The sequence below is a fragment of the Telmatherina bonti genome, assembly GCF_933228915.1.
Source record: "Telmatherina bonti genome assembly, chromosome: 15".
Lineage (NCBI taxonomy): Eukaryota > Metazoa > Chordata > Actinopteri > Atheriniformes > Telmatherinidae > Telmatherina > Telmatherina bonti.
The window spans coordinates 19408413-19480501 of NC_136613.1; the positions used below are offsets into that span (position 1 = coordinate 19408413).

At 37.5% G+C, this 72089-nt stretch overlaps 6 protein-coding genes across 6 annotated transcripts; all 6 read right to left on the reverse strand.

Annotated features, from left to right (window-relative positions):
- Positions 1 to 25415: 25415 nt before the first annotated feature.
- Positions 25416 to 44203, reverse strand: hoxd3a (homeobox D3a). The gene is made up of 4 exons (XM_079254088.1): positions 43965 to 44203; positions 29264 to 29323; positions 27239 to 27797; positions 25416 to 27144 (listed from the first exon to the last, which is right to left on the reverse strand). Exons 3-4 carry the CDS (start codon positions 27684 to 27686, stop codon positions 26393 to 26395), a joined length of 1200 nt encoding a protein of 399 aa, XP_079110214.1. The 5' UTR covers positions 27687 to 27797; positions 29264 to 29323; positions 43965 to 44203; the 3' UTR covers positions 25416 to 26392.
- Positions 35132 to 37785, reverse strand: hoxd4a (homeobox D4a). The gene is made up of 2 exons (XM_079254100.1): positions 37362 to 37785; positions 35132 to 36985 (listed from the first exon to the last, which is right to left on the reverse strand). The coding sequence occupies exons 1-2, from the start codon at positions 37768 to 37770 to the stop codon at positions 36687 to 36689; spliced, it is 708 nt and encodes a 235-aa protein (XP_079110226.1). The 5' UTR covers positions 37771 to 37785; the 3' UTR covers positions 35132 to 36686.
- Positions 44204 to 49887: 5684 nt separating the features above from the next.
- Positions 49888 to 51766, reverse strand: hoxd9a (homeobox D9a). Its single transcript, XM_079254096.1, has 2 exons — positions 51155 to 51766; positions 49888 to 50648 (listed from the first exon to the last, which is right to left on the reverse strand). The coding sequence occupies exons 1-2, from the start codon at positions 51693 to 51695 to the stop codon at positions 50404 to 50406; spliced, it is 786 nt and encodes a 261-aa protein (XP_079110222.1). The 5' UTR covers positions 51696 to 51766; the 3' UTR covers positions 49888 to 50403.
- A 1775-nt stretch (positions 51767 to 53541) lies between these two features.
- Positions 53542 to 55574, reverse strand: hoxd10a (homeobox D10a). Its single transcript, XM_079254089.1, has 2 exons — positions 54829 to 55574; positions 53542 to 54202 (listed from the first exon to the last, which is right to left on the reverse strand). Exons 1-2 carry the CDS (start codon positions 55571 to 55573, stop codon positions 53928 to 53930), a joined length of 1020 nt encoding a protein of 339 aa, XP_079110215.1. The 5' UTR covers position 55574; the 3' UTR covers positions 53542 to 53927.
- Positions 55575 to 57734: 2160 nt separating this feature from the next.
- On the reverse strand, positions 57735 to 60799 carry hoxd11a (homeobox D11a). Its single transcript, XM_079254099.1, has 2 exons — positions 60184 to 60799; positions 57735 to 59520 (listed from the first exon to the last, which is right to left on the reverse strand). Exons 1-2 carry the CDS (start codon positions 60782 to 60784, stop codon positions 59285 to 59287), a joined length of 837 nt encoding a protein of 278 aa, XP_079110225.1. The 5' UTR covers positions 60785 to 60799; the 3' UTR covers positions 57735 to 59284.
- A 2715-nt stretch (positions 60800 to 63514) lies between these two features.
- On the reverse strand, positions 63515 to 66427 carry hoxd12a (homeobox D12a; the record flags this gene model as incomplete). Its single annotated transcript, XM_079254095.1, has 2 exons — positions 63515 to 65496; positions 65878 to 66427. 2 exons carry the CDS (start codon positions 66425 to 66427, stop codon positions 65258 to 65260), a joined length of 789 nt encoding a protein of 262 aa, XP_079110221.1. The 3' UTR covers positions 63515 to 65257.
- Between the last annotated feature and the right edge of the window lie 5662 nt (positions 66428 to 72089).

Genomic DNA, 72089 nt, shown 5'->3' on the forward strand with positions numbered 1-72089 from the left:
TGCCCCCGGACGAGCTGGAAGAATGGGAAACCCTGAGCTTCTCTGTTTTGAGTGATAGAGTGAAAATGGTATATCATACTCAAGCAACTGGTACCATCTAGAGCCACACTGAGTGTATAAAAATAATGTAGTAGCATCCAATCACTTCTGTCTTTCTGATCCCATGTAACATTGGGCATTACACATTAATGCTTAACTCTGTTATAACTGTGTCTAGCCCATGTTTAATACAAAGTCACTTAAATGCACTTTGCTTTTAACATATTCCTAATATTAATTCTGATTAAAACTTTTGATTTCGGACAATGCTGTATTTGAATAGCCGTATCTTATTATTCAGCTTCAGTTTTAACTTCACCTTCCAAGAGAACAAGATGTTTGTTAAGTTCAACAACAGGACAGGAAGAATATCATTACTTTAAATTTCACTACAAAATCCAGCTAAGTGAGCTTAGTCTCAGTTAGAGCACTGTGGGCCATCTGTCAACAAAATATAGCCATTGTTCGGTGGCTTCATTCAGAGAGACAGCAATGTTTTTGCAGAGTGACCTGGGCAACTATGCTACGCAACTGGTGTCAGGCTACAAGTGCAATATACCAGCTTGCCTGCAGGCAAAACCCCAAATGAAGCCCCTTGTGTCCTAAACAACACAACAAAAGATAAGGTTCATAGTTTCTTCCTTAACTAGTATCTCTGGTAAAAAAAAAAAAAAAAAAAAAGCAGATGAGAAGAAACAGACACAGTGTGTTGACAGGGAACTGGTTGGCCAACCTCTACTCTGTGTGTAAGAAAATCCCAGTGGCAGTGGGAAGTATGCAAGCATGTGATGCAAAGCCTTTGAAGAACTCTTGTTGTTTAGTACTTTTATCTGTAGGAAAATCCAAAAAATGAGAAAATCACAATCCTCTATTGTGCAGCGTTGTTAAAGGTCAGAGGTCAAGGCCTCTATTCTAATGGGATCTACTACCACAAAGGGGACCTTGTCTTTCATCACAGAAACGGAAGTTGTCTTCTGCTGCAACAAATCTGTGATTTCAAAGTGCAACAGATGATGCAGCATTCTTCATATTTCGGTTCTAAGAGATGAGGAAAATAACACATCTTTTAACCCATCTGTGACTTTTCAGGCTTGATGTAATTTGTCTTTTGCTTTGGGCCTCAAAAATTTTGACCAGTCATTTACATCCCAGACAAAAAGACCATAATGATTTTTTTTTTTTGTAACTCATACTTTGGATTTGAGACAATTTTCTGCAGAGAGATTTAATTAGTTTCCCTTAAAGAATGCAAGTTCTTATTTTATTTAAATTGTTTGTCTTTCGGAAACAAACCAGGCCATCCAGTTCAGTGGCTTTCAAAATGGGGCGCAAAAAAACTCATTAAGTTTCCCTTCACCTCCCTTAGCCGTGGTTGAGCTACAGCAGGTTAAGTGTCACTCAGAAATTAGCGTTCTCCTGGTAGAGCAGTGGACGCCACATCAGCTGCTACCATTTTTGTAACTACATTAAACAAACCCTCTGAAGGCCTCAATGATGCATGCAATCTTAATTTTTATTACAGCAATTTATTATACACTCCCCAAGCTTATGACAGCCCCGACTGTCATTAACAGATTAATTATAATTTCCCCCCGTGCTCAGAGTTAAAGAGAAACGTGAACGCATACAGGCGTCCCTTAAAAACAACGAGAGCTGAGTAACTGTGTTTCATCAATCCAGTGCCTTTACCCTTCACCCTTCCTGAAAGTAAATGAAATGGAGAAAGCAGGGCTCTGCTCCTGTGGTCCTCCCTACAGCCACCGTGCATAACAAAGTACTAAGAGAAAACCGATGCATTTCAAAGAAGGAGAGTGTCCCAGCAGTTTATCAAATGCCAAGAAACTCAAAGAAGACATGGATGCTGGTGTTTGGTTCCACCACCTTTGGGGCATTCCTCATAAAACATGACAGTAACACACAGTGAAGATGTCATGTAAAGATTTTACAGATAAGTCTTCATTAACAGCTGATTATTCAGCTGCAGACAGTTACCATCAAGACCTGGAATAGTGAATACAATCCACAACAATGAGTGACCATGTGCTTCTTCTCAGCATATATATATATCTCAGCAACTACTGATTTTTTGCATTTTGGGCCCCAGTTTTATCTTTCCCTGACCATTCTCTTTTATTTAATTTTCTACATCCCTATCTCAACGTATTAACAAATCAAACTCAACAGATTGAAGGACCAGAGGCCGGAGGGGACAGCAAGAGAGAGCCCCTACAGGCAGGAACGGGGACAGGCTGGTCGGGGTGAAACTGATGGAAGTCAGCCCGGGCCCAAGAATATCTCCTCAGGACTGTAACCCTCTGAGTCCACAAGATACTGGAGACGCCTGCCCCACCAACGGGAGTGAAGATAGTGCACAGAATAGACAGGACCACCATCAACCATATGAGGAGGAGGAGCTGTAGGAACCAGAGAACTGGTGTGAGCGGGTTTAATCTTGGAGACATGAAAAGTGGGGTGAATCTGCATGGACTGTCAGATAGACAACAGGATTGAGACAACCTTCTGGATGGAGAAAGCCCCGATGAACCAACTTCTGGGAATCCCCAGAGAGAGGCAGGTCCTGAGTGGACAACTATTCTTGCTGACCCGCCTGATACTCAAGAGCTGCTGAGCGGTGGTGGTCAGCTTAATGGGCCACTGAGCGAAGGAGGCTCGAGTGGGCTTGGAAGCCATGCCCTTCGACAGCAGTGAATAAAGACCTGGATAAAGGGACTAGACGCTTCTTTCGGAATCTTTGGAAGTCTGGTACTGATGGGACAGGGCATCAGGTTTAGCATTATGTATGTAAGTATTTGTGATTGGTCCAAATGAGGAAAGGCTCAGCAGCTCCATCAAACCACTGATGCCACTCCTCAAGGCTAAACTTGACTGTCAAGAGTTCCCTATCAGTGATGTTGTAGTTGCATTCTGTGGTTAAAAGACAGTGGGAGAAGTAAGCACATGAATGAAGCTTCTGATCCATGTCTGAACCCTGCGACAGAACAGCTCTCACCCTAATGTCCAAAGCGTCCATCTCCATCACAAACTGTCAGGCAGGATCAGGCATCTGGAGAATGACTGAGCAGGTGAAGCAATTCTTGAAAGCCACATCAGCCAAGGGCGACCACTGGAAAGGCACCTTTGGGGAGGTTAGAGCAGTAAGTGGAGTCACCATTGAGCTGTAATTCTGGATGAACCGCCGGTAAAAGTTAGCAAAACCCAGGAATTGCTGGAGTTGCTTGTGGTTCTCAGGGGGGCACAAGAAGGTAAAGGCAGTGACTATGGCAGGGTTCATCTGAAGACTCTCCTCTTACACAATATTGCCCGAAAAGGATATGGAAGGAATGAAACTTGCTATTCTCCACTGTAACAAAAAGTGAGTTTTCCAGCAAACGTTGAAGGTCGGACTGCACACGATGGATGTGTTGTTCTTTGATCTGTGAGAAAATCAGAATATCATCCAAATAAACTTACTTGTTTATAATGTCCTGGATGATGTCATTGACGAGAGCCTTAAAGACAACAGGAGCATTGGTGAGTCCAAACGGCATTGTGATGGCCAGATCAATGGCCAAACATGTAAAGGTGGTCACTGCAAGAAGTACCAACACATTTTCAGTTACATAGTTTTCTATATATTTAAACTTAGTTGAAATGCTTTAGTTCCTTGTTTATTAGTTCGCACATTAAGGAGCTGCTGTGTTTTCAACTGTTTGTTTGTGATTTGGTTTAACCTTATCTTTTTTGTTACCGGTGCTGAAGGGATCAGCAAAGGGGCAGGAGTGAGCACAGGAGGGAAGCCAATGAACAGGAAGTGCCGCTGGCCCTTTTGAAGACCTCACCTTTAGAGGGGGAGATCATAATTTTAATTTAGTTTCTTGAAATGTTTGTTATATTCATTTTTTCCACTGTTGAGAAGTTTGGGTTTTCTTGTTAGTAGTTTTGTTATTAATAATTAAACTAACTGTTAGGTTCTGTTTCTTTGTCAAGTTTATTAGTATGTTTAATATGTATTACCCCATATGTTTTGTAACTTGTCGGATCCACCAGTATTTAAGTACCCCTTTGTTTCTTGTTTGTTAGGTGAGTTGGTTTTTAAGAAGAAGAAGAAGAAACTTTTAATGTTGATTCTGTTTTCTAATCTGAGAGTTTAGTTATTTTAGGACTTTGATTTAGATTTTTGCTTAGCAGACCTCTTTTCAAGGTCTATTCCTTCACATTGTTTGGGCAGATAAAACCCTTTTCTTTTGAAGCCACCTGTGTCCTTTACTTTTGCTGGCTTGGTCCCTCACAGGCATGACCAGATAGTCATAGTGTCCCGAGGGAGTGTTGAATGCTGTCTTCCACTCATAGCCTTCTCCTACCTGGATCAAGTAGTGAGCATTCAGTAGATCAAGCTTGGATATGATGGTGGCCACTTAAACAGTTTGAAAGCTGAGAAGATAAGGGGCAATGGGGGACGATTCTTTTCTGGTAATGTTGTTAAGTCCATGGTAATTGAGTCCACAAGCATGACACTAAATTTTAAACAGAAAGGGAAGGCAAAATAAAAGAAAAGAAAAAAACTCATTGAATATGTGCAACTTGTTGATGTTCGGAGTACCTTTACTAATCCACTGCACAAATTTGCAATTTCAGTTCCAAGGTTTGATTGCATTTTCCTTTGTCTGCTCCCCACATTTACATAACCTACTATGTCAAATGTACAAAATGTCAAAACAAAAGCCGAGTGGTACATTGGTACATTGCCACTTCACAATTTACAGCAATCGGTTATGTCCATTCTGGACAAACAGTAAAACAAATTAGATATTTTCTGTTTTGACTGGTGTACATATCCCTCATTAGTAAGAGGCAATATGAAAAACATTTCCAGGCATCTCTGAAAGCAATCAGTAGTGCATAAAGGTGAAACTGTCATCTATAGGACATCAATAAAGAGTGCAAAGTTTTAATAATGAACTGCAATCAAACTATCATGGGAAGACACTGCACCTGGTTGTAATTTTTCTCTGGAATAACTTCGGCATCAACATGTTTTCCATTTAAATCCATGTCCTTCCTTTTTCAACAGTTACCTAGAAACACATTGACAGCACATAACTGATATAAAACTGTTAAAAAATACTACACTATTAGTTAACACTTGTTCTGATCCTGGAGTGACCTAGTAATAACTGCATACACCAAAAGCTTTTTTGTGTAATAACAAATTTCCTTCTATTGCTTTAACAATTCATGCAGCTCGTAGCAACAAAATATGCCATCCACATGATGTTACAGATACAGCTGATACCCATAGCAACAGCTTATGTTGTGTAATTCCTTTGAGCTGTGATATATCTTAAAGGTGTACTCCGATGAAAAGGCAAAAATTAATTAAGGCCTGCTTCTCGGTAGGAAGACATACACTGCAGGGAAATAATAGAAGAAAGAAACATCATTATAGAAGCTAAATGGGCCAAATGAAATGTAAGAAAAGACAAGCAGAAATTAGTAAAAATGTCATTTTCAAAACATTCTTGTTATTCGAGTTGTGTCTGTGAAGATATTGAATTATACTCGCCTGTAGGAGGTACAGATTCTTGGTTGTTACTGTTGAAAAGAAACTCAAATGAATTTTGTTTAAAAAGTAAACAAGTTAAAGTTAAACAAAATGCACAGCTCTTGTCCATCTGCACATTTTGATTTATTTGTCTATTTCTACTTTGAAATGAGCATGAAACAAATCTGTGCTAACATGATCTGACTTGTGTTCAGTCACAGGAACTAACCTGGAGCTTAGAACCATCTTGTTCCTCTTTTGTCAATCAGATTATCTTTCAGGAACAGAAATTATTCAGGATCTGTGATAACGAGGTAATAAGACAGACTATTAGAAGCACATCATGTATGTTGAATGTCAAAATGAATTTCCATTAAAAATTAAAACTTGTTGACTGCAAAAGCAAAATTATGTCATGGATACTGCATGACCAAAGCTTTTTCTTTTATCTTTTCAGTATTTGTCACAGCACTCTGAAATGAACAATGTATATTGCAACATAAGAGCAATGCCAGAATGTACAATGTTTCATTTATGAGCAGCTAGACACAATTGTAAAGAGAGCTGCATTTCATTAAATTTTAATTAAGACAAATGATCTGTGAGAGCTTACCGTCTCTTAGGTAGCTCTCATCATGTGACAACCAGCTGGCTGCAACGGCTGAGGACAGAGAGGAGACAGAGAAGAAGGGTTTGCTAATAAGCAACAGTAAGCTTGTGAGTTTCTCACTGAGTTATATTCATGAAGTGATTAAACTGAAACAGCAACAACACAGGTAGTTGCAATAGATGTAAAGGCAACATCTTAACAGCAGGAACTTTGATTAATAATGCTATGGCCAAATTAAGAGAAGGTTAGCAAGATGTCATTAAAGAAACCTCACATAGTGATGTTTTTGTTTCTCCTTGCTGTCCCATGTGAACATTCATTAAGAAATCGATTGAACAACATTTTAGTTGGCATCTGAAGAAGATTAATCAGAAGTTTCCGCTTCTCTTTGCTCTTCCTTGGGTGCTTTTTACATTGTGTTTTGGAGCAGGGGTGTCTGGCTCTGTTCCTCAAGGGCCACAGTCCTGCAGTTTTTCCATGTATCCCTGGACTCAAACTAAACACTCACTGTGCAGAACATATTGGCTGTTGGATTTATTTAATGTTAGCCAGGTGTGTTGGAATAGGGATGCATTGAAAACCTGCAGGACAGCGGCCCTCGAGGACTGACTTTGGGCTCCCCTGTTTTCGACCATTTCTTTGATAACAGTGTATTTTCCATTTGTCTGACCTTTCCGTAGATGCAGATTCCAGGGATTATAGTGGAGATTAAACACAATTTACTGAGAATGTATGAATGATAATTTATTATAAAGTATTAATAACCAATCATGACTGACAACCAAGTGAAAACTAAAAAAGAAAAAAAAAAACCAAAAAAAAAACCACTGGGTATGATGATGAGCTCAAGTTTCACTCTTTAGCATTTCAGTACATGCTGCAATTTTACTTTTCTCTCTCTTCTGCCTATTTAAGTGTTTTGGAACAAGTTATTCTGCAATATCAATTTTATGACTGTTCCAAAATTTCATGTACCATTTTTGTAGCCTTAAATATTTAGAAATTTGAAGATGTTTCATTATTCAAGGCAGTAGCAAGCGAAGCAAAACCTAGGCCTTTTACGAGTGACAGACAAAGGCCAGGCTGACCTACCAGGTAACATGTAAGTGTGTTAGTTCACATATACAGAACAGAGTATTTTTTACAGACTTTTTGTTGATATTCTATACCGCTAATTCTAATTCAGGGTCATGAGCAAGATGGAGCCTAAATTAGCAGGTAAAAGTCAGGCTACAATTTGGACACGTCCCCATTCACCAGTCACCATAACAAGGATGGAAATAGTTTAGAATATTTTTTAATTATGAAATCTCTTATTTTGGTTGTCAAGCTGCATACACAAGACATGAAGGAAATTTAAACCAGTCGATAAAAAATGTGTAGGCTGGACCTGTTTTATCTTGTCTAAGCATATGTCTATAAAGTAATTCTAACAGTAGCCATGCACTTTCAACCATAAACCCCAAATACCTGTCGGTTAAAGTGCCACAAAATGGTAAGCACTTGTGAACAGTCAGAAAGTAGAAAACCAAAAAAGCTAAGAAAAATGCTAAATCTGTCTCAGACTAGCAATTTCCTGCATTCATGGATTAGCACTATCTGCAACACCCTTCTTTCTCTTTTTGAGTATTTGTGGCCAAATTAGCACCATCCTTTATGCTGTGGATTTATTTATTTATTTTTATTTATTTATTTTTCAGAAACAGGCTGCATTATGAACTATTTTAGTTGATATTCTGAAGATTGCACTGAATTGACTAGAGCAAGCTGAATTAAACATGAACACTTAAATTTGTATAATGATTGTAATTGAATTGGTTCTGATGTGTTTTTGTTTCACAGATTTTATGCTTATAAAGTCCAAGACACATTATAGGCCAGCCGCTCTAAGTGAGTAACAGAGTAAGATTTTAAATACATAGCACAGGATAAAGTCATGCTCAATGAGACAAAATATTATTTGTTTCTGCTATGTGCAAATACTTTGAAGAATCTGTCTGAACATAAGCTACATTAGTGGAAAGTTGCTTTCATCAAACCCTTGACTAAAGATGTTGAATGTTTGCACTTTCCTAGAGGTAAATTATGTAATTTATTTTCCTGTCAGTCAAACCTGACTGGCATGCTGTCAGTCACCTTAAGCAAAAAAAACCCATGAACACACTGCTCTGATACATCCCATTAGGAACAACAGTCCATTTTCAAGAGGCCCTACACTCAGGTTGTCAGCAACACATTTTTCTTGAGAAGTCTTTGCTTGCAGCTTTTTGGACGAAATCCAAACCCTCAACATGTGTCTTTAAGACAAGAACCCTGCATGGATGAAACACCATGTGTGATCTTCAAGTTAGATGAAGTTACAGCAGCTACAAAACTAGAGTTGTTTTTTTAATATAAATAAAACAAATACAACAGAGAACTATAGCACTATGAGGTATATGCTTTTATATTATGTTTACATGTTTAAAGGTAGGATACTTTTTTAATAAGCCACTATTTTTTCAAAGGGAAGATGGTTATGTAATGTGTGCAGTCATTGCGAGGAGCAGAAGAAGATTGATGGACTTGTGTAGCCCTGTGTAATCTGTGCTGCCTGGTCATACTAAAACGAGCTTTCCCCTGGGCAAGCAAGACTATTGGTCGAAGTTCAGATATAACTTCATTTTCTACGTGGATGAAATGCACCTTAAGGGCAGAAGCAGTGGGTAGAGGAGAGGAAGGGCTTTATCACAAACTATGTTTCCAGCTCACATGAATCCTCAGTGAAAGTCAGAGGCTAAAGCACAAAAGAAATCCATCGTGGCTACGGAGCCTGACTACTGACAGAAATTAAATTGTGTGCACAGACTTTTCATATTGAAAACACAAGGTCTATGTCGATAGTACCAGAATCTGTGTCTTTACAGAGAAAAAAAAGTCAATTTCTTTGCATTTCACATCTCATTGTGTTCGGAGCACATCTGAAAACCATTATCAAGGAATAGTTTGTAGCTTTGGAGCTGCTATTCTATAAAATTCTATAGGAAAAAATATAAATAGACAGACAGACAGACAGGCAGGCAGATAGATAGATAGATAGATAGATAGATAGATAGATAGATAGATAGATAGATAGATAGATAGATAGATAGATAGATAGATAGATAGATAGATAGATAGATAGATAGATAGATAGATAGATAGATAGATAGATAGATTTGCATATTGCAAGTCAGTACATTACACAGGTGCTTTTCATACACTGCAGATTTTATGCAAAGGTTTTATACAAAACAGACGTTAAAAAACGAGGTTGCTCTCCATATGAGGTTTCCCCTACATGTCCAGTATTTAGAAGCTATATGCTAAGCGCAAAGAAGGGGCACAGGACTGGTGAGTACAGGAGCCACTATTCAAGATTAAATACCCAAGCTCCATGAATAAATGGCCCCAGTGGATGAAGCACTTAGCAAGGCTTCAGGCAGTAGAAACTAAAGAAGAAGTTGTCAGAGGAACCATCACCAGAGGAAAACCCCTGTTTGGGATAAACCATCGACAGACAGCTGAAGTGGCAGAACAAGTCCTACACATGGCTTGAGAGGGCTGGACAGAAGGACAGTACAGAGTTGCTCATTATGGCAGCACAGGATTATTCCTCAAAAACTAGTGCCATAGAGGTCCACATCTACTACACCAGGATCCCGGCCGCAGGTTGTGCGGAGGATCCTGAAACAACAGAAGGGCGTATGAGACAGAATATATGGAAGGCTATAACTAAATTGCATAATGTAACAAAAAATATGCAAAATATGAACTTGACTCCCCAGAGTCAAAATGATAAACACTTCCCAAGGTGTTGGAATATCAGAGTGCTATGGTCCAGTGGGACTTCCAGATACAGACACACAAAAATGGTAACTAACATTGTGATAGGCAGCAGAAGAAAGCTGATTCATTCAATGTAGCCATCCTGAACAACAGCGATATCTGAAAAAGGGGACATGAGAAAATAAAGAAATACTAATGTCTCGAGGAAAACTAACTAATAAACGAACAAAGACTCTTAAGAAAGCCTGGAAGGTGAAGGTAACAGTGGTGTCCATGGTCTGATATATATATATATATATATATATATATATATATATATATATATATATATATATATATATATATATATATATATATATGTATGTGTGTTTTAAGTCAGGTAAAACATGTTTAACTTCAGTTTTAATTCAGTTTTTAACTCTGTGAAACTACAGAGCTCATGCTATATATATTCTTTAAAATGTATCTGTACAGACTGTTCGCTGAAATCAAGATTCAACAAGACATGATTCTCACAAAATCCCTAGCTCACTCTTATTCTCTTCTTGATTGAATCTTCAGAGACAGAAACAGTGCTCAAACGAATATCAGATTGACAGATTGATACATGAGGATGCCGGTTGTGTTGATAGCAGCAATCTGTATGGAACACAGGCCAGAGCAGTGAAGAGAAATTACTTATTTTTTTGATGCATGGACCCTGCTGTTGAGCCTAGTTCACATAAAGTTCAGTTGAGCAGCAGGCTCTGTCATGGTCCTTTTGAATGGATTCACTCTCTGCTATCTCTCTGGCAGGCTGGATGTAATTGATGAGGTGCAAGGCTCCAACAAAAAGCACATCTGCATCCACACGATAAAAGTGTTTCACAAAGGAGACACAGGCTTTCTTTGAACACAGACCCACTTAGAGTTTCCCACACATGGTCCTCATAAATATTTGAGGACCACAAGTAACCAAAATATTATTCTTATGATATAAGCAGCTACAAGGATTTCCATGTACTTCTTACAAACTGTATTTCAGTAAAAATTGTCAGTGTACTGCAAAAAATTCTCTTGAAGGCACATCATGCATTTTTCCAACTGACCACCAAGCTGTCCCATTATGTTCCATAATAATAATATTTCACCACAAATATGTAATGATGGTGTACCCATCACTATTAACCATTCTGAGGTCTGTCTGCCTTTGGTCTATTATTGAGCACATGTCATTGCTCTAGGTAGGCAGTATTGTGTAATTGACTTACTGGCCCTAAGGCAACTGGAGATGTTAGGCATCTCAGTGGTCACACCTCAGTGCCTCACAGTTGGCAAGGCTGGGCTTGCAACAAATCACCCTGCACTGACAGCCATGCTCGCCTTTTGCTTCTCACTTCCTCTGGAACTGCCACAACAACAACAAAACCGAGTCAAAGACAGTGACAGCATCTTTAAAAATAAGTCAGCACCAAACATTGTACCCAATTCTTTCTGGAAATTTGGACCAACTGGTTCCAAAATAGTGAAGTGTGAGAACATGGTTGTATCCTTAAAATCTGCTGGGTAATCTTTGCTCCAACAAATGGCAAGGTCTGGCGGTGGGAAAGGCATTGTCTGGGCACTTGGGAGAAAGAGAGTAGATGGAGATGTGCTATTGTTTTCGGGCCAAAGGGATGGTTGCACAGGCAGATTTCACAGTTATATGTACACTTCAGAACTGTCATTAAAAGCCAGTGGTTTTTACAATATATATGCTTTGCTGCATCTCATTTGTCCAGGGGAGTCATAGAAGATAGCTGTCTATGAGTGAATTTGTATATTTAGAAAGTCAATTCTGTACAGGATCAAATTGGAAAGACTGTAAAGGAAATGTGACATTAAGCATCCTTTATAAAGCATACACACTCAGAATTACACACATAAACTTAGATAGGGAAAAACGAATACTAGGAATACAGCAGGATTACACTGCATGCTTTCTATTCTGCATTGGGTCATATGTATTCAGATTATGTCTGATGGTCAGAGTGCACCCCAAAATTCTCTAGTTTGATTTGATCCCATCTATCATTATTCTCTTTGGCAAACGCAATGCCATTGGTTCCCAGAAGAATTATAGGGCTGCACTGCAGAAGACAAACAATTTACTGGCACTTTGCCTCACTGAACAGCACTGTCAGCCTGCCAAGAACCATCCATTTTAAACAATACATGCTTTAGTCACTAAGCTACACATTTCATCAATATAATAACTCAAAGTATTCATGGAACACTTTTTAATTATACCAATTACTTACAATAACAAAAGCTATTCAAACTCTGTAGATGTTTATTCTTATCACAAAGATGTCTGATTTCATTATATGCTTGATGAGTAAAAATGAACAAATATCACATAGATCAAATAAGCAGATGGAATGTGCTGGAAAAACATTATCACCTTCCACACTTCTGCTTTAAACTACTTCACCTTTTAAAAGGGAGAACATATAAGATTATTTTTGGCAGGCTTTTCCGCATTAACTCTCTCTTCTACCAAAGTGTAAATTAAGTGGGGAGCTAGTGCACTGTGGCGAAGCAGGACTGTGGGCCTGAGGCAGAGAAGAGATGAGCAGCGGGAAGCTCCAGGGGAGCCAGAGGCCACATTATGCTGCAGCAGGGCCAGAGAGCTCAGAGTCTGACAGCACTGCACCCTTGGTGGACACACCAGGACCATTGCCACCATATTCTCAGGACATTTACATTATTCAAAGATAAATGCATTGTCAATTTTTTGTCTCCCAACACTAGATATGTGTGCCGCTTCACTCCTCCTGCAGCCAAAGGTGGGCTAACCTCAGCTCACTGGAAGACACACTACAAATGAAATCAAATGTCTTTCTGGATGGTGCAGAATTGCTTAACCCTGCAAGCTGCCATAGTGCTAGTGGCTCTAGATTGTAATGCAGAGCCATGTTTGTAAGGAGAACAACAGAAGAAGGCAGACTTCTTTATTTTAAAATGTAGTTTTGTATTGTATATCAGCTTTTTGAGATGTAAAGTAATGGTTTTAAATGCATACAATGCAGAAATTCAGATTATACTTTTACATTTAGCTTGACTTTGTTTAAAAAATGGATTCCATTGTTCAGCACAAACTTTTATCATGTAACTAGCTCTTAATTATTTGCTTATTGTGTGCAATATTACATAAATCAAGAGAGGAGCACTTAGTTCATTAATATAGCTACATCATGTATGGAACCTGAATGTCCATTTCAGTTCATCTTGTAAATCATTACATTTTCCTCAGCTTTTGGCACAATAAGATGTCTATATTACTCTAGGATCATCCTCTGAGAGACATAAATGTTGAACCACATATTATGGGAATTCCATTTTGTTATGTTTTGGATACTAGGGCTCTCTTAACCTAAAACATTGTGATGAGAGATGAAGAAAGCTAGAACATTATTTAGAGTCCTCATTGAGAAATCATCAATGGAGGACCACACTATAAGAAGTATAATTTGTCTGTGGCTGATATTGTATTGACTGGAGCTCAGGTGGATCAGTGGTTTATGGAGTCTTCACAATTCCTGGTTGAAGGCTAAAATCTTTTTTAGATGTGGATTAATTTTGTTTTTATACTTTCAAACTAAGGAAGCATCGACATTCTTCTAAGCATGTTAATATTTTTTATTAATTTAAGAAAACTGACATTCCAATAATTTATTGAAACTTCGTCTGCTGCAAATCACCCAAACTTCCTTGTTTCAATCAACAGAGAGCTCATTTCCAGTATTCACTCTAAAAGTCTTCATAAGTTGTTAACACAATAGAAAGCTGTATTTAAAATATGAAATATCTTACAAGCAAGACTGTTATCTCTGATGTCACATTATTTGCAATCCAACCAGTTGGGGACTTGACAAGTTTCACTTTCATTAAAAAATGTTTTCACTAATTTAAATGTTTAAGCTTTAGAAATATCTGGGATTTCCTTCAGGTGCAATAAGGATGAGATAATTAGAAAGGCAATAAAATAAAATAAAATTGAAAATGAAAAAAAAATGTTTGTTTTCAATTGACTCTGCCAACTGTGGATATTAAGAATTAATTTGACAATTCTATGTTTTTGCTGCATGAATACTGTATGAAACACAAGGCAATGCAAGTTTATTTTTGTAGCACATTTCAACTACAAGAAGTTCTTTACATAGAACATTAAAAGTGATACAGTGGGACATGCGTAAAGCACTGAAAAATAAAAGTGTCAAGATTAATTAAATGCAAGAAATTAAATTTACAATATGAGAAATTAACACATACAGAAGTTCTTAACCTTGGTTTCAAACGGCTGGGAATTTCGGCTTTACCTGCAGTTTTCTGAGAATTCGTTCCACAACAGAGGAGCATGAAAACTAAACACTGCCTCTCAATGTTTTGTCCTGACTCTGAACAGAAAGTGGACTTGACTCTGATGACCTGATAGATCTGTTTGATTCATACAAATCAAACTATTTTTTGGGCCTTAAACATCCAGTGCTAAATCAACTAAGAGCAGGATTTTTTAGTCTTTGACAGTGATCTGAGGAAAGTGGTTTTATGATCCACTCTTGGTCTTAGTGGTGACACAAACAGCATTGCTCTGAACTAACTGTAACTATCTAGACTTTTTAGGAAAACCTGTAAGGTCAGCATTGTAACCATGACATTCCTATTCTAACTGCTTCATTTTCCAGATCAAGTGTGTTTTTACTTTAGTAACTATCAAAGACAATAACAAGGTGTCAACTGGTAAAGAAACTTACTGGAATATTCAAGCCCTTTAACTTGGCTTGGTGCTAACCTTACTTCAAAACCACCATGTCTGTGGTATGGCAGATAACTTACTGCATTTATCACAGTCATTTATTTATTGGATAGAGTTAAGAATTCTTCCCCACTTCTTGGTGGTAACTTTGCACTTTTTTTCCAGTTCCAGAGAGCTTTATTAAACACTTAGGTCAGTTACAACACAGAAAAACAAAACTGAACAGAAAATAGAGGCAAAAGGTAGTCAAAAACAGGGAAATGGCACAAATCAATAACAAGGGTAGAACACAGACATAAATGACTTGCCAACAAGGAATCCATTTCTCAAAAAAGGCTATGGTTTTTAATGCTTTAGAGGTTTTGGAGTTTTTAAGACAAAATCATTTTTTTTTAATCATGGGTAAAAACAGATGAAAGGTCTGTTGTTGGTGAGTTCACATTTATGAACAAAAACTTGGCCATGATGAATGTTAGATTTATTGAATAAATTCGGATGTCACCTTTTTTTTATTTCATTTTTACAAATCAATTAAAATACAAATGACATACCATTACATGTATTGTGTACTTTGTAAAAATGTTTGTGATCGGCTGTTTTTATGATCACCTCTGTGACAAAACACAAAGAATCCTGTTCCCCTTCCTTTATCTGTTTGCTATGAAACCTTTCGAAGTCTCCTCTGGCCTTAACTAGAAGTTTAATTTTTTAAGTAAAGATGATAGTTTAAACAATATGTCTGCTTCTTCTTTCTTTCTGTTTTTTTTTTTTCTGCAAACTTACAGTCATACCTCCCTCATAAAATATACCTATTTAAACTTTGCATCATTCCTAATTACAGCCAAATTTGTTTTCAGCTTTAGCATTACATAACATCACTGCTAGCAATGGCAGTAAAGTTTTGGAAGTCTTTACGTTTTGCTTAGCTTTCTTAGTCGGACAGTTGTCAGGAGTTTTGGAGAGGGATGCTAGTTTTGGTTCATTTTCAGCAAAAGAGAGAGCCAGTATATAACTCATCTGTTTAGATGTTATTCAAAGCTATAGTTGGTAATCTTGCTCAAAGACATTTGTTTTTACTCTGGTTGAAGTGGTTTCTCATTCTGATAGTAGTCTATACATTTTGTAATCATGAACAAAAAGAAATATGGTTAGACCCCCTCAGCTTACTGCAAATCTGTAAAAACTCTGACCAATACTATACATATATATATATATATATATATATATATATATATATATATATATATATATATATATATATATATATATATATATATATATATATACATATACTCCTATATTATGCTGTCCATCAGATTCATCGCAAGGGGTTAGTATTGGTGATTAAAATTAAGCTGACTGAATTGAGGCTGATGACTGGTTTATATATGGCAGATTTAATTTCATATGTTGCATATTGGTACAAAAACTGAAGCATCTTAGTTTTCTGAAGACGCAGAGTCTGAAGCTCCATTGCTTCCAATAAGCAGCCTCCCATTTGCTTTTCCACTCTAGTCTATTGTCCGACTAAGCTCCCAGGTATTTGTAGTTCTCCACTTTTTTTCAGGATGAAAATAGTGTTTTGCTTGATAACATTAATTTTCATTTCACAGTCATATCTTTTGTTTTGTTTGTGTTTAAGATGAGGTGATTGTTTCCACATCATGTCACAAAGTATTTGACCAGTTCTATTCAGCATCACTGATACAACCCAATGCAGTCATCAGAGTATTTCTACAGACGACAGGACAATACAGAGTTGTCTTGGAAGTCTCAGGTGTACAGTGTCAAGAGAAATGGTGACAGTATAGTCCCTTTGTAGTGCTTCTGTGCTGCTGAGCACCTACTCAAACACACAACCGTTTAGTTTTATTAACTTTGTTTTGTTAGTCAGGTAGTCTTAAATCCAGGTGGTTGCCTAGGTATTCATCTGGAATTTATGGAGCTTTTTTGTAACAAAGCAGGTTGAATTATCCTAAGGGCACTTCAGAAATAAAATAAACCAAATCCACAAAATGCTACCTGACTTATCCAGATGATATTGGGTTCTCTGAAACAGGTGGGCTCGAAACCCATTACGATGAGCAAACTGTAATGTCTCCTGAAGGGTGTTCTCTTGCTTATCGAGGTGAGCCAATAACAGTCTCTCAAGGACTTTTATGATGTGAGATCTTAGGACAACTGGTCTGTAGTCGTTTGGTTTTGATGGTTGGGATGTTTTACTGGAACAAGGCAGGAGGTTTTCTGAGGCACAGAAACTCTGTTCTGACTCATGCGAGCAAAGGTAAAAAGAATCCAACATAGTTGTTCTAAGCAGGTTTTCAGAACCCTGGAGCTAAGCATCTGGACCTGCAGGTCTTGTTCTGATTCAGTTTCTCCAATTGCTTCTTCACCTGATTGTAGGAGACAGACAAGATAGAGGTTGAAGTAGAGAAGGTCTTAATGTAGTCTGGTGTGGAAAGAGATGAGGCTGTGTTAAGCTCCATGACTGAGCTACACAGGAAAGCTGTAGGCTCATGGAGAGTGTATGGTCTGTTGGATGGGAGCCATGGTGGGGGTGGGAGGAGGGGGTTGCTGATACAAGCTGCTCTGAATTGAACCTGTGATGACCATATTCAGGTGATTCGCTTTGTCCAGATTTCTCTCAGTTGGATGCCCCTTTAACTTGAAGCCAGTGATCTTTTTCACGTCTGGCCTGTTCTTGTGGAGAGGATGCTGTCGACACAGAGGTTGGTGTTATCTGTCACACAATTCAGTCATGGCATTGATGTCATAAGAACACCCCAGCCTGTGGCCTCAAAGTACACTGCCAGAGGATGTTTTGCATCATAAAACCAGCTTTTAATGGTTTGTTTTATCACTGGTTGCTGCCAAACAACAAATGCATAGGTAGAGATGAGAAGAACCAGATTATGTTCTGATTTTCCTGAAGGAGCAAGGAAGAGTGAGCTGTAGGCATTTCTTACTTTTGCATAAGAAAAGTCAAATATCTTATGATTTCTGGTGGAGCAGCTGACAAACTGTTGGAATGTTGGAAGTGTAGCAGAGGGAGACACTGAAGTCCGCAGAGACTGCCATGACTGCATTAAGATGCTGTGTTAAGCCTACTAGCAAGTGATCTGATGATGTCACAGCCAATCTGTAGTGTACCAGATTAAATATAAATTGTTACCAGAACTCTGGGTGCATGATATGGGAAATTTTACAGCTGACAACTCTGTCTCCTTTACGTTAAACTTTCTCTTAGAGTGGCGGGTTGGAAAGGGTTCTGATTGGACAGAGGGTGCAGGTGACGTATGACGTCTACCGGAAATAAACAAAGTTCGCTCCCTGCTTCTCGTCTTTTCAGTCGTAACTTGTAAAAACTACATAATAAGGACCAGTTTTGCCGCTATTTTGAGTATAGGTTAACTACCACGTTAACTAACTAGGTTAACTACCAGATCGACAGCAGCATACTTTCATTTCATTTCATTTTCTAAACAGCTTAATCCAATTCAGGGTCGTGGGGAAGCTGGAGCCTATCCCAGCTGGCTTTGGGCGACAGGCAGGGTACACCCTGGACAGCTCGCCAGTCCATCGCAGGGCCAGCAGCATACTACTTATTTTTTTTATTTAGCAACTTAAAAGGAGAAGAAAAAATTCACTACGGAAGACGGGAGGCAAAACAACGCGCGTTATCGGACGGGACAAGGTAACGAGCATGCGCAAAACGACTGAAATTCATTGAGAGCGGAATTAAGGTTTACATGACAGAGGAATTAAATAGTTTGAAATTAAAATGCGAATAAACCAGCCACTTACTTGGGAATTAAGTTTAATTCCGAACAGATATTTGCATTTGGAATTAAGTGTTTACATGGTCATTTTTCATCGATTTAAAGCGGAATTAACTTTTACTCTGAATTAAACAGGAATTAAAACTCCCATGTAAACTTAGCATATGTCATTTAATCAGGTGCTGTTTTATTTAGTCATCTTGTTGGAATCACTACGAATTCTCCTCACGTTCTAAACTAAACTAACCCTCCTCCAACAAACCAGGACCCAAAGTTATACAGGACAGGTTGTGGAATGAATGCTAAAACTTCAATGGATAAATCATTAACTTTAACACAGAAACGTAGGAACAGTTATTCATCCAACAATCCATCTCTCATATCTAAAAGTCACAGACTATTTTACTGAAATAATGTGTCTAGGATTACAAATGAAAACCACACAGGATCATTCTTTATCCAGCAGACAGATTAAATTCCAAACCCTGTTACTGTAATAGACACACTTGTAGCTTTCCATGAATTAGAGCTCTAATTATATTAGGTACTATTTTAAACAAAATAACACATTTCTTATGATCCATAGGTGTAATTTATAGCAAAGCCAGGTTCATTTTCTTGGGCAATCAATTTCGTGGTGTATGAGAAGACTAATATAATTATGTAAAGCGCTGAAAGCTGAGTATCACAGTCAGCACAGAAGGTTTTTATCTAAGATAAATGAAGATGCAATTTATTCATTTATAATTTCATACAGAGAATGCTGTGAAGGAAATCCATATAAGCATAAAAAAAAGAGTTGAGCACTCATACTTTTTATATAGACTACCACACCATTGCAGTCAAGGCTTGGGTAATGTACGAATCACCTCTGGTTTCCTCACATCACTGAGCTATCTTTCAAACAAGGAGGGAGGAGAAGGGCCTTTTGGATCAGCCCTCTAAATCATTTCCAAAGGAATGAGTCATTTATTATACTTACAATTATATCAATATCACTAACACATAAGAGCTGCAATAAATCCTCTCATACTAGTGTCTGTGACAACATGTAAGATCTGTAGGGAGATTCCTGTGCTGTAAAAGTGATTGCTGGTTTTAATAGTTAACTTGTTTTATGAATCAACAAGACCCTTTAAAAAAACTAAAAATTCAAGCCAAAAGGAATAAAATCCAGACATTTTTTTCTTCTCGTAGATTACATATTTTTGCTGAGAAACCTTTACACTTAGCTAGAGAAACATCAAAGTAACTTCACACACACGCGTGCAACTTCAGAGTAAATACTTTGAATATATATATATATATATCTATATATATATATATATATATATATATATATATATATATATATATATATATATATATATATATATATATATAGAGATATCTATATATATCTATATCTATATATATATATATATATATATATATATATATATATATATATATGTATATATGTATGTGTGTGTGTGTGTATTATATATATATCCAACTTTTATGTAATGTCCTTAAAACAAGTCAAAATGAGGGTCAGTACTGTGTGTGGCCTCTGTGTGCCTGTATGACCTCCGTACAATGCCTGGGCATGCTCCTGATGAGGCGACAGATGTTCTCCTAAGGGATCTCCTCCCAGACCTGGACTAAAGTATCCGCCAACTCCTGGACAGTCTGTAGTACAACTTGGCGTTGGTGGATGGAGCAAGACAGGATTCAGGTCTTGGGAATGGGCAGGCTAGTCCATAACATTGATGCATTTGTGTTGCAGGAACTGCTGACACACTCCAGCCACATGAGGTCTAGCAGTGTCTTGCATTAGGAGGAACCCAGGGCAAACCGCACCAGCATATGCTCTCACAACCGTACCTAATGCAGGCTACCTCTGGCGAGCACATGGAGGGCTGTGTGGCTCTCCAAAGAAATGCCACCCCACACCATTACTGACCCACTGCCAAACTGGTCATGCTGGAGGATGTTGCAGGCAGCAGAACGTTCTCCATTGCGTCTCCTCACTCTGTCACATGTGCTCAGTGTGAACCTGCTTTCATCTGTGAAGAGCACAGGGCGCCAGTGGCGAATTTGCCAATCTTGGTGGTCTCTGCCAAATGCCAAGTGTCCTGCACGGTGTTGGGCTGTAAGTACAACCCACACCTGTGGACGTCGGGCCCTCATACCACCCTCATGGAGTCTTTTTCTGACTCTCTGAGCAGACACATGCACATTTGTGGCCGGCTGGAGCTCTTTTTGCAGGGCTCTGGCAGTGCTCCTCCTGTTCCACCTTGCACAAAGAAGGAGGTTGCGGTCCTGCCACTGGGTTGTTGCCCTCCTGATGTACTGGCCTGTCTCCTGGTAGCGCCTCCATGTTCTGGACACGACGCTACTGACACAGCAAACCTTCTTGCCACAGCTTACATTGATGTGCCATCCTGGATGAGCTGCACTACCTGAGCCACATGTGTGGGTTGTAGACTCCGTCTCATGCTACCACTAGAGTGAAAGCACCGCTAGAATTTAAAAGTGACCAAAACATCAGCCAGAAAGCATCAGAACTGAGAAGTGGTCTGTGGTCACCACCTGCAGAACCGCTCCATTAATGGGTGTGTCTTTCCAATTGCCTATAATATCCACCTGTTGTCTATTCCATTTGCACAACAGCGTGTGAAATTAATAGTCAATCTCTGATTGTCAATCAGTGTTGCTTCCTAAGTGGACAGTTTGATTTCACAGAAGTCTGGTTAACTTGGAATTATATTGTGTTGTTTGGGTGTTCCCTTTATTTTTCTGAGCAGAGTATCTCTCTCTCTCTCTCTCTCTCTCTCTCTCTCTCTCTCTCTCTCTCTCTCTCTCTCTATATATATATATATATATATATATATATATATATATATATATATATATATATATATATATATATATATATATATATATACATACATATATATATATATAGCAATATTAATAGCACATGACACAATTGTACCAAACTGAATCTAACACACAAAATGGGTAAAATGCAAAATAAATCACAAACAACCACAAATAGTGAAAAGCAGATATATGAAAACCCAAATGAACAATGGCAAGCAGTGGAAAATTGTAAGAAGATCCATGTTGCAAATTAATGTTAATTAAAATAATTGATGATAAGCAAAAGTCACATATTGTATGCAAAGGTGTTTTTTCTCTGTTTGGTCTGGGTGTAATTCACCAGGTTGACAAAAGGAACTTTGCTTCATAATCTGTCCATTCACTTCATAAAATACCTACTTCAGGACAGATAGTCCTTTGTCTTCAAATGATGAGACAAATGATGTGATACAGCCATTGTATATATAATAACAGCGAACAGCTCAGTGTAGACTCTGTATGAATTGCCAAACAATATAGATGCCTTCCCCATTGACAAAGTATCTGCCTCTTCTGTCCATTCACCAACAGTGTGGTGAATGCTTAATGACAACAGCAGAGGCCATGTAACAAAGGGGTTGTGACAGTGGTGTCCTATGACATTCGCATCCTCTGTCAGTGTTTTCAAATGGCCAGGCTCACCTTCTTCTGCTATCTCAAATCACAGAAATCAGCACAAACATAAACTGCAGAGTGATTGTGAAAAATTGGGGATACTTTATCAGACAATACTTTTCTTCTAGAAAAGAAAGTTATAAATATATTAAACAAATGGTAAGTGCATGGGCATAAAATAAAATCACATTGGTTTAGGAATTTTGATTTAATTAGACATATTGTCATCATCTCAAAGATAAATTCCAGTTAAATCACATGAAACAGTCTGAGGTCACTTGTGTTTTGATTCAACATGAGTTGGCTCACATGATTTCCACAGTAACATATTTAAAGACATTTACTCACAGTTGTCAGCATATTATGTTTTGTTCAAGTTAGAAAAAAACACAACAGAAGAACATATGAAAATGAAAACACTGCAACAGCAAATAAATAAATAAATAAAAATATAATAAAATAAATAAACAAGTAAATAAATATTTAAAAAATTACAAAACCATTTTTACTCCTTTGTCATGTGCTCTGTTTTTCTCTGAAACAGGCAGAAAACACTCAACAAGAATTTTATTATAAACAAGCACATTTTGGACATCTTTGATGACTGGAGTATCATTTAACACAAATATCAGGATATGAGATTACACTTTAGGTGACGGAGGTATAAAACAAACAAAAAAACAAACAAAAAACATTTTTTACATATACTTTAACTGCTGTGCTCCAAACTAGATAATTTTGTCGATTTACTTGTGGTGAAATTGTTCAAAGATGAAAGTCCGTTTCCAGGTCGCTTAAGTAAAATGAAGTCTTAACGCTTCATAATCCACAGTTAGTGCGACGACAACACAAAGACAGGTTGCGTTAAACAAAAAGATAAAGCAAATGAAGGCAGAAGAAAATAATTTAAAAATATATCGTGTATATTTTAAAATATACATGATATAAATATAAATTTATATGTTTCGTTCCTTAGAATTTCCAACCAGCGACTAAAATATTCTAAAATGGGAGAAAAAATGAGGGGGGATAAAGGTAGATGGAGATGAATGTTCATTGCACAGAGGAGTCATGGCGATATATTCGTCCTCCTCCAGCGCCGACGTGCAGACCAAGATTAGGATTAAATTATTGTCTTGTGATGTCTTGAAATGGTGCGATAGATTTCTCCCCTTATCCCACAGTTCAAAAGACACGGAGACACTACTTCTCTTAACTAACTCAAACACTTTCAATGAAAGGCTGGCTCCCTCCGGGTGGTCTCTGTTTCAAAACCCTTTGTCCATCATTGCTCACAATAACACAACACATAGGCAATTTCAAAACAATAACAATAAATCAGTTAAATGTTTCCATATAGAACATCCTGAGAGCAAGTAAATTTAAAGACCTACCGCCTCTTGTTCTCATTAAGAGTTGTTCTACTGACGGACCACTTCCCCATATGTAAATATGACCCTCCACTGAGTAGGCGTGGTCTTATCGGCTTTATCCAATCAAAGACAATATGAGCTGCACTGCTTGCTCCAGGGAAGCTTCTCCATATTGGTTTAAATTCATTTCTTCATAGTTTTCTTTCCGTGTATTTCTTGCAAATAACTAAAAATGCCAAAATGTACAATTACATGCTTGACGAACAAGAGACAGCTTTGGCTGAATTTGCATCCCTCAGGTTCAGAGCTGCATTCTGAAGGCTTGAAGAATCAGCCTCAAAGTTTTTTGTTGTTGTTGTCTTTTCAAAACAGCTTCGATTAAAGAAAATGTGTTCTTCTAAGTTTTAATGAAAGTTTCTTTCATACAAGCCAGATTGTTGAAATTTATCTCGGCTAAATTCTTGTGTATGTTCTGCAAAGTCAGAGGCGCATTGATAAAGAGAACATCCGAGAACCAATTTGCTCCATTTTGAGCTGTTAGATTATGTTTGTTGTTATTTCCTCATTGGATGTTTCATTTGTCCAGCAATGGGCTGCTTTTGTCATCATGTTTAAAAGCTAATCACAGTTTTTTAAATATTTTAATCGAGACAATTGAATTGTTTCTACTGGATCTTTTATAAACACAGCAATAATTGGTTTTGTTCAATAAAAACACGTTTTTATTTCTTTCTTTTTACGTGTTTTCTATAAACCTTACTAATTCCAATTGTGTAGTAAATGACAAGTTCAGTACATAAAGTGTAATAAATGAAGATTTAAAAAAAACCCAAAACAAAACACAACAGGGTTAAAATGGCCGCGATCTACTACAGATATGATTTGTAGCCCAGCAGCTCATAAAATCCAAGACGGCTTTTGTTTCGAAATAAGATTAGATAACCTTAAAAGCTTTTGTTAGGGGTTTAGGATTATTACTGTGCATTCAGCTCCCTAGCTGATGTGAATGAGGGTTTTTGGGGATGACTGTGACTGTGAACTTGCGCAGATTTAATGCTGCTGATAATTTCTGTGACAAGAGTTTCATTTGCCTTCATCCGCTCTTAAACCCAAAGATTTATCATTTTAGAAAATGTGAACATAGAAGGGTTTTTTTTCCCCCCTCCAACTCTTCCCCCGCCATTAAAGATTGGCCTGTGCTCGGATAGAAATGTGTGTCTTGGATTTGGAATGCAAATGCTTTGTTCATGAGGAGGAGGGATCAGCGAGGAGCCTGAAAGCGACGAGTTTTTGATTAATGAGCTTTGAAATGGCTCTCCAGGAGCAATAAAGGATGAACTGCTCCTCCCCCCCCCCCTCTCAGCAACACACACTTCGTTGTATTTTTTCCCAATGTCAAAGAAGCACCAAGTATTTTCTTCTTTTGGTTTCGATTTACTCTGCCTGTATTAAAATTTGACAAGCATCTTCGCATATATTAGACTGTCAGTAACCATGCTTTAGTCTTTTGCTAGAAAATTGAGCTTATTTTCTCGTCCCAGCACACAAAGGATAATCATGTGTCTGAGCGTTAAAAATGATTAGTGACATCTGAAGGATGCTGTAAGTCTATAGACTCGCTTAGTTCATAGCAATAAGACATCAATAATCTCCAGAGCCTTTATTCCGCTAAAATGCACTTTGCATTGAAGGCATAGAGCAGTCTGATGAGTTTTAGATATCCTGGTGTCTAATTATTGATCGCTTCTGCCTGTTTGGACTGTACAGTAGGGCCGTAAGTCAATAAGCCTCCTCGGCAATGCTACCCCAACAATTTTAGTGGCAGCAGCAGCAAAAGTAGGAAGTAATGAGAAGCTGCAAGATGCCCCTCACCCCCACCAACAAAATGGACAAAGTGCAATTGATAATACAAGTTTAAGCACTTTATTTACAAAATGTTTTAACACAATAAAATATAACATTTCAATATCATTAGGGTTTCATAAATTTATGGATATCCAACTGAATGCAATAACAATGGAAGATAAATCAAAAATAGCAATGGACTACACAAAATGACATGCTGGTGTGTATAATATTTGATACTTCGATAGTCTACGTTTCGCTTAAGGTTTGACACAAGATTAATCATGGGCATACAGTGATGCCTATACACTATAAAATGCCCCATTTATACCAGAGTTACAACTAGAAAAGTGATCTTTTTTTTCCCTCTTTTTTTTCCAAAGATACGCCGCGAGTCGTAGTATTTTCCAAACCCTGTTTTGCCCAACACTTCCAAGTGCACTGCTTTGTCCAGTCGTACAAAACTCCACACTTATAAATACTCGCATATAAACGATAAATAATGTGCAATAAAAAAGCAATTAAATAATAAATAGGCCTATGCTATATGCTAGTGCGAAAAATGATTTCAAAAAAACGATTTAAAAAAATAAATAAATAGGATGAAGAAAATGAGATTCTAAGAAACAGACAAAAATTGCCCTAAAACCCTTCTCTTTAAAGATGAACTTCTACTTTTTGTGATCTACAGGACTTCCCTTCAAGTAACGGAATGAAATAGACAAACACTGCGCATTGCACTTGAAAGTAAAAACAAACCAAAATATAACAAACAAACAAAATAACAACAAACAAACAAAAAACTACCAAAGAAAAAACATAACTATTGACAACCAGGCTAGGATGCCTCTGGCATCTCCAAGTATTCAAGAGAAATGGACAAAGCTGCATTATTTAAAAAATAATTACACGATAGCATTAATAGTAATATCAATAATACTGTAATACACATGACTCACTTGGAGTGTAATTATTAGACTAGTGAGGTAATAAAAAAAGAGCGCAACAGAATTTTGGCACACACACATACACGCACTCGCGTGCGCACACACGCACACGCGCGCGCGCAATCATACACACAAGAAACCACATAGTCCATTACAAATGCGTCAGTTTCGGCGCTTCCTGAATCCTTCCCTGAGACGCTTGGTGAGAGGTGAGATCAGTATATGTGGGGTGGGGATCACAGGGTCCATGATGGTGGTTTCCTGGGATCTGAGCGGCACAACTGTAGTCTACACTGGTGGATGAGGGGTGGGGAAGATGGCCGAGGTTGAACATGGGCCCCGAGGCTGGCATGGAATCAACAAAATTCCCACCCACATAAACGGGACTGCCTTGCAAATTGGCGTTGGCAAAGCCTCCGTTGCTCTGCATGCCGTGGTGTTCGTACTCGGATCCTGGGTACCTCTTCTGCTGCGGGATACAGCCCCCCAACGGCGCTGTGTACGCCGCCAAGCCGTACATGTTTTGCTGGGGTTTGGCAAATGACGGGGGCGAGGGCGCGTCATAGCTGAGGCTGTTCACGTTTTGGAGCTGACCAGAGTATCCAACGTGATTTGGACCACTTAGCGGCGGGCTTCTATCCGGGGAGTGTCCCAGGGGAGAGTGCGCGAGTCCTTTAGACTTCTGGTCCTTTTTGTATTTCATCCTCCTATTTTGAAACCAGATCTTTATTTGGCGCTCGGTGAGATTCAACAGATTCGCCATCTCCACTCTCCGAGGGCGACAAAGATATCGGTTGAAGTGAAACTCCTTCTCGAGCTCCACAAGTTGTGCGCTGGTGTATGCAGTTCTGACCCGTTTGGAGGCCGGTCCTGGTGGGCTCTTCTCATCACTCACTTCCCCTCCTGTAAAAGAGCCAAAGCATCATCTTAACGGCCTTAAAAACAAACAAACAACAATAAAACAAACACACACACACTTAACCATTATGATCACTACCTGCAGCAGCACAGTTGTTGCTCTTTTGCTTTGAGTTCTGACGGGTCTCCTTCATCCAGGGGAATATCTGCTTTGTGAGGGCTGGTGTTGCAGCACCGGATGCACTGCCGGATGGGGACTTCTTCTTCTGGGATGCAGAGCTGTTGGAACTCGGTGAGGATGCAGACAGTGGGGGTGCCTGCTGCTCCGAAATACTATTAGCTTGGCTGCTGCTGTTGTTACTTTGACTGTTACTTTGCCGCATGCAGTCTCCGTTCAGATCACTGTCTTTGAGGGCTGGTGGTCGGACCGTAGAGGTCTGAATGGGACACACTGATCCCTGGTAATCATTATCAATGTTAGGAGTTGGGTAGGGCTGATGTGCGGGGCCATAGTTGTAAGAGTCTGGTTTAGGGTAAGTGTAGCCTCCAAAAAGTCCAGAGTTGTCGTAGTAGGTTGCTTTCTGCATTTTGTAGATTTAAAGCCAATAAGCCAAAGCGACTCTATCCAATGGCATGGGTGTTGTTTACTTAGGTGATTGGTGTTCCCCCTGTCTCCCACCGCTGCTCCAGTCTGTGAGCTATAAAAAGAAACACATCACTCTTTAACTGCAGTGTCATTCATATTACTGATAAATATTTGTGATTAAAACGAGAGAAAAACACCAAATCTGGCTTGATATTGGTAACTATTGCTATTAATTTAAAAATCACCAGTAGTCTCAACACCGTAGCAATACTTCATCTCCTGGTCTCAGTCGACCCGTTCATTTGATTCATTTCTGCCACAAAGCAGTTAAAGTTTAACTTGGACTAAAAGGACCCTCTGGGAGGCTTTGGGAGTCCCTCACAAATAAGCTGAATCAGCATTTGTCACAGACATAAACACAATACCCTTTTCTCTAATCACAAGGCCTCACAAAGCCCGACGTGCATTCATTGTTCTTGTGCACATAGTCAGATCGTCTGTTTTTTATTTTGTCCTTATTTGATTCCCCCCCCCCCCCCCCCCCCCCCCCCCCTCTATCAAAACAATATAGGTGACTGTTCATGTGTGCACAGGAAAAATGTAGGTGCGTGAAGCAGTTAAATATTTAATGAAATAATCTTTTTCTGTATTATTTGCGTGGCTTGGTCCGTTTACCTCTGTTTAATGTTTGCAATAAATGTAATCCTAAATTCCCTGCAAATAGATTAAAATGTGGGAAAAGAAAAAAAAAAAGTCAAGTCTTTGGTTAACGATTTTTAGCAATAACTATGTTAAGCGACAGAGAAATGCATCGCAATATTTTAAATGAGATAAAAGTAAAATATCAAAGGGCCATGTACTGTATGCTGGTGGCTGCAGGAGGTGCAGCCCGCGCCGTGCATAACAATTGCACCTGTCAGTGTGGACCGCGGCGAAATTTATGACCGCAAATGTTATGGTTGTAAACGGCCTCGGAGAGGAATGAAAAGCAAAACACTCCTCAAGACTCAAAGCTTTCAGAAGTGTAAAACTAAGCGTAGGAGGATGGCAAGGGAAAGAATTTCATCCTCGACTACTTCCCCTTGCAGAGGCTCGCTTTATAAATGATGCCTCCATTCTGACTTTGTGCGAGTCTGCAGCTAAACACAGAGGCGATGACACGGAACTATTTCCCCTTTTTTTCATTAAGATTAAAATGCTGTTATTGGCAGTTGCGCCTCATTTGGATAGCGTGGTGAAAATCTTGCACATTTAAGATTTTAAAACCTAATTTGCATTTTTTTTTTTAAGTCTGTAACGTGAGGACTGTAAATATGTTTGTTTTTTCCTCTTGTGTGTAGAAAAAAGGTGTGCTGTTACTTGCTGGATTTAATTCGCGATGCTGTTGCAAACGAAAAAGGAAAAAGGCACGTATACCTGCTGAAACTGGACTCCGGCCTGCTTAAATAATTACGCGCACAGGCTAAGTTAAGCCCATTTTTCATGTCTCTGTGATATAAGCCTAACATAACAAATCACCTTTTGCCTTGTTAGCAGTTGGCTGTGTTGTGCATTCCCTTTATTAAAGAAGATACTCACCTAAATTTGCGCAGATCTCTTTTATATCCTTCACGCATTCATCAGTGCTCCCATCTTCACCTAAAATACAGATATGGTTGAACTCAATGTTTGTTGCTTTTGTTTGTTTTGTTTGTAGTTTTCATTTCCCACCACTGAATCTCAGTCCATATTCAATCAAAATGACACTGTGTTAAAGAAGTAGTAACATGAACTGACAGAGTAATTGCCATTTTCCTAAAAACAGTGTTATATCTGTTATGTACAAATAACACATAACCCCACATATCCAAGAGATCTTTTTAAAAATGCAAAACATATTTGGGGTGTCAAGTATTGTCACTGTTGTGGCTTTTCTTTTCTTTTCGTTTTTCTTTTCATTTCTTTTTTTTCTTTTTTCTTTTTTTTTTTAAAGACGTTGCTGTCGGTTGGTTGAGAGTAAAAAGTCTTACATGTGCACTTTTCTACAAAGAGCTAGGCGAAATTTCTAGCAGTCATAAGCTTTTTGGTGACCTTTAGGTCATTCGACATTAAGCCAAAGTTTAATGAACAACGAGAAGTTTGACTTCAAGAAGAGCAAAAGTCTGAAGTAAATTCAAAACAGCTCTGCAGCGGCGACAGAAACAGGACAAGATGCTCCACAGCGCGCAAGAAAATAAGAAAATAATCAACAGAAATGTTCCTTTAATGTCTTTTCACGCTTCACGTGCAAACAGTCTATATATTTTAGGATTGCTATCAAAATATTACTTAAAATTTCCTTTCTCTTTTTGGTGGATTATTTGACAGAGCTGGTCGACAATCTGCATGTCGGGTTGCTTTGAGCACACTGAGCTGCTAGTAGCAGACATGCTTCTCTTTTCACATGACTGTGTTTTTCGCCTACGCGTTGTTACGGTAAGTTTGGTTCTCACAATGGGTCGGACTCAAAGTGGAGTGTTATTATCTCACGCAGTCGTTTCTCCAGACGGGTTGGCCCATCTAAATGTATTCATATTTCACCTTAAATAGCCCGTGGTGTTACTAGTGAAAAAAGAAATCGATGGGTTCACCTTCATCACAGAAGAAAACGGAATTTTTCCAACGTAGCTACAATAGAGAACACAAATAGATGATTTGCTAAATTATCTTATTTTTCTCTACATTTAAAAAAAAACAAAAAAATAAAAATAAAAACAAAACATTTTTGTTAGTTCATTAGTTTAAGACGTAATGCAGGAGCAGGCCCGAGTCTTAAAAATCCTCATAATTCAAAGTTTAATCCAAATTAAAAGCTTCAATAAAATTAGAAAATAAAGAGAAATGATCCTATATATGTAGCCTGTATTTCCTTTGCTACTCCAGTGTAGACCAATCCCAGAGAAACAGAGGAGAAAATGACATAACCAAAAACATTCAGATATGTAGTTAACCTAGAAGAGTGCGTCAGAAAAATGTCCATAAATGTAGAAAAATAAACGTTTTATCTTTTATTTTTGTTCATTATTCAGCCCGGTAATTCTCCATAAGCATCTTTTATGAATTAATGTATAGTATAACGTTGCAGGTTAACAAAGCCATACAGCTGAAGCCACATAAATCACAGCAAACGATAGTGTGACGATAAAGACAACAAATTAATGTGATTTACGATCCAAGAGTCAAAAAGTAAAGTTCCTCTCCTACTTCTTCTTTCTTTCAGTGTTTTTTATTTTATAAACGAGAAATCAGCTAAAAGTGTAGAGCAACACAAGTTCGACCTGTCGATAATATTTGAAAGGAAAATATATAAATATACACATAGTTATATATGAATCTGATTTGGAAGAGGTAGCTGTGGCTTTCCATATCCGCGCTGCTACCTGCGAGAGCGACGTTAACGAGCATCACCTACTTGGATGGAATGAATCATAATATATTTCCTTGCATTATATTAACCCGTGGTTAAAGGTTGCTTTCTGCCATGCAATAGCTTACCTGTGAATCAATTCATCATAAACCAGTTCCCTCTCAGTCTGAGATCCTTTCCACGCAGTCTCGAGAATAAATCCTTCACCCTTTGTCTGTGGACAGTGCTGTCCTAAACCTGATCTTGCTGTTTTTCAGACATTTCCATATACCAGGAGACAGTATTCCCGAAAGAATGGAAGGACTCGCATTCAACTACCAATAAAAAGCGAACAAGGTATCCTTATTCCAGAAAAAAATCACTGGTCATCAATCATCCACTGAAATATACAGGATAGGCCTGGACAGATTTGCAGCTAACATTGAGAATTTTTGGTATTTCGGGTGCCTTATAGTGACAAATAAAGGCGCTGCCTTTAGATACAAGCATATTTGTTCACGTGATTGTTCTCTTCTTCAAGCAAGCCCTTACCTCACCAGTCCATTTTGATAAAGGGTGGCGTTTATTTCCTCGTCTGAGCTATGTGATTGTGAAAATGTTCCTCTGCCTACTTCTTTCTGTCTTCTCGTGAATATCAAGGATTGCAACTCGCCAGCACTTCTCCAGTCAAATGCAAGCAGACATGCTATTATGGGAAAGTATGAAAAATACCGATTCCTTGCCTTTATCAAGCATTATTGTTGCAACATCTTTAGAATAAATGTACGTAAAATAATCTGTTCATTTTATATTACAGAAAGTATTAAATTATGGAAAAGTATGAGAATTTTCAACTTATTTAATAAAGTATTAAACATTGAAATGGGTTAAGTGGGCCTTTTACGCACTAGACACAATAGTTTTATGCATTTTCTTTGTTCCTTTCAATTGTTTTCTTTTTAAGATATATTGTAAAATAGCATTTCATATGCTTTCACAACTGATCAAAAATAGCACCGATCTGACATGAGCAATTTGAAAATGATTTATGAAATAAATGACATGACAGTTTTTCTTACAGCTGGTCATGGGTTGTATTCAAATAAAGCACGTTATCATCTTGCGTTTGTTGTGTCTGTCTTCACACCGTGCTGCAACACAAAGAGTCACAGAGCCATGCTTTCCCCTGCATTGTTTTCGACATCAATCACATAATTCGCCCAAATAATACCAACATTTTATACCCGATAAATAAATAAATGCTTTCGGAGGCCAGGCTGGGTTTAAAGAATGAAATTTTGTGCCGCAGGGAGAAACTGTCGGCTGCTTCAGGGGTGGATTGTCTTTGCCGAGAACAAGAACGGGATGCAGGACTGGTAGCGTCGCAGCATATGTTCAGGGGGTAATAAAAGTGAAAGATTTACAGTGCTCGCCCGGCCCCCAACAGTCTTGCACCCTTTCAGGAATTACTGAGAATGATTTACAAGGAGGTAGAAGTGTCAGCATGCCTAAACTTCCACCACTTCTAAGAAATCAAAATCAAATCACCCCCTTTTAACAAGCCCATACAACAGAAATGTCTCTAGTTATTTTAATCTCATGTTCTCTTATAACTCACGATTTGCTCAATTCTACCAAACAAACAGGACATTTACTTATGATTTTAAGGGTTTTTAGAAGATATTTTCCATTTTTTTTATATCTATATTTATAGAAGGGTCTGAAATAGACTTTGAAGAAGGCAGACATGGGTCTTGTGGTGGGTCCAAACTAAGCTTATATAAAAGATCCACACAGCGAGTCCATAAATACAAGTCAGTCCCATTCTTTTTTCTTTCTTTTTTTTTTTTTTTTTTTTTTTTAACCATTACTCCTTTCAGTCTACTCAAAGATAAACGCAGAAGGTTTAGGCACCAAATTTCTACGATTAAAATTACTCAAATAAAAAAGGAAGACATGCGTACAGCGACTACCTTCTGCCCATACAACTACGCTCAGAGCGCACACATCAAAGGGAGCAATTTATCAAATATCACGACATTTGATATCGTCATTTACCAGCTCGGGCAACATGAAAAATGCTGAAATATTTACCTACCCAACCATCCATCGGTTCAGACGTGCGGCTACAGTGAGGGGGCTACAGTTGCGCCTCGTATCGGATATTATTTTCTTGGGGGATCTCTTCAGTTTTCAAGTCTGATAGAGTCCTTGCGATTAATGACGACGGCGTGTTTCTAGGGGGACGTGCTGCATTAATTATTTAGACAATCACGTGGTCGAGAATAGAGAGCGGAGTGGTATAGTCTCTGGATTATATCTCTGAATGCAGACAGCGCACTTTAATATATCTTAGGGGGGTTGTCTGGCTCGGAGAGGCTTCTGCGAAAACAGCTGGAAATCAAATATGGCCGGATGGAGTGCAAAGACGTTGTATTCCTGCACTGGGTGCAGTGTCATTGAAAATGGCACTGCCTTTGGTTCCCATTTATTGCAGTTCAGACATGTAGGTCAGTGTGGCTGCACACTGCACGTTGTAGTTGGTTGCTCTGACCTGATAACAGAAAAGTGTTATAAAGTGTGCTTTATTTCATTTCGTATTGGAGTAGCAGCAGCTTGCATTGCACACGTTTGATTATGCAGAGACCCTTAAATATAAAGGTAAAAAGGAGACACAATTACAGCAACTAATAAAGTAAAAGATTAGTAATATGTATGAAGTAGTTATAGTCCCAACCTTCCCTTTTTGATCATTTCCTCAACAATGTGCAAATCTTTTTTTGGCTGGATGGTGAAGTACCATCATTTTGTGTCCGTTTTCCTCTGAATCTTTATGGCGCATGCTTTTTTTTATTGACAAACTTTTATAAGCACACTGACTACAGTTGTTGGCGTGCTTATTTGGATTCTGGGTAGGCTTATTTGAAATGAAAGTAAGACTGAAAATATCCTTTCCATATGGTTGCTTTGTTTATAACAGAGTTCTGGAGGGGGTGGGGGTCGAAGGTCAGTTTTGCAGTGGGTCATCACCAATAAAGTCATACCTTGAGAGACATGGGACTCTGATATCAGCTGATACGAGGATTGTATGAGAACTCCAGGCCAATTACCCTAAGGTAAAATAGAACACCGTATCACAGGTATCTAATGATGGTCTAAATGACACAAAACTGTGGCGTAATCTGGTTTTACAGAAGGAATCAACATCAATGATTTATTTTATTCTCGCCAATTTTAGTCGGATGAGGTTGGGAAACTTGTTTAATTCTATTTAGAAAACTAAAATAATGATAGCCTTCACTCATTCCACACCAATAAGCTGCTGGTGTTTTCAAGTGTCAGAATTTAAAATTTCCGGGACAGCAGGGCTGTACCCTATTAGCTCACGCAGTGCACATTTGGTGCATTTGTGGTCACTCTACGTCCAGATGGCTCTGCCTGTTTGTGATCACACCACTTTTAACCAAAAAAAAAAAAAAAAATATCAGCAACTCATTTGAAAAAATTATACCTTGTATGTGTGTGTATGTTTTTATATGTATATATATAATGTATATATGTGTGTGTATGTTTTTATATGTATATATATAATGTGTACATGTATATATATATATATATATATATATATATATTTATCTTGCAAAGTTTGATTTTTTACAAATAAGCTGCTGATTTATATATATATATATATATATATATATATATATATATATATATATATATATATATATATATATATATATATATATATATATAATGTATACATATACATATTTATCTTGCAAAGTTTCATTTTTTACAAATAAGTTGCTGATTTATATATATATATGTATATACACTTTATATATAAAGTATTTGTGTAAAATCCAAAAACTAGCTCTCCATATTTATCTTCTTGGTTTGGAAAAATAAATTTCACCCATAAGAAAGAAAAAAAAACCGAATGAATAATTATAATAGTAACAATTTTCTATGTGAACCGTATTCTTGATGAAGAAAATAAACTCCCAAGACAACCGACTTTGGAAACATTTAAATGCATCAGTACAAATCTTTATTTTTCCAATATAATTCTCACCTCTCAATGCACCGTACAAGATAAAAACCCTGTACAAAAATAAAAACAAAGATTGCATATTGACATTAGGAGACAAATGCACAAATCAGAACCTCTTTGGGGGCTTTCTCTGACATAAATACAATTAAAACACATGATAATCTGTGGAATTCACTGGCCCTCGCTCTGAATTAGTTTTAGCTTCTTTTTTGTTGGAAAAAAAAGTGGAACAGCCCTCCTAAGCAAAGCGAATAGCGCCTGGGAGAGAAAATGCAGCTTGTCCAGCAGGTCAGGGGTGTTGGGGTCAGTCCTCGCGGCTGAAATGTGTCCCCTGGATGAACCTGCCACTGCTGCTTTTGTCGACCTTCGGCTGAAATACCTTTGAAAGCGCTCTCATCACGAAGACTTCAAGAAGAAACCTCCTCATACCGGGAGAGCTTCTGGGCTTTTTTGTCCAAAGACAATGACGGTATAAAACAAGAAATATCTCTCTTGAATCGTGACCTGAAACACCCCCTTTCTCTCTCTCTCTCTCTCCTTCAGTTTGGCGCAAATGAAAAAGATTAACTAAGACTAAAACTTTGAATAAAGCCATGCTAAAAACGCACAAAAGTTCAAACATATTACAAGAATAAAAAGGCATAACGAATATTTTTTCAATTAAATTGTGTGCTATACGAAAATTTACACGTTTTTGGAACAAATAAATAATATAAAAATCGCATAAAAATGACAAAAAATATATATATTCCTAAATATACTGGATTTGGTTATGTCCAATCAGGAAACACCCAATATCAGTTTTATAACATGCAGGAACAAATGATATGAGAGTTTCAAAAAGCATAAGAGAGCCTCTGAAAATACTGTTTACAAAGATGTCAGGAAAGATTTATAAGGGCACTCGGAATAGCATGCGCTCAAGAATGTCTTATGTGTGGGAATAATATTTAGACTAACAAAAAACTGCAGAGCATTTTTGTTCAAAATAAGTTAAAAACATACAACTCACAGGGAGAAACGAAAAGAAAACATGTAGCTGAAACATTCAGCGGGATTTTTAACAAAAGAAGCGCGAGGAGTGTTTGGCGTGCTGAAAATAATGCTTTCTTCAAGTAGGCTACATCTTGTGCGTTAAAGAGAGAAAATGTTTGGATAACATTTTCGTACATTAAACAAGTGGCCTTTACATTTTTTAAAAAAAAATAAAGATATTCAATTAAAAAAAAAAATTACGTGCGATGATGCAGTATAGTAAAATCCATGAAATCGGCCAGGCTTCTTATTGAGTGTCGAAGATTTTTTTTTTTTAAAGTGTCGATGTCTAGATTTTGCCTCTGCCAAGAAAGGAACACAAACTTGCAAAACTCTCAGTTATAAGACTGATTGATTTTATGACTCAGTCTTGAGTCAACACTGCTGGAACATTTTTGTTAAATAATATTTAAAAAAATAAAAATAAAAAAAAATTAAAAAAAGGCTAAAAACGACGTCAGTCCATGCAAAAGTCAGATGCAATCTTTTTTTCTTTTCAGTCCATTTTGTGTACATGTAATTTTTAATAAAGAGCAGCTCCACTCTTACAACGCTGTGATATCAGTCTGGTTATCCTTATGAATGTTTTGCAGATGACTGGAGGCTGGTGCAGATCTGCCCTTGGTATTTGGTAGTTTGTGATCTTTCTTCCATTTCATCCTTCTGTTCTGAAACCAGATTTTGATCTGCCTTTCGGACAGACAAAGAGTGTGGGCAATTTCAATCCTCCGCCGTCTGGTCAGATACCTGTTAAAATGAAACTCCTTCTCAAGCTCTAAAACCTGCTGCCGGGTATAAGCTGTTCTGGACCGTTTGGGCTCCGATCCTGTGTAGTCTGGGTTCACTGGGAGAAAGAAAACAAAAACAACAAAAAGTCAACAGATGTGGCCAACTGCAGCCGCAATACACAACACAAAGAACAGACGTCTCTGTACCCTGCGCGCTACAACTTTAAGAAGATCACACGGAAGCAACTCATATTTAATTATTCTTTATCTGAATTTAAGTCGATTTTCTGCATATTTAAAAGCATTTTATTGGTCAATATTTGCTTTCAGGAACTTTCAGGCGCTTACCTAGTGGCCTATTTCCTGAGCTATAAAAATTTATGACTTGTGTAATTGTCAAGGCCTCTCAAAGACTCCTATAAATATTACAGTGAATGACGTCTTAACTACGATGCTGATGGTCCATAAGGAAACAAAAAGGGGAATTCTTACCAGTAGTGACGTGAACTTTCTTCATCCAGGGGTAAACTACAGCAGGCTGCTTGGCTTGTATCCCATTTTGGCTCTTCGTGTTTTGCTGTTGTCCACAAGTCCGAGGTCCGGCAACTTGGACCGTGGGCCCTTGCTCAGTCTGTGCGTTAAAATGGGTCGAATGGCTGGATCTCTCGTGCACATGACCCCGTGGCTGCACTGTGGAGTGCGGCACAGTGTTGCAGCTGAAGGGTTGCTCCGTGTAGTTTGACCGTGGGTATATCCCTGGATGCTGAAAGTCTGTGTCCTGCGATGGGCTGTAGTAGTCCGAGCCCTGATCAGGTATGTAGCTATTTTGTGAATATTCCTCACAGGGAGGAAATTTCGGATCCACATACTTAGAGTTCACCATATACGAACTCATGGCCATTAATTTCTGAAGGTAGAAAATACTAATTTTTCTCGAGTTGTCTTTTTTTCCTCCCTCCATAGAGCCCTCCTACTTGGTGTCAACTGAATAAAGTTAGCGGACCATGTGACCAGATGGGCCAATAGAGGTGATGCTGTTCCAAACAAGAGTAAACATACAACTAAATGCATTTTACCTAAATTAAGACAGACAAACATTAGACCCTGGTGAATTTAAAAAAAAAAAAAAAAAAAAAAAAAAAAACTAAGAAAAAAGAAAAAGAGAGCAAGAAGAGACAGAAAAAAAATCCGAGTGTATTCTGAAAAAAAAAGTTTAATAACAATGATTAACTTCAAAATGATTGAAAGTCTAAATAAACATGGAAAATAAAAACTGTTATTTGCATGTTTTATGCAAACTGATAAAACGATATATATCAGTTTTCTGTGGTCTAACTTTGAGGCATGGTGTTCAACAGAGAAACCAACAAAAGATACAAAAAGCCCTTCGGCATAAAAGCACCGAATAATGACTGCGGACAATTGATGGACACTGTCTTTGTGAAGAAGAGGTCATCCAAAAGTTACACGAATCTCATCACTTCATCTGCTCTCTTCCTTTTGAAAAAAAAAAAAAAAACTGTCTCATGAGCCGATTGGCCAGCAGCAGCAGCAGCAGCAGCAGCAGCAGCAGCTTCGCTTTTTTGGAATCAATAAAGTAGAGACAGAAACGACCCATAGGAGCAAACACAGCTGGAGTGGCTTTCTTTAAACTAAAATCTATTTGCAGCTATATGAACTAAACAGAAAACAAACAACCAATATGATGATGTGTCCTTCACGTGAAATATTATCCACAATAAGTTTCCAGAGTTTCAACACAACCAAAGCCTCTATGAGGAATGTGGTGTTGTCAGATTTATTCGCAACCATAAAGCAAAGCTGTCACTGTAACAACTGACGGCATATTAGGCCTCGTGCTTGACAAAGATAGGAATAAGCCCTGAATCGAAGTTTTTTCATCGACCATATACTCCCCTAGAATCGAATCTGTGACTTTGGTTTTATCACACAAATTCGGTTCTACAGGGTATATATAGACGACGGGTAGCGAAGCTGCCCATTACCACCATAACCAGACCCCCCCCCCCCCCCCCCCCTAGTATTTCAGAAAAAGTAGCTTATATCCTGGGCAAACAAAAACATAAAAAAATATTGCATTAGAGGCATGCATTAGAAACAAATGAGTCAAACACAAAGTAAAGGGTATTTATTATACCCTGTAATCTGACTAGCCTTTTTTAAAATCCAGATTAAATATCAATTTAAATCTTTTGTTTAATGATTTGATCTTTCCTTGAAGCAAATACGAGTTTAAAATGTACATTATATTGCTTATTTAAAACAAAACTTGTTGCAGTAACTTTCAGTGTCAGACTTACTGTAAGCCTACAGGCTAACACCATACTCAAAGCTTAAAGCTCAACTGTCAACTTTGACAGAAAATAGCAACCAGAAAACAGTAACTGAGTTCATCCTATGATTTGCAGAAGCTTACAACGAAAGACAAGAGAGAATGGAGGGAGGAGCTCTTCTCTTCAATCAGTATAAACTATACAAAACAATATAAACAATATAAAAAATAATTTCTGAAATTTTCACACATTTAGATCATATTTTAATGTTAAATCTTTTTTTAAACAATTCACCAGAGCTTTAACCCCATCAGCACGTAAATGCGGGACACTGGTGACATGGATTTAGGTGCTTAACACTACAGGCCGAAAGATGAGGCACGAGGCCACCGAGGTCAGACCCAATCATTAACAAAACTATCAAAAAGTTTAATTTTTTTGCTGCTCCTGACAGCTCAAAAGGAGCAAAAGTTTACCAAATCCCCGTCAGCCATTTGATATAAATAGCATGGCGGCCACAGCGAGGCCTCCCCTGAAATTCCTTTTATAAATTAATTAAAGCTGAACATGGTGACAACTGTTGTTACTTGAAGAATCCGTGTCCAGCAAAATACTTTACCATTTAAAGAAATAATCATTAGAATAAAAATACCAAAAGCGTGGAAACAACCTGTTTCATTCGTTAGGTGAGTCTGTGTCTTGCAAAATAAATCTTGTTGTAGGCATTTATGATCAGGTTTGAACTGATGAGTTAATTTTCTAAACGTGATTCTGAGATAAAATCCCGTTAAGGGCTGATCGCACCTTCACACAGGAAAATATTTTATTTTTCTTTTAGTCTGCAAACAGTCTGAACTTTGCAAAAATCTATTAACTGTGTTGCTGTTAGTTTAAGAATAATATGATTAAAAATTATATTCCCATCGTGAATACATTAAAAGTTATTTTAAAATCGAAATAAATCTCAAACACAACTATAAAGTTAACAAAAAAATAAAGAAGAAAAACAGACATAGGTTAATAAATCTGAGGTCCATATTCCAACAACAAATTTCAGCACAAACTCAAAACAATGCTAAAGATGGCAACTAAAATATGGACAATACCATAGTGAAAAAAATCGTCCTTGCACTTCACATTTCAATATTTATTAGACGGCCTGACCTGTCTTTCACCTTCCCCTGCTGGTTCTTCAGACAGGTCAAAGCCGCGAGATTCCCAACAAAAGAACGATAAAGTCAGCGTTTTCCCTCAAGCAAAAGGACAACTAGTCTTTTCCTAAATCCATTTTCATTGGACCTTTAAGCTTTTCAAGTTAGAAAGTGGCCAGATATTTGACAGCTAAATGAATAGGTTTAATGCAGTTTTCACCCAATGTTAGAAAGTATTTTGCTTGAAAATGATCGAAAATAAACATTAAATATATAAGATTTGTATTCGAAATAGTTATTTGTAACTCTTAATTAAATTAGGTTAAATCTAAGGCTGGCGAATTTAAAAATAAGCGAAAACAAGGCCTGTATTTGGAGTAGGCCTGATAAATTACATACCAAAGACAAAAGTATTTTTTCTTTTTCTTTTTTGTAACATTAGTAAATTCTTTGTTCCTGTTTGGATCATTTTTAGCAGAACAAACGAAAGAAAAATATGAACGTAGGAGGACAAAGAACGGATTTAACAAGAGAAAATTACATCTTTAGCTAATTGTAAATAATTTCAAGAACAACTTTCAGTGTAAATAACATCCACAACAAGTTGATTCAATACAAATAACACACAGTAAGGAGATAAAACCCAACTTCCTCACAGCAACATGCGTTTGTCTCGAGCACTGCCCTGTTACAACTTTTTACAGGCAGGAAACAGTTTAGCACTACGCATGTGACATCACACGCCCCTATATAGCACGAGCACAAAGATAAAACACTGCTTACCACAGGGACCGCAACACATGGCGCACCGAGCGGCAAACGCATCCATACTGCGGAAAAAGTCAGTCCGGTGGAACTCCCTGTCAATAGAAGCGCTTTTCTAGCCCCATCTGGACGCTCTTACTAATACACAAAGAGAATTATATTTTGGCTTGTCAAGTCCCAGGTCATAAAACAAACTTTAATGGCGTCACGTGCTTCCTCACAGCCATTCACAACACCGCGCAGGCTCATAAATAATCCTCAAAGTTGCACTTACTCAATAATGCTGATTACACTAATGTGCGCTGTGGAAAACTCGAAGAAATTAGGAAATGAGTCCCTTATTTTAAAACTAAGGTTCACAGTGAAAAAAAGAAAAAAAAAAAAAAAATCTTTTTTTATTTTTTACAATAGCTTTAAAAAAAGTGTCAGTTCTCTAAACTAACAATGCTGTCACGTGGATTGGAAAGGGCGAGAGGGTGTTCTATCAACAATGCAACACTGATTAACTCAAATACATCCCTCTTCCATAGTGAACCTGCCGCAGTAAGATTGGGGTCATATGTTCTTTCAATCCAAGAGTGCAGCGCATTATTCGCTCCTCCTCTTCTTTACTGACCAAACTGTTGAGAGTTGGCACAATTCAGGGTTGGGTGGTTGCCACTGACTTATTTTAAGGGTGTCAAATAGATACTTGTCACTTTTCCTCAAGTATATCTGAAAAGGTTGTTTCCCTGCAGTCACCTTAGAGTTGATACCCCAGTGGTCTCATGGCTGAGATAGTTTGTTGAAATATTTTCATTTTTATTAGCTGAAGTTATTTATTAACTTGCCAAATCATGATGCAAACAATTTGCTGTCATCAGCATAAAAAAATTACTTTAGCTGAATCTTCAGTTTATTCACCGCCGTTACAGCGCTTTCCTGGAACAAAACACATACCACATATATAAATAAGAATAATAAAGGACACTTTAGAAATGTTTGCTGAGCAAATCATACACAGGTAGGCCTACTTGTAAGCACTTGAGGGCATGAACATCCCACCAGCACTTAGTACAGAAGTACACCATTACAGTAAATTATTTACTTTAATAACGGACTCAGCTTTATTATAAATGTGAATATGAAATACTAACATGAAAAGAAAAACACACAGAGGAAAATAACAGGATCACATGACTCCTACATCAGCGACACACTCGTACAGCTGAGCAGAGCTATGCTGACTGTTGGGCAACAGCGCCTTCTGCTGGCAATTTGAAGGCTTTCTGGTTCTTCACAAACGATCCATGACAAGTCAATTAACCCAATTCAACATGTCATGATGGAATTTAATAAGAGATCACAAGACACTGCACTTTTACCAATGCAAACTCTTGACTTCAGTGTCTATTACATTAACATGAAGCCTGAAACAAATGATCTGATGAAAAATGATTCAAGTTTGTCTTTAGAAATTTGTGCTCAGGATTATTCAAGGATAGTTGGTTGGTGCAAGAACTCATAATTAACCTAAAAGAGAATTTCAGATGACAAAATTCAATATTTAGTCTTTAGTCTTTGGTCTGGTGGCATGTGTTGCAAGGGAAGTGCTTCTTTCACAGAAAGGCTTAAGCTGATGATAAATCAAACTGGATTTTCAGCATTTTATGATGGTAATGTGCAAGAGATTACAGTGAACTGCACTTTTTCCTTTGTAAATCACTGATTTACGAATTAATATGAGCCTTAAAGATCTTGGATGCCAAAGAATTTAAGACTCGTTCTTTATCTATATGAAATAGGAAGTAACGATGCAGTTTCCATTAGTTTGAGTACGTTCTTATAAAGACAATGTTTCTATGGAAAACTGTCCACATCTCATTGCATCTCACAGTATATTGTTGAAGTGTCTGATACATGTCTAGCCTGAGGAATGGACTGAAAGGAAACTGCATCCATTCATAGAAACTGTTAAAAAATCTCTGCAGGCCTTGCAGTCTGATGTTGCCGTTCACATTTATATCAAATTGAGCAGCTTTGTGGCTCCCGACTAAAAATGAAAAAAAAGAACTCTGTCTATTATTTCCAGTCTTCTAGTTGAGTTTCTCTACCGTGTAGCGTCCATTTTGCCGCATTGCAGTAAGGCTGTAAATACTTTCGCAGCTGCCTGTCAGGCACCAGTGAAATACTGTCTTTGTTCATCTCCAAGCAGCTGAAAACAGCTATGAGAACTGAACTTCTTATGTCAGACTTTAAATATGTGAAATATAACAAAGATAATCTATTATAAGACGATCACTGTGCAACTTTTGAAGAGGATAGCAGTATGAAAGACTTATAAGTTTTACCAGATTACATTAAATTTTTACTGGTAAAGAAATTTCAGGTGATGCAAGTTTGATGCAAACAAATAAGATGGAGCCAAAGGGTTTTAAACTGACATAACAAAAATATATATAGATGTTAAGTTATAAATAGCCTATACATTGCTTTTAATTGTATTTATTATTTAGGTCAAATGCACTGCTAGACAAAAATAGCCTCAAACTCGAGTTAAATTTCTAATAAATAAATGAATAAATAAATAAATACCTAAAATAATAATAATATTTTTTAACGAAAATTGTTCAGTTAAAACCATTAGGTCATTACTAAACTTCTCAAAGCTCATTGTTGTAACATAAAAATAATAAAATTCCTTCACACCATCATTATCATCCATGTCTAAACATTTGCTTTATCCTTCCAACACGTACAATCATCTAACTACTTAAGTCACATTACCTCACTGCTAATTTACATGACTAATGAAACAGGAAGCTGTCAAACGTCGCACACACATACACACTCACACACACTTACACACATACAGGCGCACAAACACGTACAGGTGCAAATCTTACCTATATCCGGGAGATAATCCATGTTTACTCTTAGAGCTTTACCTATGCACTGCACTGTGTTAAAAAGCTATCAAGAGCTGGTGCTTCTTTTCTTTTTGAAGGAATGAAGCTGAAACGTCCCTCTTGTCGGCGCTCCTGGAGTACGAACGGCGCGGCGCCACGAACACGACGAAAACATCGCTTATGAAACGAACGACTAGCGACATTTTCAGAAAAGTCGACCGTGGCGATTTGGTTTAACACCATAGACGCAGAATGCAGTGGGGGGAAAAACGCTTGGGAAATCAGGAAAAGGGCCATGAATACGTTTGCCTCTCACACATGACCAGTGGCATCCAATGACAGGCGATGGAGGCACATAAAAAAGTCTATTGCCAAGTTGTAAATTGTCCTCTCACAAAAAGGAATTTCCACTGCAGCAGTTCTCCCCATCTTTGCGTATAATAGCAGAGACCCCTCCAAGCTTGTCGTTTAAGCAGGAGCTCCACTGTTTTGTCTTTTCATGCTCAGCCATTGAGTGTTATATTCTGAGAAGTAAAAGTGTCAAATATCAAATGTTGCAGTTTCGCCAAAAATCAAACCGTAGTCCATGTAATAAAGACAGAAAATGCAATGATTTAGTGGACGTGATTCATTAGTTTTCTTCTGAAATCAGGCCAAAAAGCATTTTTTGAGATGAAAAGTATCTATTAAGTATTACACCCTCGCCCCCACCCCCATAACAACCACCATTAAAAAAATAGAAATAAAAATAGAGAGAGAAAGAGAGAGAGATTTAACATAAAAAGAGGCCGAGAATTTTAAATGGAAGGCCGGCCCCCAGTATAACAAGGATATATTTTTTAAATGTTCCCTTCCCGCATACAAGAAAGTTGGCTTTTTCAAAATGCCACATGATAAAATCAGTACAATTAAACCATGGTTGGTAAATTAAAAAAAAGAAAGAAAGAAAGAAAATAGTAAAGAACGAGCTACTCCGGGGAAACGTGTCTGTGTTGAAGCTCAGTTACTCTTCACAAGAAAGACTGAGGATAGGCCCGCAGATCACCATCCTCCACCGCTTTCTTATAGGCCAGCTGTTTTTCATAAATAACATAACAACATCAGGGAGAAATAAATTATAGTGTGGAAAATGTTCACGCCATTGACGTTGGAGATTTGAAGGCAAAATAATGTAACTGCAGCTCTGTGCATGAGACCATCTCTGCCAGCAGCTAAAAGGAATTTCCTTTATTTCATTCTCGTTCATCTGCTGGCAGCAAGAGTCAGCACTGTGCGATTTATGGTCTAGTCTGGTTTCCTGTGTGCTTGTGTGTGTGTTGGGCTTTGCTGCGTTATACAGCTATGACAGTTGGTTGGAATAAATGAATTGACACAACATATATAATCGTTCAAAGTTATTTTTTGTGCATTTCAGGATAACGGCCTCCTATTTGGGGAAACTGTTGTTATAATTTGTCCTTGTTGCAGTGGACTCGGAATATCGCCTCAATTCTGTTGGATCAGTGCTACAGCCTATTGCAAGAGCTAACTGAAGTGAAAACCCACAGGTTCTGCTTATGGTTCGCTTGACAGGTTGTGTCGCCTGTTTTAAGAAAGGAAAAATATAATTTTGCATTACCTCTTTAATCCGTGCAGCATCCCGTTCTCTGTGTTTGCATTACAAACACGGATAACTCCATTGCTGGCATTTACTAAAATGTATATAATGGATTCGTTTGTTGACCTTAACTTCTGTTGCAGCAAATTAGGTGAACCCACAGTTGGGCTTGTCAGTATCGTTCACCCATGGTTATGTCATTTGCTCTTGAAATGTGACATCATAAGTAAGTCAATGCATTAGAATTTTTTCCCATCTTTTTCAGACATCAGACGGAACCGTTGATAACAATCTGGAAACTATGTTTTCCCCTTGATACATGGCCCAGCTTATAGTTTGGCCTTAGGCCTGAGATGCATTGAGAGAATTTAAAGACGTTTTTCATGTAACAGTTAAAAAGAAATAGCTGCAAGCTATATTAAATCGTAAAAAGTCACGTTAGTTTTTAGACTTTTAACTGACTCAGTGAACAAAAAGAAATATATATGTATATATTATAAAGAGGAAAGGGGAGCATTCTCCTGGAGGTGTTGTGTGTTTAGTCCATCGGTGTGATTTAATTGCACACATGGTTGTTTACTGAACAACTGTGGCTGTAAACTGGCATTTTGTCGTGAGAGTTAACAGAGCCTCACAGAGGAGGTCTCTCATTGTCTTCATTTTAATTATTGAGTCTTGCTTCCTCTTCTTACAGTTCGATTTAATTAAGCATTTGATAGCTGTTTTATTTACAAAAACCAAACCAAGTAAAACTATGTTGACTGCAAATTGTTTTTGTTTGTAGGAAAATAAATAAATACGCTGACAAGTATATAGGCTATTTGTTTTAAAGTTTCTTCTTACTAATACAAAACAATTGTGTGCTTAAAAACAGGTCAAACACATATGTGATAGTATATTATTTAGTTACTAATTATTTTGTTTATTTTCATCACAGAAAACTCTTCTGATCGGAGCAGAGCTTAAAAAAAAGGTGTCTTCTGAATAATAAAATTGAAGTTAAACTTAAGTTTAGTGAAGTTGTTGTGCTTCAAGTCATTGCTTCCAGACGCTTTTTTGTTTTGCGTTTTGCCATGGGTGTACTATGATAACATAAAACTTTCTTTTTGCTCTAAGGTAAACATTAGGATAAACGATGTAAAAAGAAACACAAAGTCGTAAAACTTTTATTGGTATTTATGTGTCACGTCTGACGCCGATGTGAAGAAATTTATTTTATTCCTTGATAAATGCTTTTACCTCATATCTTTGTGTTCATATTGAATGTTTTATCAGTCATAGCTAAATATTCTGACGTGCAAATTCTACGTTATCATCCGTGATCCTCTGAGATCGTACACCAACATCGTTCATATTCATTCAATTTTTTTTCTTATTCAGGTCTTTTAGTCTTTCAGTCTTTCAACAGTCTCTTTGTATTCCCGCGCAGTTTTCCAGACTTATTCTGGAAATGGCGCATCCATAACATAACGTGTCGCTTTTCTGCTCAGAAGGCATCACACCAAAATGCATCCTCAACCGTTTTTTTACCTGTTCCTTTCTTTTTTAAAGAAAGTAAGACTCAATGGGGGAGAGGGGAAATGGGTTACAGTAAAGTGTTAATGGGTGGAATAAAAGCCAAAAAAGGAAAGGACAAGAATATCCAGCCGATCTCACAGCCAAACTTGAAATGGTCACGGATACTGGGATTTACAGTTGAGTAAAATTACGTGGAATAGCCTAACCTATCGATTACACGAACAAATTGTTCAATGTATCACGTTGTATAGATGCATATGGATTTTAATCTACAATATTTAATACTCCCAATGTATATCTGTACATTAACAGCAAAAGTAAGCATTTATCATGTGGTTTGTTCAAACTGATAAGTAGACTCAGTCCAAATTAGCATGCAAAGCAAAATGTGCCGCTGACATAACACACACTATTGCGTGATACTCTTGCGTGTGTGACTAATCTGTTGGCCTATAAGTGGCCTTGACAGAGATAAGATGAAGTGAAGGGTGTGAAAATGCAGCAATCGTGAGGTTATAACAAGACTGCAGCTATAATGATCAGACCTCTATAGCAAACTGACTGTCGGAAGCCCAAGAGCCACATGACACAAAGCCCCCCCAGAAACTGGGACACTGCAAGAACTTCATGTAACACCGCCTAAAACAGTCCACTCTAAGTTGTAGCGTGCGCAATGGGCTCTCTTTCCTTTTTAATTGTAATAACGACTTCTTAAACTGGAGCGTAAAAATGATGTTTCATTGGAGATTTCCGTGATACAACATGTGCCCTGATGCTGAATACTTGTTTTTAGTGTATCATAGGCTACGACTAAAGATATTTCCCACATTTGACCGCAGAAAGATTTTATGAGCATGTCAACAGTTTGCAACTTAATCATGTGTGCTATTAATAGACCATGGTTCCTCATTCAAGGGAATGTACTGATCAACACAAGTACTCAAATTAATCAATACAGCAAAAATAAAGATCCAAATAATCAATCCTGCATGGGTTGTAACTGTTGTAATCTGTGCTCTCATCGTCTGCTTTGAAGTTGCCTTTGGCAGTGTTTGGATGCTTCAGACAACTCATAGTCACAGTTCATGGCAGAAAACAAAGCCACGCTGTTGCTTCCCCTCTCCTCTCTGCAAACCTTATTTGAAATGTATTTCAAATGTGGAATGTCGAGGTCAGTAAATCTTGTATATCTGATTGTAGAGAGAAAATGACAGCATGTGATGTTGAGTGGTCCCAGAAAACTTTAATATAATTTAATTAATTTATCAATTTTATGCTGTACCTAAAAATGTAATATTTCCATATTTCCTTTCTGCATGTATCAATACTTTCTGATCGCCTTTGAAGAGGACCATGCTCTGTATGTGTTTATTTTTGAATAATTTACAAGAAGAAACTAATCTATTTTTATAAGTAAAATTTGATAAACGAAAGTACGTTTTAAGTGCTACTATGTTTTCCAATATACAATATTTGAAAATTGCTCGTATTCAGAAACAAAAAATGGTCTGATATGAACTGGAAGAAATTTGGGTGAGCATGACATTTTAGGGGGGATGTATGCAGTCAAAGTTCAGTTAATCTCCCTTCATTGTTTAGTTTAGTTTAAATAAAGAACTGCTGCTGGATACAGTGACCTCTATTTCCCAACGACTAAAATGGGTTGTTTCCTTGCACAAATGTTTGACATGCTGCTGACATATGGGGCGTGGAAGCTGTCGAGAGAATTGAAAATCAGCTTTGCAGCAACAAGTTCTGAAAAAAAAAAAAATCTATATATAAACGAGGGGCTTTTAATTCGGTAGCTTTTAAAAGGAGCGAATTTTCATTTAACAGATACGTTTATCATTTAGATAATTAGATACAGAGGAGGTCAAGATAAGGATTCTCTGTTTTCTCTTTGTTCCAACCATGCATAGGCCTTCATTACAGACACTTACAGAGCAACATCGCCCTCTAGCGCTCCCAACACAACTCCTCTGTCCCGGTAAAAAAAACAAAAAAAAAAACAAAACAAAACAAACCCAACATCAAATACACAAAATAGCATAAATTAAAAAGAATTAGAGACGTGTCTTTGTAGGCCTTTTAGTTTTAGTTTACCTGCACTGTTATTTAACATCTTAACAAGTTTCACAAGTATTAAAATGGATGAATAAAAAAAAAACAAAAAAACATGAGGCGTTTAATTACAGACATGTGAAATTAAGACAAATTTGGTGTTACTTAACATAAAGACCTGTTCACAAGGAGAAGCGCTCCTCAAAGTTAAGTTGTGTTTGTTTGTTTGTCTTTTCCATCGGTAAGAAGTGCATTTGATGAATAAACGTGACCATTAAGTTGGGGGGGGGGGGCTTCCTCTGAAACAATCCATCGAGCAGACACTCTGTGGAAAAGTGTCTCTGTTTGTCAGCAACAGACGCATACACACAAGAAGAAGAGGTTTTCAAAAGAGGTTGTAATTACTGGCCAGACCCATAAACTAATTTAGGCCAGACGTCTGGCCATTTCTTTAGCTTTATTGGACCGCGTTTCTTCCTGTCTTAAAGTAATTGCTGTTGCAAGTTGAACAATAAATTGGAAACCCGTCGCAACACCTCTCCCAATCATAAACATTTTATTAGATGTAATTCTGAGTTTCTATTTTACTGTTTTAAAAGTGAAAATAATCTGAGAAAAAAAACAAACAAACAAAACATTTGAGTCACCATGAAGTAGCCGACCAGAATTTTGTGTACACAACGCCACATAAACCACCTCATAAACCCTAACTCCGTGAAAAAAAAGAAACCACAAAGATTGCAGAAACCATATAACCTTTTTTAATATGCTAATAAAAGCAAAACGAAAAATATTCATTGATGCTTAATAATAAGTGGGAATCAAACATTTCCCCAAATATAGCAGCATCTTTGCACCCAGTTTGGTCTTAAGAGGGGAAAAAAAATCACATTTTCTGAGAAATTATTAAGTTGACTCTTACAGATCCACTGTCAGTGAACTCCTCTGCTTTAAAGGAAATACAAAAAGCCAAACCCACTGGCACATATCATGATGCGAAATTATCCGTTTGACGATGTTTCAAAACATCACTTTAAATGATGGGAAGTATAGACTATACCGGATACTGTCTGGAGCTGAGGGGAAAATTCCTCCATATGTGAAAGGCCTATCGGAGCCCAATGACAGTGACACATGGCATATGAAAAAAAAAATATATATATAAAATGGCTACGGTGTGAACAATCCTAGGAAAGGAAATGCAGTTGTTCAAATAGCTTCCTCGATACAAACATCACATTGTGTGAAATTGCAGCGAACCTATAGCTGCTCCTTGTTGCTCCTCTCCTTGTTCATTTTCTTCATTTTCATCCTTCTGTTCTGGAACCAGATCTTCACTTGTCTCTCAGTTAAACTGAGTATGCGGGCTACCTCATAGCGCCGGTCTCTCGTCAAATACATGTTGTAGAGGAACTCCTTCTCCAACTCTAGAGTCTGATATTTAGTGTAGGGACACCGCTTCTTTCTTGTCGAGCGCGCGTGGATCCAGTTTGCTGCCGGGTTATCTGAAAAGCAAGTGTCACAAATGGGATAAGAATATATTCTTAATATTTTTAAATTCACTGAAATTAGTGAATGATCTCCAGAGGAGTTCACATAGTTGGGATGTGTTGGGGCGCTGGGATGATCTGAGTGATTCAAGGGTAAAATAAGTTAGACATATTTGTTATTTTTGAGAGACGTTGTCCAAAGTTTTAAATGCATGTTTCCCCTGTTTTACCCACTGATAAGTCCCTGTACAGGAAAGAAAATAAATCAATCCTGGATATATGGCGGGGTATAATTTTATGTAATAGCGACATGCTTGTCTACTCTGTGTTGTAACACGGAAAAAAAAACCCCAACAACATTAGAATCTCAACAATAACCTTTTGCGGGGCGGGTTTTCCCCGTTCGCAGCCTCTGTATAGTTCGAGACACTTTTATAGGTTAGTAAAACCTCAAGTTTTACACACCCAGCTCGTACAGTTCTCAGGGCTGTAAATCAGGACAAGCTATTTCGTTTACTTACTTGGGTCAAGTTGTTGTTTCTCGTCTTTGGGGTCGCTCTGACTCTCACTTCCACTGTGCTCCTTCGTTGTTTTCTCTGGAAACTCCGATCTTCCGCACGAGAATTCACTGACGATCGGTCGAGCTTCTGCCTCCAATGTTTTGCTCTCTGTCGCTTTCGCTGGCAGGACCTCTGGCTTTGTCCCGTACGACCGGCTGTTGGAGTGGAACCCGGCAAAGGAAACGTGGTTTGAGATGGGCTCCATCCAGGAGCGCACGCCGACATATCTACCGTCCGACGCGGGCAGATGTGACTGGTGGTGGTGATGGTGGACATATGGATGGTAAATCCCTTGATGATGAACTGAGGACCAGGACGATGAGAAAACGGCGGACTTTGGTGCGAAATTACACGAGGAGAAGTCTGCGGTGTCCCCAGCACCTGACGGCCTCGGGGTCATCGTATGTTGAGCCTGAATAAAGCGAGCTCCGTAGACATCCTCCGGCTCCTGACCCATCACAGCGTCCACATAACAGTTACTAAGCGTACCACTGGAAGACATTTTTTATCTCTTCCTACTCATATAATACGGCCTGAACTGTTACGGGAAGCTTCCCTCTATGAACAATCATAGTATTTTTTGCTGGCCTGCATCTACAGGGATTGGTTACATGGATCACGTGGTCATATTTACCAATACAGCCAGTGAATCAATCCTGTCCTTTCTCTCCCATTTTTCGTGAGGTATAATTCAGATTTTCATTTTAGAAAGGAAGAAAAAGCCCTGTATGAACTTAAGGCACGAGGAAAACAATCGCTAGGGGGTAAAATAATAATAATAAAAAAAGTTTTTCCTCATTTTTCTTTGTGACCGGAGAATAGCCTAGCTGCAGTTCAGAAAAGGGAATAAAAATTTCCCTTGCATCCCCACACACCAACACGGCTTCAATGTATTTCAATGCCTGAGAAAACTCTTATAATATCGTCCTGATACCCTCAATGCTAGTAAAATGGTTTATGGACTTACAGAGTCCTCGTAAAAGAGATGTAATAACATGTTGTAAAGTAGCAGACGCCATTTCCGTTCACAATGCGGTGTATGCATTGTTAATATTTGGCAAGGAAATATATATATATTATGGGGTGGTTTAATTTTCTAAGTTGAGGCGGAAACGGTAGTTGTGGAATTATTGTATTCATTCAAAAGAGAGCAATAATGTATCAATAAATATTTTATGAGGTGTGTGTGATTATACATGCCGACAATGAAAAAAATGAAGTAAAGAACTCCATCTGTGTGTTGATATCTGGGAGGTGTCATCTAAAAGCAATGGCCCATACATTTGGACTGTTTTCCCTGATTTTAATTTGAACAGAATTTCATTTTAGGGGAGGTGTTGACGTGAAAGCAGAAGATGTCCGCAGAAAGTAAAGGTTGCATGAAACATGTTAAGTTTGGAGATTTGCAAACTGGATAAGCAGCTCGTGTGTGTGTGTGTGTGTGTGTGTGTGTGTGTGTGTGTGTGTGTGTGTGTGTGTGTGTGTGTGTGTGTGTGTGTTTATAATTCCTTTAGGTTTATTTTTAAAAATTTTCTGACTACATGTGGAGTTTTCTCCTGAAGAAAGGAGAAGGGCTGGTGTTGCGCGGAAGGAAGGAAAAGTCGTCGACCCCCCCCTTTCCCCGTGGATTTGTGCTTCAACATAACCCCCGTTTTATAGTCTTTAAACAGCATTACTTAACTTATAAACAGGCCTTAGCATCAACACTATAAAATATATATTTACATGTATAACCATGGCTTCTGTTTCCCTCTGCAATCTTCTAGTCTACAGAATCAGAGATGTATTTATTTTGTCATTTTACTCAAACTACTCGGTCAAGTTTTTGTTCCCTAACTTCCCAATGAACCACTGAACATGTCTATAAGAAAATATTCATTTCAAAGTGGATCTGCATGGATGGATTGTATCCATCAGAACTAATATAATGCTTTCTATTTTTTGTCCTATCAATATTTTGTCATCATAACAAATACGCAGGTGTCAGTGTGAGCAGTTTCAACGCATGTTTGAGTATCTGAGAGATCTTTTAAAACTTAGTGCTAACAATTTGAGTTAAAAATGTGCTTAAACTCCAGCTCACACAATGTGTTTTGATCACTTTCAAAAGAAGCTGGAACCGTCAACAAAAGCCTAATTATAAAAAAACAAAACAAAACCATGATGCTCTTTTGGGTTGTGTAACAGCGCAAAGGCTCCGAAAAGTCTAAATAATATTCTTTTTCGCTTTTTCTGCTGTGCTGTCTCAACACAAACTAGTAAGAAAAGTGTCCATACGATCAGTTCTGACCAGAAACTTTGATAACCATTAATAAACATAATTATTTTACAATATATTTATTCCAAGATATACATGCCACAAACATGCAATAAATCCACAGCTTAACATTGTTTTTCATCGTTTAACAGGGCTCACAAAATACCATCGAGAATGGCTTGCACGTAAAACAAATGTTGCACAAAACACGATAAATGTGCTACCATGGCTCATCCCTACTCTCAACTTGCCATGTCCACACACCGAACTGTTTTTGACAAAGAAAAGACATGTTTTGTCAATAATTTAAGACCAAAAAGTGTTACCCTGTGATAAAATGAAACAAATACACACAAAGACAAACAAAGACACAAAGCTTAAAATAGGCATAGTCACAGTTTTGTTGAAGATGAACGTCCAATAGTCTTACGCTAAAGCATATAAAATAAAGACTTCTAAACACAGACACATGTAAGCTCACGAAAAGGTTAGATTTGAGGTCAGTTCTCGGATGCGGTTTTCTCTGTTCATTTTCTTCAGTTTCATCCTGCGGTTCTGAAACCATATCTTGACCTGCCTGTCGGTCAGGTTGACGCTCCTGCTGATCTCTAGGCGGCGCTCCCGGGTCAGGTACATATTGAACAGAAACTCCTTTTCCAACTCCAAGGTCTGGTGCTTTGTGTAGGGGCACCTTTTCTTTCTCCCACTTTTCGCTGTTAGCCAGTTATTCGTCAATGTGTCACTCTTGCAGTCTGTAAAGATTCAAAGCAAAGACACTTAACGATTCACCGAGTTCACTCTCGAGCCCAGAATCTCATCATCTGCGTTTGTATTTCACCTCTGGGAAATAAAGCATAATGTAAATGCATTGCCTGAATAAATACAATGGGGGAAGTTATTAGGTACATTGCGGCAGTAATAAAACAAAAATTAAACGGAATATTGTCTATAAAACACGACACATTTAATTTTCAAAGCTTGAAAAATTAAGAAAAATCTTTCAAACTTTAAGGACCTTCAAAATACTTAATATGTAACCCGTAATTAAAGGTTTAAATAATTTAGTTTGGAATCAATTAAAAAGCTATAAATTGCAGCATTAGTTAGTGAGCAACATGTGCACTAAAAAGCATCAGAGTGATTCCTTTTCATCAAAAAATATTGCAATGTTTTCTCTAAAAGTAATCCAATAAATGGGGCTCCATGCTGTATGGTAAAAAAAAAAACAAAAAACATTCTGTTGTCCATTACTGCAACTTGAGAAAGACTATCATTAAACATTACGACTTTAGGGGTTGTTTGTGTTTTATACTTGGTTTTATGATGCCTTCTCGGTACAGCGCCACAAGATAAAAGCTTTTCATTGTAGCCAACCCACCTTTCCCTTCTTTTTGCTGCAGCTCAGGGCTGGATGCAGGGGCTTCCAATGAGCAGTTGTTTTCCTCCGAGTTGGACTTTGGATCCGGGCTTTCTGCAGGGACCGGTGTTCTTGTGGTTTCGGTGTTCTGTGGGACCTCCTGAATTTTCTTTCCCCCCTCAGAAAAACTAGAAGAGGATGATGGTAGCGGTTTTTCAGACACCCGGCTGAGCTGCATGAGTGTCGGGTTAGGGCTCGACGGTTCATGGCAGTAGTTTTCCGGATGCTTCCCATTCGCATAAGTTTGGCTCAGTCTGAAATAGCCAGGAACCGGGATCTCAGGACCCTCCACAGGGCAAGTTTCAGCAATAATATTAGAATATGCTGGGACCTCTGGTGAGCTGACTTTTTGTACTCTCTTATCGGAGTACATGCAGCAGTTACTCTCTTCTTTTATGCTCTGTGAAAATGTACAGTTTGACATCTGATTGGGCGGCTCTATTCTGCAGGGTCTACTCGGATCAGTCCAGTTATCTATTTGAGGTATGTAAGAGTGGACATTCATGCCCGTATTTTGGTGGTTGACCTCCCCTCTTTTGCCAAAAGACGGCAGAAGTCCACAGGTTTGCATTCCGTAGGTTCCCATTTCTGACCCAGACGGCATGTACATGTTGCTGTTGGAGTAAAAGCTGTCCGTCCTGCAGGCACCAATTAATGAGTCGACTAAAAAAGGGTTTGCCGCAGGAGAGCTACTGGGAAAGGACATTTTTGGGGTTAACTTCTTAAGAGGAGAGAGATGTCCTTTGTAAGCTGACATATCTAGGAAAAACAATCTGTAAGTCAGGATGCCTCCCGACCACATGACAAACCCACCAATGAGATTTGAAAATGGCCTTGAAACGCAGCCTCCTCTCACTGCGCGAGCTCACACTGCGGATATAGACGTGGTCAACAGCGACACCTACAAAATGGACTTGAAATTGGTTTTGCAGGACTTGTGAGAATCTGTTGAACAATACAGGAATGAACAAGTTTAAACTAGAATTCAAATGACGATAAATACAAATCTGTAGTTTTGATCCCGAATGTTTTATCAAGTCTAATAAATTTCTAATGCAGGGCCTACAAACCCAAAGTAGGCTAGAAATGTTTTTGTGGAGGGAAACAGACTGAAGAATTGCATGTATGTGTGTGTCAGCTTATGTGTGCGTACTGTGCAGTAGCCTACTTGGCGCATATGCGACAACGGCAGAGTATTAGTATTATAAGCAGCTCCACCTAATTACTTCTAATTCATATTCACACATGCTTCACATGAGCCGACGCCCATTGATGAGAAAGAATATATTAAATGCACTTGTAATGTGACACCAGTAGATTTTGGTTGACTCTGGAAGTAAAACAATAAAGATGGAAAATGCAAAGATACACTTTGTTCTATTTATTTTTCATTTATTATCATTTGCTTAATTTGTCACATATTCATGTGGGAGCTTTATATTTGTTGAATGGTTATAATTTAACTACACGAGAACACCGAAAAAGCACCAATATTTTTAATTTCTTGCAAGACAAGTAAAGGTCAAAATAGCTGAATTTTCCCTCAAAACGGGGTGCTTTGCATGCACGTGGTGGCTTCATAATAAGCTAATTGCCAATTTAACCGCCTAGAAGTCACATTTTGGTTGGTTTGTTCCGCTTATCTATATTATGAAACATGGTGTATATTCAGTATAACCAGTATTTTCTTAAACTTACTGGACGTGACTGTTGGCAAAAAGCAAAGCTTTCCAAAATTTCCGTCTGTAAAGGAGGCAAATATGTGCTCCATGAAGAGTTCTTCAAGATTATCCAAGTAGCAAATTATGCCACACAGCTGTCACTCACTCACTGACCAAATAAAGCACAATAATGTGCAGAAAGTAGAAAAAAGTGTAATAAAGATTATGCCTTTTATAGTAATTCAACTAAAGCTTGATGTTTTTTTTACTTTAAAAGATGTTTTGGTTTGTAAAGAAATGCGTCACAAATAATAAAATCGAAGGTGTAATAAAATTATAACAAAAGAGATGCTGGGAAGGAAACCTTACCGAAAAAAATGTTTTATTTCTTTGCTTTAATGATAGTATATTTTAATACTGACAACTTTGCAAAAATGACATTATCTTTTCAGTACACTGCAAAACCAAATATCTGGCATATAATCGTCAAATAAAATCAATGATCCCTTCATAGAAAAAATGTACACAAAATTCAGTGATCATTTAATAAATGATTTAACCAAAAAGAGGTAAACGTAAATTAATTCTGGCTATCTTTGTCTAAGTACAACAACAGCAACATGAATAATAATAATAATAATAATAATAATAATAATAATAATAATAATAATAATAATAATAATAATAATAATAATAAAAATAAAAACCATGAGCTTTAGTTAAGGAATGGTAGCATTAAACTTATAAAATCAAGGTAAACTCAAGGCCTTAAAAAAAAAAAATAGAGCAAACATACATTTGTTTAACACAAAGCTTGAAACCTTCTTCTTGAAACTTCTCTCTTCATAGTAGCTACCTTTAACTCTTCTGAAAATAGTCACACACAGACAAACAAGGGATCATGCAGTAACTGAATAACAGCTGTACAGCTGCGGATCACAATTCATTTATTAAGAATAACAACGTGAGCAGCGCCGTTTTATTTTCAGGCTGCATCATTGGGCAAATATGATCTGTTCCCCAGTTAAGGACAAGTCAACACCAAATAGCTGGAGCTGAACCATTTATTTGCGAACGGTAATTTCAAACTGCATATAATTGTTTGAAAATAGGATTGCTGTTGAACAAAATGCAACTATTGAGTTTAATCGTTTCAGTAGCACCCTGAGTAAATAATAACCCACATTAACTCAAAATGTAGCTTCTCTAGTTGTCTTGAATATGTAACTAAAGGCTGTACTGTGGCGTGTGTATGTAGTGTGGACAATTAAATTTACTAAAAGAGTGAGAAGCTTGTTTTATGTAGCTTAATGCTGAAAAGGGAAGGAATCGACCGAAAACCCACTAGAAATAGGTCGTTTGGAAGATATAAATAAGATTTTAAAAATCTTAAAAGAAACACCCTGTGAAAAGATTATTTCACCACCGACTGCCCTCTCTGCAGACAAACGGCCCAGCTCAGTGTTTCCACTCCGCTACAGCTACAACAGTCTGCCCTCATGTGGACACTGAGAGAACAGAAGTCACATGCTTCACTTATGTAGTTTCACTGCAGTAGAAGATGAAGACCCTGCTGAATGTTTTATGAAATCTTTTAATAATCCTTTAAAATTTTATTTTTCCTTCGTTGGCAGAAAACATTGTCGGTGTGATCCAAGAAGAATGGCAGAAAAAACCAAACACATCCCTCTGTTAATTTTCGTTACAATGCGGTCTATTGTTGCTGCACAGAACTAAGTGAAAACAATGATCAATTCCATCACGTGAACTATCAATAAAGCGACTGTGTGTCCGCGTGGAATCATTGTATTTATTTATTTAGCCAGTTTTCTCGCTGGTTATACAGCAACAGGCAGGTACAAATATCTTCTTGCTCTGAGATTATATTTGTTTTTGCAGAGGCACCTATGAAGCTGCATAAAGATCGTTTTACCTGCAGCAAGATGACGGAAATTCACTTTCTTCAAACCTCAGGGGCAGATAAAAAAAAAAAAAAAACAAAAAAAAAAACGTATTCCCTAAGACACAAAAAGCATCTACACAAGGAGATCAAGCCGGACAAACATCTGTCTTCCGGTGTCGGATGCTGTCTTCCACAGTATCCAGTCAAAAGATTCAAGATGCCAAACTCAGCTAAATAGACGGAATGCACAGAAATATCTTAAATTGCCTTGAGTTAAAACCACTTTAAGACCGGAAGGAGGATCAGTCCTCATGTGGTCTGGGGGTTGGGACACCTAAGTCCAATAGCCCCTATTTAGACATTTACAGCTACTTTTATTATGCTGTCTAGACGGTTCAAGGTTTAGTAAACAATCCAGTGTTTCAAAGCAAAGGAAACAACGGGACCATACAAGCCTTCAAGCACAAAATTTCTTTACTGATCAATGTTTAGAAATTTCTCCTCCATGTGTTCTTTGATTTTAGGATTGCATGTGATCCCTTTCGTGACTGATACATTAGTTTATTTCACAACACAACGTATAACACATGCGTCTTACAAATGTACACATACAGGGAATAAGCCTACATATATTTAAATGCTGAACTTGCAAATTGCTGAAAAATGCACTCACAAGCAAGAATACTGATCAACAAAGAAATAAAGAAATAAACAAAATGGGGCAGCTTGGTGTTATAATTGGATTTTGAGTTGTGACGTGGTGCCAGTCAGAAAAGCAAATGCATTTAGAAACTTGTTTCCTTCCACCTTTGTGTGTGAGAGAGCGAAAGAAAGTTTGAGATCAAATCAGAAATCAGAATAAAGGATTCCCTGTGAAATATTGTAAGCGGTCGCGGTTGAGCTTTTTCTCTTTCATTCTTCTGTTCTGAAACCAAATCTTCACTTGGCGATCTGTCAGGTTTAACATCCTGGACAGCTGAAGCCGCTTCTCTTTGTTGATGTACACGTTGAAGAAAAACTCTCGTTCAAGTTCTCGGATTTGGTATTTGGAATAAGGACACCTCTTCTTCCTGGACTTGGTAGATGAACCTGTAAGGGGGAAAAAAAGATAAATAAATGAAGAAATCTCGTAAAATCTTACGTTCCAGTTAAAAGAAAGCGGTTGTTGAAAGATGCATTCATTTATTTACATCAACAGGAAGGCCCTCTTTCTTTGACATTCACACACACTCACACAGACACGCAAACACACATAATTTCTTAAATATGGCTTCTGTTTGAAAATGGACATATTCTTGAAGCATTTGTAATTTGAAACATCGTTTTCCACATATCTGTACAGAAATTTTGATGGTAGCAAAAACATTGATTACTAAAAGCATGTTCTTTGTAATGCTATATCAATTTATGTATAGGAATTTAAGCCATCAGTATTGTTCCTGTGAGACAAGGAAACACTCAAGCATGGTTATTTAACTGTTTCCCATTGTAAATACCTTTACAACCGTAAAGTAAATCTTATTGGGATATAAAAGCGTTTGCATGCTTATAAAGGGCCACATAATCCTGGATCGCCACGGCCGTGGACACTGTGCAGTTCAGGCACCGTGAAGTCCAAATAGAACTATTTTTTAATTTTATTTTTTTCTTTGTATGCTTTTTTTTTATATTTATAATTTTTTTAAAATTTTATTTTATTTTATTTTATTTGAATTTATTTTTTATTACCACTACTTATAGGAAAATACGTACTCTGTCGGTTGTTCTTATCCCCGCAGTTGGATGTCGAGTCCTCATCGACGCTCCCGTTCGGCTCAGTATTTTGTTGGTCTAGTTTGGTTAAAGCTGGGTTGTTAATGGCAACATCACTGGGAGCAGCACAGTCTGTCTTTTGTTTGGGGAGCTCCACGTTGAGCTTTTCGAAGTTAGGGGTGTCAAAAAACTGGTCAAAGCCTTGGGGAAGAACCCCATTTCGGCTGACACTGGTGAAGAAACTGCACGGCGAGTTGGGTCCTCCGTGATGGCCGTACAAGGATTCGTTCTTGAATATCACATCCGCCCTGCTGCTGGAGGACTGAATCAAGTCCCGATGCATTATCTCGTCCGTTGAATAGTAAGACGCGTAATTGCCCCTGTAGTGCCATTTGGGATGGTCCAGTCCATAATCCCTGAAAGGAACTTCTCGAACAGGTTGGACTTGGGCTATGTTGGGGGAATAAGGGAAATTTATCTGACACGAAGTAGTCTGCGGTAAAAAGGAGGAGACTGATGTAAAATCCGGTGTCGAAACGTAATAAGTACAGTTCGGCAAAAACATGTTTGACCCACAGCTGCGATCATCGTATTCCGTCATATCTATTCCTCCCTTTTCCTCTTTGTGACAGAGGAATGGAATTAGCAGCTCAACTGTTTTAAACTTTGTCCATCCAAAGCTCCATGGGCTTGAAAACAAGACTCCATCAGGGAGGGAAAAAAATCGGAAACGTAGGCAGACCTGCAATCCATCTTGATCGATTCTTGAGGTAATTGTGTCATGTGATCCAGCTAAGAAATTACCATACATCAATATCAGTCATTAAAAACTGCCCGGAGAAACTCGTGAGCCCATACAAGAGACTCCATTGGCTCCCTGACTGCAGCGGGAACTCCTCTCCTACCTTCTTGCCCCAAAGCTCGTGGAAAAAATAAATTTGTGAACCGACGTTGGAATATTTAAATGAAAGCTGTACAGCAACATCAGCCATGGGTAATGATTATTGCAGCCACACCCGCTCAATGCGTCAGGAAATGTGTGCACTTTGGAGAAGACGTCGTTCGTCTGTATATCAACAGTTAGAAATTTTACTTGACCCATCCGCACATGATGCCAAAACTTGAAGAGAATGGCAGCAAGGTCAACGTGCCTGCTCATGATGCAATAGAAAACAAGAACGCCATAGTATAATGTGTGATTTATCAAGTCCGTCTAATGCAAATAAATTATAAGCTTCAGTGCGTATAATCACTGTGCACAATGACGGTTGGAGCACAGTTAAACACATAAACTAAGGCCAGAGGGGAGATTGTTTCTATTTACTGTTAGGTATGAGCTTCCTGGTCTGAGCATGATGTAAAATAGCCCAGTTTCTACGAAAAAAAAGCAACAAAAGATCCACAAAATATGGTGTTATAACAGGCTGCGTTATTTTGTGAAACATGTAAGTTAATTCATGCACGACTCTACACTTAGCACAGAAAAATAGAAAGATGTGGCACTTAGTCATTTACCCTAATATCCCCTGTTCACTGCGGGTGGGAAAGGTCAAGTAAAATAGACCGAGCAGAATGATAATAATTAAAACAAACAAACAAACAAGAAAATTTCGGATTTCATATTTTAGGCGTAATTTAGGCATTGCCAAGTCCAAAACAACTGGCTTTGACCGATTGCGGTCGAGGTGATGTTCATCAGGCAATCATCAACAAGCCTCTGCAGCCAAATTATTTTATTGCACTGAGGCAGCCAGGCATACAATGCTTGCCTCCTCTTCGGCGAGAATAAAAGGAGTTAACGCTCTGCACAACTGCAGAATGGAGAGATTATTACGCACGCATCGACGAATATTGTTATTTGACTGTGAGTATTTCCCATGGTTTTATTTGACTCGCAAATAAAAGAAAAATGTTATTTAATTTGAAAAAGAAAATCCAAAGTTTATGCGGCAGCGACACGAGTCTAGACACCAGATCAATATGAAAAACAGAACATGGTTTCTTACACTTTCGTGGAGAAGGTTCCTATTTTAATGCCTGCGTGTTTGAATTTAAAGTTATTAGAGTATAAAGCGGCTTCAAATGTTTAAAGACCAAGTATGTTTAAATGTACTGTTAGTTACTTACACAACTACGTGGAATAATTAAGTTTATTAATTTAGCTTTTAAGAATATGCACAGTGAAAATTTTTCAGAGTTAAATATGAAATAAGAATTTGTAAATGAAATAGGACAAAACACAAGTTTTCTAACTCAAAAGTACCAAAATGTACGAAGGATAACATCTTGATCATCATTATGCTGAGAAATATTTAATCAATAGTAATATGGAGGTAAAAGCGGTGTGTTGTGGGTCCCTCTCTGAGATCCTCTCGGGTGTTTTTTTTTTCTTGTTTTTTTTTTTTTTTTTTTTTTTTTTTTTAACTTTTGTTTGTTATGAAAATATTTTTAGATTTTTATTTCGGAATAATTCTCTGTTCTCATTGGTCATTGTTCAGTGTTCTCACTTTGTGATCAATATCTTATTTAATGTTGTATGAAAAAAGTCTTTATTAGGCTACATTACTTCTGTAAAGTATAAGTAAATACTACATTTACGATTGTAAAATATCATCAAACCATTGTTGTTGCATGTGTATAGGATTTGCACCTCCACAGCGACCCTGACCGGGACTTCAGGCTTTAACTATTTTCTCAGTTATGTTTCCTAAAGAGCCAAATTTATTTTAATAAGACTTGAGCAACCGTAATGCCCACTCAGTTTTGTTGATCGTGTCATTAACTTTACAGAACTTAACTTCACCTGAAACATTTCTTTTTTTTTCTCTTTTAGCACTTATGGTCTATGTGAAGAAAGTATTTCTACGTTCCCACATAGAATTATCTTTGTGCTCAGACTGTGGGAAGTACAGCCAGCTAACTTGACCTTAACTTTGGCACCCCCACACTGTCTGTCTGACAGGTAAAAAATAAGAACAATACTACAAAAAATCAGGTTCAGAGAAAATGGACTGTGTATTTACAGCAATTAAAGATGCGAAAGTTAATGCATTGTGGTATTTATGTTTAAAAAAAACAAACAAAAATGAACAAAGAAAAATACCCTCAGATCATACAATATGGACCCACAACGCATACATGTCACAGATCACAGTTCCTACTGCAATAAGCTTTATTTGTGTTTTGGGTCTTCGTAACAAATCTCTAGCTTTGAAATATTACTTTTTATTTTGAAAACCACAACATGACAAAAATCTTCCAGAAATACAAATAGTGAAGCCATCATGAATAAGACCGGAAGCTATACTGATACATAAACATACGCATGTTCCTGTATTCGTAATTGCCTATAAACTTGGATCGTAACCAAGATAATAATAATAAAAAATTAATAAATGACTCCAAAAAGTGTGCATTCTACTGATATAGCCCATCAGTATGAACTACCCCAGACAATATGATTCGTCTCAGCTACAGAAACTTCCAGCTGTGGATGAGAACTGCTGCTGTGAAACGCACAGCAAGAAGAAATTACGCAGAAAAAAAAAAAATAGTGTTATCACAGAGAAGAGTGTATCAGAAGAAAGTTAACTGAAGGGTTTTATCTCAGAAAGGGGTTATTAAATATGTCTGTATGTAGTAACAATAACCCTTGTTGCATTCAGGCATGCTAAAGTGAGAAATTGTTAATATCAATGAACTCAATGTTTGAATCGTCAGTCTCTTTAACTCACTAAAACCCCCCATAATTCTCCGGGAAAAGCAGCACAAAATTAGTTGAAAATGAATGTGAGATATTTTCTCATAGGCACCACAACAAGTGATCAAATCATTGTGAACTTCAAAAGTATGAATTGCTTATGTTGAAACTGTTCTGACAGCCTGCTTTCCCCCTTAGGACAATCATTTGTTTTGAGAGAATCTTTATTTACAAATACATCAGTCTTTCTTTTCTGTCAACAACACTTTCGCTGGTATTATTTTTATTTTCCATTTATAATATCATGCTTTCTGAAATTATTTAGAAATACTTTGAATTCAAACTTCAATCATTTACATTTTAAAATTGCGTAAGGCGAAAACAAAAGGCTTGTGTAACCATTGCATGAAGAACTGCGTGATGTGGCAATAGCCTACCTTGTGACGACACAAGAGCCATAAAATGCTAAATTAATTAACATAGAAACAATGTAGTTTAAAAGTCATCAGAAAGTTTAGCATTTTTTTTTAGCTGGCTTTAGGAATAAACTGCTTAGAGTTACCAAAGGCGCACAGTAGAGACGTTCACAACATGAGCGATGCAAAATAACTTATTTAGAAAGATTTGTAACAAAATGGTTGAACTCAGACATCTTATTTAATAACAGCACTTAGTAGTAGCATGCAAGAATACAATATTGTTGCAATAATAACTTTATCTATGTATCCATAAACATGAACTTGACAGATAACTTTCCCAGGCAACACGAGCAGCATGAGAAAAATAAAAACAGGCCTCTCACAATTTGGTTTGGATGACAAAGACATGAGCCTAAACAACGACTATCATCCACCATATGGGCTGCAGGGGGGCGCAAAGGATTTGCAGAAATTCATCTGAAGTGAATGTATGTTGAACTTCGGTTCAATTCTCGTTTTAATTCAAAACAAATATTATTTTTCCTGATTGCAGACTCCCTCCCAATTCCAAGACGAGAATTCATATTTAATTCCAAACACATTTTCTTTATACATTTATTTCTTAACCTTAACCAAAGTGCTTTTGGCTAAGCCAAATGGCAGACCGGAGCATAAGAAATCCGTTCACTGGTGTGACAATTGTGCGCTTATGCTGGAGCAGTCCATCCCAGCTGCTTTCCAGCGCCTCCGGTGTTCATAAATGCTGCTCTGTAACAGTCAAAGGGCCTCTCAGCATGATCCAATCTCTCATTTCTTAAGAGATACAGTAATGTGATCGGAAAGAAAAAACATTCTAACAAACAAAATACTTCCGGAAGAGAGATTGGACACATTTTGTGGCACAGGCAGTTCTGTTTTAGATGTGCTAGCTGGTCAGGATCAAGTCCAAAGGTCATCAGAAAGCAGACAAAACCTGTTCGCGCATCATTAGTCGTTTCTTCTTCATCCTCCGGTTCTGAAACCATATTTTCACTTGCTGGTCGCTCAGGTCGAGTCTGTCTGACAATTCTTTGCGTTTCTGTCGGTTAATAAACTCATTCATCAGAAATTCATTCTCAAGTTCAGCTAGCTGTGGTTTTGAGTAAGGCTTCCTCTTCTTTCTTGCTTTCACTTGGGAAGAACACCACGGGGCACCTGGAAGGACAAGAATCAGCAAGGTTTCATTTATTTAATTCAAAAATATATATTACTGACACACACAAAATTATCAGAAAGGACAGTTTATTGCTGGAAATATTAATAACATTTAAAATATTGGGGGTATATAAGAAAAACGCCACAGTTAAGTTGGCAAAAGTAAACAAATACTATTGGGTTTTATTGCAATTAAAACACAACTCCTCGTTTATTGACTCGATGGCATTTGAGATCAGTTCTGTTATACATTATTTAAAAGTCAATATTTAAAGTCAGTCAGAAGCACAGATAAAGTATGTTGCGTTATTATTGATTTACCAACAGCTGTAAACTGTAGATTTGAAATTACAATGACAATTATGTGAAAATATACTTAACCTTGGCTAAAAGTCAGCCTGGAGCTCAGGTTATTTGGTGATGTCTCAGAGAGACTGAGCTTCTGTTTAGAGCCATTCACATTTAGTGGAGCTATTGTAGGATCAAGTTGTGCCGCAGACCCGTGAGACTCGTCTAGATCAGAGTAACCACGGACCCCATGTTCCGAGGCGTAAACTTCTTGTCTACCAGACTCTCCTGTCTTGAGGCTCGTATCTTGGAAGCGTCGAGTAGCAGACTCTTCCAAATGCGTCTTGACGTGGCCGCTGGAGGAGTTTGGATTTATAGACACCGAATTGGTCAGAAACGGCGGACAGTAGCCACCAAAAGCGCGGCTCTGTGTTGGTGGTGCAGCAGGTCCTGCTGCGCACGAACTTGAGGAAGTCCATGGGAGGGTGCACACGTCTCTTCTACTATATGGAATCTGATGCAGGCCGGGTAAGTGGGTTCCATTGCCGCGTAAATTAGAGAAATACAGCGACTCGGGTGGAGAAAAATTCAGAAGAGAACCAACATAGCCGGGATTTAAAGGATTCCGCTCACACATTTCCATGAAGCTTTCCTCACACGCTTCTTGCAAGCCGTTTACCAACTCTGAAGAATAAAGGGAAGGTAATTGTTGATTTGTTAATACGGAGTCACGTGATATGCAAACTATGTTGTCCGCCCCACCCTGCTTCCAATACTGCAAAGCAGAATACTCAATGAGATAATGTTTTGCTATTAGACTCGTGGAGGTGAAATCAACACAAGCAACTTATTATATACCACAACTGTATCAAAAAATTAGAAGTCACTTAAAATATTTGACATGATTTTCTAATGCGCTCTTATAGACTTGGTTTTATTTTTAGACTGCATCTATGACATGAACAAGGTGACTCGGATCCAAAGCCTAAAAACAGGCCCTAAATGTAGCTCAGGAGAGTGAGAAATAGCTGCATTAAGAATGTTATTAAATGCTTTTTATGCATTCAATGTAGTTACATTAACTGCCCATAAAGAGCTTAATGGAAAACTTCCATGTTACCACATGCAAAAGCAACACCACAATGCAAATACCACACTGAAAGATTCAGAGCAGCACAATCGTAATAGGTAGCCTACCATACAGCAATTTCTTTCATTGTGATCAGCCCCTTATCATAACGCAGTCTGGAAACCAATGACAAATGCAGCATACACTGACACAAATCAGCAGGAATTACTAAATCAGATTTAAAGCAGATTTTACTGTCCTAGTCTAACATTTTGACTCAATGAACTCCAACTTGGTTAAAACTATACAGGCAACCTTGACTCCGTTTGAAAATCTACCTCCTTCAGCTTTTATAAAGACTTATAACCTCTTCAAACTGAACTCAGCCTTCAGTGAGTTTCAGATTATATTGTTTGAAGCATCTTTACTGTTTTCCAGAAAGGCAACATTACAATCGTCATGTTTCTTGAAATACTTCCATATGGCACCCCTACTGTACAAATAAAGAATGTTTCCCGACAGTTTCATGTACGCTACTGTGTAGAGACTGTGAAGCTAATGTTTAATAGGCTACTTTAATGCTAATATATCATAACAACATGTCACAATTTGTAAAGACCAGGGGAGATTGTTAAAGGCTGTTTTCGCTGACATTATTTGAAATTACAGACGGGAGAATCACTGGGTTGTTCTGTATCTTGTAGTGTTTTGATTTGAACTCACAAAACAAAGAATAAGATCACTACGTTTTGTAAATCACGTTAACTCTCATAAAAAATGTGCAGACAATAAAGTTATCCTGTGATGGTCTATAGAGATATTGATGCACGTTATACTTGCCGTGGACTCGCGCCAGGATTTAAAGAGGAAAAGGCTTGCTTTAGAAAAAATAAATAAAGTAATAAAGAATGTAAAAATGTTATTTGTTTCACATGTAATCAGTAGTGGCGTGGTATCGTCACTTCTGTTTGTCTACTGATGTTTATTCACACTAGTCAGAAGCAGAATAGTTATATTCATTTTATTTGCTTTTACTTATTTGGATCAGAGATAATACTGTGATAATCAAAATAAAGACTCTTGTAAATATGAGTTCCTGCTTTGTGACAAACTTTTTCTTATCTAAAGAGTCATGATTTGTGAAATTAAGTCAAACTGAAAAGTCTTTTAAATGATTGATCAATTCTTCTCCTTTGTGAGCTTCTTAAAGACTGGAAGGTTTACAGATAAAGATTTAACTAAAAATACCGAAACGTAAATAAATCAAAAACAGAGAAAATGGCAGCCATTTAACAAAAGTTAAAAGTTTGTATTTTCTGGAGTGATATTAAAAGGTTTTATAATTTCTTGTTATTATTCTAAATGCGTTTCATTATGCACAGTTCCTTTTGTTTAATCAGGAACAGGTCCTACAAATGTTCTCTCCAATTCACTGCCATGTTTTTTTTAAAAACTGTGATTGTTAGTTTATCTTTGTAGTAAACATATCCATGTAAATATATGGACTCGATATTTAATCTTTTCTTGTTCAACTTTATCTTAGCTGAAACCGTTTTGACAAAAGCCAAGAGGCTCCCACAATCACAAAATTAGGAAACGGTTTATTGTCATTTATTGCCCTTCGTCCTTCAGGTTTAGGGTGTCAGGAGCCAAATTGAGGCACTGCTGTCTGGTTGATTTCCACGCCCTTTGAAGGAAGCTATTCGCCGTCTTTTGTCCTTGGTAATAAACTTGCTGCTTCCCTGGTTCAAGTTCTCTGAGTTGAGAAATGTGAGAAATGTTACCTTGAATCTTTGAGTGACTGTAGGGTTCTCACCACCATTTAGGTCCAGCGAAGGTGGATTTATTTTAATTGCTTGCTTGAATTTCATCAAGAGGCTTTCAGCAAATGTCATTTGTCATGTGTAAAAATCAACGCTCAAAATATACATTTTTAAAATTGGAAATAATCCAAAACTAAATCTGAACTTGCACCTTTAAATATAGCTTACTTAGCCTATAGAGAAAACAGGTTGTTGTGCGCCAGCAATCAGGGTGAGACATGCTCTTTCATTTCCTATCATATACCTGTTTGGTTAAAATGTTCTAAGTGGATTATTTGAAGTTGTCAAACTCTAAACTTGTTTTCTGGAACTGCAATGAATCTTGGAAATGAAACAAACTCAAGTGATCTAAAAGTAACAAACCAAATAAGATATATATTTTTAAAAAAATCAAACTTGAGCAAGGCGAGGGAAGGAAATGAATCACCGTTTCATTCACACAAGAAAAGCGATCTATTTTTACTGGGTCAAAATTCAGCTCGGATGACCGTGTTCATTAACTTTGCCGATTATGTTTACAGCTCTGGTTTTAATTGAAGACTAGTTGTACTATTACAGTAAAAACAACAACAACAACAACAACAAAAAACAATATTAAAAAAAACTATTACAGTAAAAAAAAACCAAAAAAAAACGATTACAGTAAAAACAAACAAACAAAACTTTAAAACTTTAAAAGCTTGTCACAATGCAGCGTAAGCAATTTAACGATTGCTAAAAAAAGTACCAGAAGAAGAAAGGAAAGTAAAGCTTGACTGAGCGTCCTGCTTACGAAAGCTGAAGAATCTACATCTTCTCACTCATCCCTTAAGTGACACAAAACTCCTGTTTACATGGAGGCTACTCGGTCCTTTGAAATTCACTGGTCGAGGATCGACAAGTTTGGGCGATATTCAGGATCTTTGCTGGTTAGTTTGAACTAACCATTAACTTCACATTAAAGCAACATAGTACTTTATAAAAGAAAATAGGTTCAAAGACAGTTAAAAAAAAAAAAAAAAAGTCCAGAAAAAATATTACAAAGTTGCTCTAAACTGTTTAATATTTTTCTCGAAAACTAAAGAATATCAGCAGCTCTTCATTTGGAAAATATAAAATCAAACGCTTTTAACAGTTTCTGTGTCTGATTTTTATAAGTTAATCTGTGGGTAAAGATGTTTATTTTCACTGAGCATGTTGGACATAAAATGCATGTAATTCCATTATGAATGTCTCCTAAAATAACATATTGAATTTTAAACAAAGCTATAAGAAGAGAATAAAATTACACCTGCTTTAAATCCCATTTCAAATCCGTGTAGATTTGATCATAAGAGGAAAGCCTGGTTTCCAGACATAGTTTGTTATAAGCTGTAATAATTGACCATGTTGTGCGTGTTCACAACAAGTTGCCACTAGATGGCGCTCTCATTTAAGGAAAGAAATGAAGAGGCAAGTCTGGTTGGGTAAATGTTCATGGTATTAAACAGAATCCTGACTTTACAGTGACATGTCTTATGAGACCATATTGAGGCTTTCTAATTTTGCTCTGTCTTAACACCATGAAATAGCCTATCACTAATCGTTACAAATTTGCACAAAATGTGCTGTTTGTATTGATCTTTTTGCTAGATTCTCAAAGTCTTAATTATAGAAATTTACACCTGAACTTTGAACATAAATAGCCTACCATATACAAGGGCATTTATGATACTTTAATGTTATATTAATCAAAATACGATGCAAAATTGTAAAACCTATTAATAAACGTGTTATCATGTTGAACTGGGAATTTAGTCTTTGTTGTTCTTCATTAAAGGGGTAAATCAATAACACATTTTCCAATGTGGGAGTTCAATGAACAATAGTCATGCTTCTCATTACGGAGATTATAATCTTTATTTTCTTTTGTTCTTCTTAATGATTTACATGCCCACTTTAATTTTGATGACAGACTCAGTCATAGATATTGTTTACCAATGCCAAGCTCATGAATCAGGGACTTTGTAATAGTTTTCACTGCTTTATTCTCTCTTGTATGATAATTTTGATTTTAATTTTGTGTGATTTTTTTAATCCTGAGAGAATTTTCCACCACTGCAAGCTTCTGCAACATGTGAGTCATCTTGCCTGCCAGTGCTGATATATTCATAAGCATTTATTATGCTATCTATAAATGACCTCACAAACACCTCTTGCACTTGTGCAGCTTTATATGATCACATTTACACCTCCGAGGTTCATTGTCAGGTCTATGTATCCTCTATTTTATGACACATTTCTAAGTGCCTGTTGCACCTGCCATTATTAAAATAGTGTTGCTATATTTTTGCAGACATAAACGGTCCTTGGTGGAAACATCCTTACTTGGTCAAATTCTGAAATTTAAGGTATCAGTCTCTTTTTTTCACTGTATGAACATAACACAAATCTCACCTGGCATATTTTTCATACACAAGCAAAGCTGTTATAAAGAATTAAATCACAATATTAGATCTTCAACATTAAAATAATAACTGTCCTATAGACTGTCTAGCACATGGTACTTGTTGGTTAAGTCTTCCTCTATCATTATTATAGCTGACATTCTGTGACTGAACTTTCACTTTTTATTTTGCTTCAAGGATTAAGATTATTAAACAGAAATAAGATTCATCTGATGAAATAAAATTGCAGCAAATTAGTCATTAACCCATCCGTCAACACTGAGCTGATATATGCAGCATGCTACACAAAAATACTTAAAAATCTTCACCTTGGTTTGAAATAACAAAAATGTAACTTTCCTGACAGTATCTGTCAGTATAACTGAAGTGCTTTGTGGTGAGGGGCATGGGGCTGCAGTTTAGCAATTCAACACTAGGTGGATTCTAAGTCCACCTAAACTGCTAATGACTCCAAAATGACTGGATTTCCGGGCTCATATTTATGTGTTTTGAAAGGTATTTTTCCAGAGTTTGTAGGGGGATATGAATGTTTGACATGAGTCCATATGGATAAAAAAAAAAAAAGTTTCTTCACACATACAGTGAATATGCTTTAATTTGTCCAAAGAGAGAAAAGTAGAGGTACTTTGTGAGGCTTTATGTCTGGTCCACAACAGTGGCTTATTTGAACCCCAGATAAAAAGTGCAACGAGTTGGTACAGTTATTATTAACATCAATCATGTGAACCAACTCTTAGTTTATTGTCAAACTTTGCGGGCCTAAATAAATTGTAATTTGTAATTCAGGTTCAGTTTAGCCGTTTGGATTTTAGTCTGTAAAATTATGTTCACAAGTATTTCACTGCTCAAAATTATTTATTTGAACTTAATATAAATAAGTGAGTTTTTTTTGTGCTTTAAATCTGTACACCTCTTTTTAAAAGCTAGTTGATAAACCAGTCTATAAAATCAGCGTTTTCTCTTATGTCTGTTATTTGTCTCTTTAAA

Coding starts and splice junctions, on each gene's coding strand:
- hoxd9a (XM_079254096.1), bottom strand. CDS start 51,695: ATGTCTTCCAGTGGTACGCTTAGTAACTGTTATGTGGACGCTGTGATG. Junction 50,649..51,154: donor GAAACAACAACTTGACCCAA/GTAAGTAAACGA, acceptor CTTGCTTTTCAG/ATAACCCGGCAGCAAACTGG.
- hoxd3a (XM_079254088.1), bottom strand. CDS start 27,686: ATGCAGAAAGCAACCTACTACGACAACTCTGGACTTTTTGGAGGCTAC. Junction 27,145..27,238: donor CAACAACTGTGCTGCTGCAG/GTAGTGATCATA, acceptor GCTCTTTTACAG/GAGGGGAAGTGAGTGATGAG.
- hoxd11a (XM_079254099.1), bottom strand. CDS start 60,784: ATGACGGAATACGATGATCGCAGCTGTGGGTCAAACATGTTTTTGCCG. Junction 59,521..60,183: donor GGATAAGAACAACCGACAGA/GTACGTATTTTC, acceptor TCCCCCTTACAG/GTTCATCTACCAAGTCCAGG.
- hoxd10a (XM_079254089.1), bottom strand. CDS start 55,573: ATGTCCTTTCCCAGTAGCTCTCCTGCGGCAAACCCTTTTTTAGTCGAC. Junction 54,203..54,828: donor GCAGCAAAAAGAAGGGAAAG/GTGGGTTGGCTA, acceptor GAATCTTTACAG/ACTGCAAGAGTGACACATTG.
- hoxd4a (XM_079254100.1), bottom strand. CDS start 37,770: ATGGCCATGAGTTCGTATATGGTGAACTCTAAGTATGTGGATCCGAAA. Junction 36,986..37,361: donor GAAAGTTCACGTCACTACTG/GTAAGAATTCCC, acceptor TCTTTCTCCCAG/TGAACCCAGACTACACAGGA.